This window comes from Bidens hawaiensis, unplaced genomic scaffold (genome assembly GCF_021521415.1).
Source record: "Bidens hawaiensis isolate Kalapana, Puna unplaced genomic scaffold, B.hawaiensis_p1.1 tig00022487_1, whole genome shotgun sequence".
NCBI lineage: Eukaryota > Viridiplantae > Streptophyta > Magnoliopsida > Asterales > Asteraceae > Bidens > Bidens hawaiensis.
The window spans coordinates 157574-229662 of record NW_027493497.1 but is presented as its reverse complement, the minus strand read 5'-3'; the positions used below and the strand labels follow the sequence as shown (position 1 = coordinate 229662).

The 72089-nt window shown below is 36.0% G+C and overlaps 2 protein-coding genes, 1 non-coding gene and 1 pseudogene across 3 annotated transcripts; 2 read left to right on the top strand and 2 right to left on the bottom strand.

Annotated features, from left to right (window-relative positions):
* Positions 1 to 28568: 28568 nt before the first annotated feature.
* On the bottom strand, positions 28569 to 28640 carry TRNAE-UUC (transfer RNA glutamic acid (anticodon UUC)). Its single transcript has one exon. It is a non-coding gene; the product is annotated as a tRNA-Glu (tRNA).
* Positions 28641 to 44223: 15583 nt separating this feature from the next.
* On the top strand, positions 44224 to 45710 carry LOC143565600 (RING-H2 finger protein ATL46 pseudogene; annotated as a pseudogene).
* A 1149-nt stretch (positions 45711 to 46859) lies between these two features.
* LOC143565608 (uncharacterized) lies at positions 46860 to 47237 on the bottom strand. Its single transcript, XM_077052535.1, has one exon. It carries the CDS (start codon positions 47235 to 47237, stop codon positions 46860 to 46862), a length of 378 nt encoding a protein of 125 aa, XP_076908650.1.
* Positions 47238 to 50819: 3582 nt separating this feature from the next.
* LOC143565601 (DNA repair protein UVH3-like) lies at positions 50820 to 56354 on the top strand. The gene is made up of 16 exons (XM_077052530.1): positions 50820 to 50907; positions 51018 to 51268; positions 51354 to 51523; positions 51605 to 51728; positions 52139 to 52216; positions 52307 to 52360; positions 52439 to 52623; positions 52692 to 53067; positions 53155 to 54210; positions 54295 to 54489; positions 54604 to 54689; positions 54765 to 54954; positions 55043 to 55179; positions 55263 to 55347; positions 55432 to 55812; positions 55899 to 56354. Exons 1-16 carry the CDS (start codon positions 50820 to 50822, stop codon positions 56352 to 56354), a joined length of 3912 nt encoding a protein of 1303 aa, XP_076908645.1.
* Positions 56355 to 72089: the final 15735 nt, after the last annotated feature.

The following is a 72089-nucleotide window of genomic DNA, read 5'->3' as shown; positions in this document are numbered from 1 at the left end:
AAACACTACTAGTAGAAGCTTTCTAATATAAAGTTTTTTTTAACCTAAAAGTTTCAAGTTTCTTCAACCAAATAATACTTTTTATTGAGTATGAGTTTTTTTTTTCTTAAAAGTTTGAACCTCCCTACCAAACATACCTTGCATGTTTAGATTTGTTTTTTTAAACGGATTTTACTCTTTTCCAACTTAAATTTACATCACGTCTCAAGCGAGCTTCTGAACCCAGTGCCTTTTGAGTGAGGGTGTTAACAGGGGCGGGCATAGTTATTCGAAGGAGGTCTATGGAAACCTCTAAATTTTGAAATTATAGTGTAATATCATAGGAAAATGGAGTGGACTCTTTTATAAAAATAATAAAATAGGGTGAACCCTTATTGAAATTGAAGTGGTGTAATGGTGTAACAAGTCACAAGGAGGTAATCCATACACCCTTAAGGGGGTGTTTGGTATAGAGAATGGAAATGGAGAGAAAATAGAAATGGAAATGGAATTGTAGAGAAAGAGAATTGGTATGGAGTAGGAGAATCATTTCTCTTGTTTGGTACACGAGAAAATAAACAGAGAACTCTACCATACCCAACCCCACCTCCACCCAACCTGACACCACTCACCACCGCAGCCCCACCACCACCAGCACCACCACCACAGCACCACCACCAGCCCCACCACCACAGCCCCACACCACCAGCACCACCACCACAGCCCTTTCTTCAACCACAGCCCACCACCACCAGCTGCCGCCACCAAACCCCCTTCTTCAACCACAGTACACAAGAAATTAAAAAGATTCAAATTTTTGGAACATAAGATATAGAAAAAGGAGGCTCAGATATGTCATCACTGCCTCTTTGGAGATTTTGTGGTGGTGGTTGTGGTGGCGATGATGATGATGATAATCAGAAGCCACCTGCAACCACCGCCGATTTCCACCACCACTGTCACCCACCTGCGACCACAATCACCCGACCATCTGAAAACCCTAACCTACCACGAACCACCACTTGAAACCCTAATCTCCGTTCACCCGTACCACCTGCAACCTACAACCGGTTACCATCTCTGTGTTCACCACTGCGAACGGCGGAGACGGGGTGGTGGTTGCAGACTTGGAGACGAGGTGGCGGTTGCAGACTTGGAGACGAGGTGGCGGCCGGAGACGGGGTGGTGGCCGGAGACGGGGTGGTGGCCGGAGACGAGGTGGTGGTCGGAGACGAGGTGGTGACATGCTATGAGGAGGCTGCTGAGAAATGGATTTCTCTTTGTTTTAAAGAGAAATGGAATTCTCTAGTTTTAGAGAAATAGAAAGAGAAATAGAAATGAAAAGTGGAAAACAAACAAAAGAAATATTTCTAATTCCATTTCTCCCCAATCAATTCTCTGTACCAAACACCCCCTAAATGTTTTAGTTTCCAAGAAATTTCCTTCGCTTTCCTTTTTTGTTTCCATCGTACATTTTTTATATTAAATTAAATGTTTCTTTCCAAGAAATTTCATTCACTCCTACTACAGTAGAAACTCGATAAATTAATATTCGATTATTTAATAAACTCTCTAAGATAATATTTTTTGCCGGTCCCGACTCAGGGATAGGGTGCTAAATTAATAATTCACTAAAATTATAAGATAATACATTTTTGATAATTTCTTTAGACCCCATATAAAATATAAATTAATAATTCCTTATATATAGTATATTACATGAATGATTTATGAAGGTTTCTTGAAAAATGACTCAATTGTCTTTTGTTTTTTGTTGAAATCAATTTCCCCTTGAATCTCGTCTCTAATTTTCCTTAGCATGGTAAGAACTTCTGGTGTTGTTTTCTCATAGCTCAACAAGAAATTGTTCAATTGTATTCGATATTGTCGCTTGACTCACCTGCAAACCATAGTTACTATGAACCCATTCTTGCAATTGTTTTTGAGTGAGACTTGGATTATCCTTGTTATGCTTGCATAATGCTCATCGAATCTCGTCTGTCATTGTTGTTTTTTTCACACCTTTAAGATGGGAAGCCATGTTGTGTGTATGATTTGTTTGTGTTAACCTATTTTGATCTTGTATTTATATAGAAAATATTTTTAATGTCCATAAAATGATACATTGAACACAAGAAGCATAATAAGGTGGAAGATTGAAGGTTTCTTTCAAATTGGGCCGTTCATTTGATATACATGCATTGTATACAATAATTAAGTGGAAGCTTGAAAAGTGTTTGTAAACTAAGTATTATACTATAAATTAATAAAATATTAATTAATATATAAATTAATAATTATTAATTTATCGATTAATTAATAACTCTTTTAATTAATAAATTTTGGTGGTTCCAAGTGTATTTTTTTATAGAGTTTCTACTGTAGAATGTTTAAATCTTTTTATATATTTACTTGATGGTGACATAATGAGGTTTTTTTAATCTAAAATGTAAATGAAATGGTCAATCAACGTTATTTCTGCATCATGTTACGTTATTATTTATTATTTGATTTTGCTTATTTAAAAAAAATGTGAACACCCTCATTTTGCTCGACCCGAACGACTGAATTGAACCAACACAAACCTTTAAACCAACCCGAATCATTGAACAGACTAGAAATTTTTTATGTCTGGCCTTATATAAATGAAGCATCTAAAAATAGTAAACCCCATGAAAAAAATCATGGATCAACCACAGAGGGTATACCTTTGTGACTAGTAACTAAACCACTGCATATGGTTGTAGTAGATGTTTAGATTAAACCCATCAACTAATGCATGATGCTGAATCCCTATCATAATTGAATTAACCTATATAATTGGAAAACAATTTCCTGATTGTTATTGGTGTTTTCCTTACATTGATCATGCTTTCAATTTGGTTTATCTATTTGATCTCTTTCGTGGCTTAATATCGACTGCTTGTGGCATATATAGGCTTTAGAAATAAGTTGACAAAGAGGGCGAGGAATTTTAGACCTAGGATAAGTTAGGGAACTCTGAAGGACGACAACCTTTCACTTTTCAAAGATAATCTCGTATCATCGACTCTGGTTCAACTAGACGGAGACTCAAATCAGATATGGGAAACTTTGGCGACAAAGATTACTCAAGTGGCAAAAGAGACTCTTGGGGCCACAACAAGAAAGGCAGGTGATCATAAGGAGTCTTGGTGGTGGAATAAGATAGTGCAAGACAAGATTAGGGATAAACAAGGAAGTTTTAGGGAGCTTATGAGGTGCACAGACGAGAAGGAGTGAGTCGGATTGAGGGAGATGTACAAAAGGGCCAAAAAAGAAGCGAAAAAGGCAGTGTCAGAAGCAAAGAACACGGCCTATAAACGGATGCATGAACCTTTGGAAACAAAGGAAGGGGAACACGATATGTTTAAGATTGCAAAAGCTAGGGAGCATAGAAGGCAGGATCTAGGCGGCGTGAAGTTTATAAAGGGCGAGGATGGGCGTGTATTAGTCAAGGAATAGGACATCAGGTTGAGATGACAAACCTACTTCCACAACCCTTTCAACAGTGGGAGCGCTCACCAACAACAAAATGACGACACAATTGTACATATTCGGAATAATTGCTAATGTCGACGTATCACTCAAGAAGAGGTGAGGAATGCACTTAGGAAGATGGGAAGGGCTAAGGCAGTTGGCCCAGACAACATACCAATCGAGGTGTGGAAGTGTTTGAGAGAGGAAGGAGTTATATGGTTAACTACTTTGTTTAACACTATTTTAAAAACCGATAGAATGCCGAAGCAATGGAGAGGTAGTGTCGTAGTCCCTATTTATAAGAAGAAAGGAGACGCACTTCTTAATAGTTCTTTTGAAAAATTGCATATGCAGGTGCAAGAATAAAAGAACTACCTATATGAGCATAAAGTTTAGCTGCTTCAAGAAGCTGGGATTTGGCTTTGATATGCTTATGAAGGACTATGACACTAGGCTAGTGTCACACCCCCGACTTAGGGCCTAGGTGTGACACCCGTAGTTGGTACCTGTTTTGAAAATATATCAGAGTTGCAGGTTATTAGCGGAAGTCTTTGATTATAAAATAATAATTTTATTCTGAAAATCTCTTGGATGATAGATATCCAAGTATTTGGTTTACAAACCTTGTTTATTCTTGTTTATAATATTTTATTTATTTAAAACTAAGCCATCTCTATCTGCGAGCATCTAACTCCATGAATGATTATAATTCCTTGCTATCTGTGTTATACTTGTTTTCCTATAATGTGGGGAAAAATACGTTAGCGGTATGCTCGTGAATCGTTGACTCGATAAAACATTTATAAATATTTGACTGACAAGATAGTTTTGGAACAAACTGAGCAAAAACGTCTCTTATTTCTGGGAACTTGTTCCACTACCATACACACACAATTATGGTTCTTCAAGAACTAATGCCCATTGGAGAACTTTCGTTATGACTGTTTAGCCTGCGACCACGTAGCCTTGATTGTAAGACTAGACAGTTATATTTGGATCCAGACACATGTGTACTCGGTCTGAGTTGCTTTTATTATCTACCTTGTGACTTAGGGATCACGTAATCCCTTAAAAATTAGAGATCACGTAATCTCATATTTGACAGACTGTTTAAGATAAACAACCCGTTTATCTTAATGACTGACTGAAAAAGGTTCAACGTATTCACCTGTGATTGTGATTGTGATTGTCTTTTCTGAATGATGTGGTGATCTCGTTTGAAAACCCTTGTGAATGAATGATGATTCATATATAATAAAATAGGTTTGTATAAATACCCGGATCGTCTCTTGATCCAGCTACAGACCTTTAGTCTGGTTTGATAGCTTTAAATCTTGACTGATCATTTGTTTGAATAAAATATTTAGACTCGTAGTCTTTTCATTTGTTTACAAATTATGTGTAACATTTCGGATTTTCCAAACCCGTATTCGTTTACGAACGGAACATTTTTAGACCTTTATTATTATTGAAAATCAAGTTTTATAAATAATTAAGTTTATAATGTTCACTTTAGGCCCCTTATACTTTATATGTTGTTCAAATCTTAAACTATGCATAAAAAGTTCGTTAAATGACCTAAATCCAAACTATAGGGACTAAAGTTGACAAATGATGATATTTTCCTCCTTTTGGCCGTAACACCACGTGGTGGGGTGGCCTAGGCCCACCACACGGCGCTATGGGCTACCTGCACAGCTCGTTTCGTTTATTATTGTTTCTTAGTTCGTTTTTGGCCCAAAATCGCTTATTTTTAGACATAATCGAGTGTTTTAAGACCCAAGAAGACTAATATAGCTTAGATACATGTCCATACTCATTAACCCTTGAGCAAGAACGAAATTTACTGGTTATAATGTTGATTTGATCATTAAAGGCCCATCTAGTTCTAAAACTAGTAAGTTACCATATTTAGTTTGATTTATTGTATCATATATAAACATATCATTATTTCTCTACCACAAATCATCCCTAAACCCTAATTCAAAATTCCTAGCCGTCACCTACCTCCAACCTTCATCATCTTCTTCGGTTTTTGCATTATTGTTGAAGATACACTCATAAACGGTTGACTTTGCTTATGCACCGACCTTTGACCTTTGACTCAGAAAAAGATTGAAGACATTCCGGTTGTTCGCGAGTATCCTGAAGTGTTTCCCGATGACGTTTCTGGTCTTTCTCCCGTTCGAGAAGTTTAGTTCCGCATCGATATTGTGCCTGGTGCAACTCCGATTGCGAAGGCTCCTTACCGTCTTGCACCCTCCGAGATGCAAGAATTTTCTACCCAACTCCAAGAACTTTCGGAAAAAGGGTTCATTCACCCTAGTTCGTCTCCATGGGGCGCACCCGTTTTGTCGTCAAGAAGAAAGATGGTTCCTTCCGTATGTGTATCGACTACCGCGAGCTCAACAAGCTTATGGTCAAGAATCGTTACCCCTTTCCTCGCATCGACGATCTCTTTGATCAACTTCAAGGAGCTTCTTGCTTCTCCAAGATTGATCTTCGTTCGGGTTATCATCAACTACGCGTGCATGAAGATGATGTACCCAAGACCGCTTTTCGGACTCGATACGGACATTACGAGTTTAGGGTTATGCCCTTTGGGTTAACCAATGCACCCGCGGTATTCATGGACCTCATGAACCGTGTGTGCAAGCCATACTTAGACAAATTCGTGATTGTCTTTATTGATGATATCCTCATATACTCTAAGTCCAAAACCGAGCATACAAAGCACCTTCATTCCATCCTTGATCTCTTGAGGAAGGAATAGCTTTACGCGAAGTTCTCGAAGTGTGAATTTTGGTTGAGCGAAATTCCGTTCTTGGGGCACATAGTAAACGAAAAGGGTATTCACGTTGACCCCGCCAAGGTCGAAGCCATCAAGAATTGGAAGACTCCAACCTCTCCTATCGAAGTTCGTTCATTTCTTGGTCTCGCGGGTTATTATCGTCGCTTCATCCTCAATTTTTCCAAGATCGCTTTGCCCCTAACCGCTTTGACTCACAAAGATAAGCCTTTCGTGTGGGGCCAAAGCAAGATGAAGCATTCCAAACTCTCAAACGTATGATTTGCGATGCGCCGATCCTTGCTCTCCCTGAGGGCAACGAGGACTTTGTTGTCTATTGCGATGCTTCTAATCAAGGCCTCGGTTGTGTCCTTATGCAACGAGGTAAAGTCATCGCCTACGCTTCACGGCAACTCAAAGTTCTTGAAAGGAATTACACGACGCATGATCTAGAGCTCGGTGCTGTGGTTTTTGCATTAAAAATTTGGAGACATTACCTCTATGGCACAAAATGTGTGGTATTCACCGACCACAAGAGTCTTCAACACATCTTTAACCAAAAAGATTTAAACATGCGGCAACGACGATGGGCCGAATTACTTAGTGATTACGACTGCGAAATTCGCTACCACCCCGGTAAAGCGAATGTTGTAGCCGATGCCCTTAGCCGAAAAACCCATGTGAAATCTATCTTGCTTCATAGTGTGACCGTCCAAACCGATCTCCAACTCCGAATCTTTGAAGCTCAACATGTCTCGGTCACCGGGGGTAATATGCACGACGAAATGTCTTGTGGCGCTGAGCTTCAACTCGAAACTAAGCGCAATGGTTTGTTGTATTACCTTAATCATTTGTGGGTTCCCAATCGTGACGATCTTCGTACTTTCATCATGGACGAAGCTCATAAGTCGCGATATTCTATTCATCCCGGTGCGGATAAGATGTATTTCGACTTACGGTCCACATTTTGGTGGCCCGGTATGAAGAAAGACATTGCATTGTACGTCGCAAAGTGCCTTACTTGCGCTAAAGTTAAGGCCGAGCATCAGCGACCATCTGGTTTACTCGTGCAACCGCACATCCCGATTTGGAAATTGGAAGATGTGACCATGGATTTCGTGTTTAAACTTCCAACCACTCGAAACCGCCACGATGGAATTTGGGTTATTGTTGACCGTTTGACTAAGTCCGTGCACTTCATTCCGATCAATGAAAAATTCTCGGTTGATCAACTCGCTCAAATCTATGTTCAACGTATCGTGTGTCGTCATGGTGTACCCTTGCGTATTATTTCTGATCGTGATAGTCGTTTTACTTCTCACTTTTGGTCATCTTTGCAAACCGCGTTGGGAACTCGTTTGAACCTTAGTACTGCCTATCACCCTCAAACCGATGGGCAATCCGAGCGGACGATTCAAACGCTTGAGGATATGCTCAGGTCTTGTGTTTTGGATTTTGGTGGAAACTGGGATTCTCATCTTCATTTGGTTGAGTTCTCCTACAATAACAGTTTTCATACGAGCATCGGTATGGCTCCATTCGAAGCACTCTATGGTCGTAAGTGTCGTTCTCCGATTTATTGGAACGAGATTGGTGAAACCCAAATCACCAGTCCCGAACTTGTCCAAGAGACCACTGATCGAATCGCACAAATTCGACAAAATCTCTTAGCCGCTCGTAGTCGCCAAAAGAGCTACGCGGATAATCGTCGACGACCTCTCGAGTTTAATGTTGGTGATCGTGTTCTTCTCAAGGTATCTCCTTGGAAGGGTGTTGTTCGTTTTGGTAAGAAGGGAAAACTGTCTCCTCGATATGTTGGACCTTTCAAAATTCTCAATCGTGTTGGTAGCGTGGCCTATACTCTTGAACTTTCACAAGAACTCGCGAATATTCATCCGACGTTCCATGTGTCGAACCTTAAGAAATGCTTAGCCGAGGAAAATCTCCACATACCACTTGACGAAGTGCGCATCGATGAATCTATGCACTTTGTTGAGAAGCAGGTGGAAATCATGGACCGCATGGACAAAGAGACCAAACGTAGCCGTATACCTTTGGTAAAGGTTCGTTGGGAATCTAAACGAGGCGCTGAATTTACTTGGGAGCGGGAATACCAAACGCGAACTAAGTATCCCCATTTGTTTGATATGGATTCTTTAACCTAATTTCGGGACGAAATTTTCAAAAGTAGGAAATGCTGTGACATTCGTCAGTTTTTCGATTCGTTTTCGTATTTGTAAACCCGACCCGTTGGGTCGTTTCGATGTACTAAATATTTTAATAAAGTGATTCGCGACATTTAATATTCATTATTCGATGTTCGTTGTCATTCAAGTATTTATAAATTCAAGAGCCTTAAAATAATCAAGCCGTACGGGATAAACACGTAAAACCGAAAACTATTTAATTTAATTATAAAGTTTAGGGTTAAAAAATGTAAACTTGAAAACTTTATTTAACTTAAAAGATATTTATATTATCATTTAAAGGTTCTTTAAACTTCAGGAGCTAATAGTGTAACATTTTTAATTCAATTTATATTAAAATAAAACCCTACCCGCCTCCCCCCCCCCACCCCCGTTTTTCCGGCCACCCTCCGGCCGCCGGAAGCGGCGCCGGAGGTGACCACCCAAACACCACCAAACTTCGTCGTTTTAACCAAATAAATATGTAAACGCGTTTCTCCGTCAATATAAAACATTAACCAACTATTTAATTGCGTTTAACATCCGTAAATCACCCCGTAATCGTCGCCGGAAAATCCGGGTAAATCACATTAATGCATTGACGCGTATACGCTGCGATTAGTTATATAAATAGGGACCTAAGCCTTGTTACAACTCGCTCATAACCTTCTTTCCCTCTAATTCTCTCTACAATAGTCGTAATAATCCGGCAAAGCTTCGGCTCCGGCGAGTTCTTGTTCTTCACAAAATCAACACCTTTTGAGGTAATTGTAACATGTTTTTGATTAGTTTTGATCCAATAAACAAAAACCCTATACTAATTTAAACACACATGAAACATAAACTAAGATTGAATTATTATGGTTTATGTTCTTCATGTGAAGAAGATGAACCTGAAGTATTATATATATATAATGATTCTTAACTCTTAAACGAATATCCTTCTAGTTCAACTGGTTAAACTCAATTCCTCGCAACCATGAGACCCGGGTTCGAAACCCGGGTCACGCTCATTTTTTTTGGTTTAATAAACTGGCCCTGTTAATATTATTATTAATAAAATTCCTTTCAAACAGTCATTATATTTATATATTAAAAACTAAACCATAAACGAATATGCAGTCTAGAGCATCTGGTTGAAAACAAAGATTATAACTCCAAGACCCGGGTTTGAAACCCGGGTCAGTCATTTTTTTTTGTATTAATTAAATTCAGTTTATTAATATTAATTAATTCTTAATCAATTAAAAATCATAAATAAATCATAAAAGTCTTTTTAAATTAAATACAAATTACGTAAATTAACTATAAAATATAACTCACCATCTCACCCTTAAAAACCAAGTTTCTCGTTTTCACAAGCCGCTATTAAAAATCATTTAATAATCGCAAAGTAAACTTTAATTCTCTAAAAATCGTTTTGTTAAAGCAACAATTATATTTTCGACTTGTAAACAATAGTTCAAGCTTTTCGAACATATAAACTTTGTTTTCTCGCCATTAAAGTGCTTAAATTGTATTAATAACCAAGTCGTCGTTAAAACATAAATAATAATATAATAATCTAAGAGCCATAAGATTCGTAATAAAATTATAAAATAATAACTAAATTCTAAAAATTATTCGTGCAAATAATCAACTTTAGAATCCCGTTAGAATAGCCATTAAAAGTCGTGTTTATTCTTATTTATAGTTCGTACGGATTGACCGCTTCGGTTTCCTTTGACGCCTTCAAGTTATTCTTATTCCTTTTTCACTACAACTACCAAGGTGAGTTTTTCACCACCCCTTTTTAATGTTTTAATGTTTTGGGGTAGCATATGTATCCTTATAAAGATTCAAGTATTATTTCTTCTATTACAAAACTACAATTCGTACATGGACTTGTGTGTTACTTGTATTACTTGCACGATTGGGAAGCCTCATTAAGTATGATCATACGCCCCCTTTGCACTCTGGTCCATTTGTATCGAGTGGAAAAGGGCCTCATTATCCAAGTACGTTGGTTGTTACCAATTGGAAAGGACCTTACTTGCGCGATTATCCAAGTACGTTGGTTGTACCAACTGGAAAGGACTTACTTGCTCGTTTATCACATGTCTATGAATTGTATGGTTTTTATGTACGTATTTAAACTGTGGAAACTCACCAGCTATATTTATAGCTGACCATATTTTATACATATGTTACAGGTACCGTGATTAGAGGTTGAAGTATTGAAGACACTTAGATTACTTAGGGTATTTCAATAAAAGAACTATTGTTATGGTTATGTTTTGGTTTGAACTTGTATTGTTACTTTCGAACTTGTGTTACTTGGCTTATTAAATGAATTAATGTTATTATGGTCACTTAATAGTGCCACGTGTGTTTGAGCAATCTATACGTCACACTCGGGCGTTTCCGCTTAAGCCGGGGTGTTACATTATGTGTTGAGTTTCTTCTTCATTGAGAAACATCTATTGATAGGTTTCTTCTTCAAGAAGAAACATTGAATTGACTATAACCCTGGTATGTAAAATCTTACGTTTATTAATTGTAAAGAAAACTATATCTCTTGCATATAATGTTTCTTAATTGTGAAGAAGCTATTTCCGAGCATATCTTCTTGTATGTAAACGCTTATATTTCTTAATCATGAAGAAACATTATTTTATCTATAACCCTTGCATATATATAAAGCTTTTGTAAACATAATTATGATCAAGGTTTTGGGCTATACCCCTGACTATGGTCTAAGCCATATAATATAATAATAAAATAATATTTAGGCAGAACCCCTACCTTATGCGGGTATTTGGAGTTTATATGCCTAAGCTTGTACAGGCATCACTTCTACTTCTATTGCGTATCGAGGCTCAAACCGTTGGAACTTCGGGGCTTGGAACGCACTATGAGGTCGGCACGCTTCTCGAGGCTAAGTGTGTGTAAAATTGTGTGAGTTTGGTGTGAGTTGGGAAGTACCGATCACCCCCTATTTATAGCTGAAATCGGGATCCATCGCGTAGCGCGATGGTCCCTTTACTTAGGGCATCACGTAGCGCGATGTCAGAGAAAGACACGTGTTATGCTGACTCGGCCCTAGCGTCTGCCACTTGTCCCCCTGTTGCGACACGTACGTGTCTGTTGTGTCATCCAACTCCATTGTGTAGCGCGATGGTCTTTTCTATCTGCCCATCGCGTAGCGCGATGGTTCTGGAAAACCAAAGTTTTCATTTTACACCCCTTAAGTTTCAGAAATGTCATTTTTAGCCCAAACTTGAATAGGGTATTCTCGAGATGTTACAGCTAGTAAAATAAAGTGTCATGTAAGAATATGCTAGTATTTAAACTTATGTGTATATTATCATCGAGTATTCACTATGAATACCAATGGTTCAATCCATAGCGACACCCCGATATTCGGATATTTGGAATGTGTAATATACTAAGATGAAATTCAATCATCATGACATTTCATTTATGCATAAGTTTGTTTGTTTGTGAGAAGTTTTAGTTAATCAAAGATTTCACTAAATTGGGGGAGGATGGTTAGTATTTTAGTGTAATTAGATTAACTGGTCGATCAATTTAATCATAATAAACATTAAGCAAGTTCGGGATGGGCGGAGTGCACGCTTGCTCTAGTTTACTATGATGTTAGGAGCGAAGCCCCTAACAAAACGAGGTCCAGGGGCAGCGCCCCCGGTTGTGAGGTCCCAGAGGCGGCAGCCCGTAGAAGGGTCCAAGGGGCAGAGCCCTAGCTGGGGTTAAGCTGCCAGGTCAACTTGGAAAAAATTTATTTTCATTAATATTGCTTCATTAAATTTCATTAGAAAAAATAATTTATGATTATGTGTGACATAATTATAAGATTATTTTGAGGCATATTAATATAATTTAAAATTTGAATCATAACTGCTTAAGGCAGCTATCCCAACCCAACTGCTCCTTCGGAGATATACGACGCTCCTTCCAATTGATCAAGATACCGGTTCATCTTCTCCACATATTCCATACTAAATTGTTGTCTGATTTCAAAGTTTTATCCGATTAAAGTGTTTTGAAGAGCCACTAAAATAACTTTTAATCTGAAGGTTATACACGACTCTCTGAATTATCCAGGTTGCTATTTCAAAATCCCCAACAATTTTCTTTAAACAACTCCCCCATCCCAGCTTTTGAAATGTACTTGTATTCATATTAGAGCATGTTTGGGATGGAGTTTGAAAAATGCTTCTTGGTGTTTTAAAAAACCAATAAATTAAAATGTGTTTTACAATCACAAAAAACTTTCTTATTTTATATTTTTGAAAGGGTTGAAAAACATTTTTTCAAAAGCCTCAGATCCTGGCTTTTCAAAATAGCTTTTTAAAAAAGCCAATAAGGCAATAAGCATTTTTCAAACTCAATCCCAAACATGCTCTTAGATAACGGGGAACCAAATGATGTGTACTTATATATTACAACACAAATCTGTACTAAATAAATTTAAAATTGTGGCATTGAGCCGCCCTGCAAAGAAGCAGTGGCGGAAGCTGGCTAACTTGATGGACGGACACTTAATAAACTCATAAACGAGTTACATAGTTAAAATCTCTCGCAAGAGTAAACAGAGAACCATAGAAAGTTAACTACTTTGATGCATACATCTCTTAGTCCCCATTATGTCATTTAACAATGATAAACTAATAATTAGTCAAGGTGATAGCTAAAATGGATTCATTATTTCATTGTCTTGCACATAGGATAACATAATTATTAAGATCTCCACAATATCTATAAAGACAGATCAATACATGATAAGGAGATACAAACTTAAGAGAACTAAAGCCATGCTGGATTCTTGAGTTTAGTAACAACAGCTTTAACTTGCAGGTAGTTATTAAGGCTGTAAATTCCCTTCTCTCTACCATGCCCGCTCATCTTGTAACCACCAAACGGAATTGCAGCATCAAATATATCAAAACAGTTGATCCACACGGTTCCTGCTTTCAATGCTCTGGTTAATCTATTAGCATTATCAAGATTTTGTGTAAAAACACCAGCAGCTAGCCCAAAGTCGGTTGCATTTGCCCTCCGAATCACCTCGTTGATATCTCTTTATTGTTAAAAAAGAAAAATTAATAAATGTGAACGAAAAAATTAAAATAATATCATCAGAGATGCTTCAAAGCTCACTTGAATTTCAGAATTGACTGCACCGGCCCAAAGATTTCATCTTTGGCTATTAACATGTCATCCTGTATGAAATAAGGTGGAAAAAATCAGCTAAATTTGATTAAAAAGAAATAAAAATGTCACCTTTTTGTTTGAGCGGTGGTTGAACATGTTACCAGCACATTTGAGAAAACAGTTGGTTGGATATAATATCCATTTGGGCCAAATCTTTGGCCTCCAGTTTCAAGGGTAGCACCACTGTCAACCCCGGATCTAATATACTTCAAGATCTTATCAAATTGTTCAGAATCAACCTGTAGTTTGGACAATAATCACAAAAGCAAATTAAATTTGTAACTTTTTTTTCGTTTTGTTTTTGAGTAATTATTAACATGTAATACCTGAGGGCCTTGTTCAACACCCTTTTTGAAGGGATCACCAACCACACGTTTCAATGCACGGGCCTTTGCTTTCTCTACAAACTCATCATAAACACGTTCATGTACAAACGTACGCGATCCAGCACAACAACATTGGCCCTGCAAATAAAACCAAATCATTAAGTTTTTTTCTATGATATTACACATAATTAAGACGCCGATAAGCAAACCTGATTGAAGAATAGAGCATTATGTGCCAGATCAACAGCTTCATCAACATTAGCATCTTCACACACAATGAAAGGTGATTTCCCACCGAGTTCTAAAGTCACTGGCTTCAAATTGCTTTTTGCAGCCAATCCAAGAACGATCTTACCCGTCTCGGTGGATCCAGTGAAAGCAAGCTAAACAAAGTTCATTAAAAAAGTAAGCCATAAATATGATTCAATGATTACAAGATTCAATCTTTAAACCAACCTTATCGACATCCATATGGCTAGCAAGAGCAGCACCAGCAGTTGGGCCATAACCAGACACAATATTCAACACACCAGGAGGAAGTCCTGCCTGTTAACACGATACAAGATGATGCTAACTATTAAAACTAGAAAATTTTTTATGATAACAAATAAAATTATATTAATATTACCTCATGGAAAAGCTTCGAAACAAAGAGGGCAGACAATGGAGTCTGTTCAGCAGTTTTAAGTACAACAGTATTACCACATGCTAATGCAGGCCCAACTTTCCAAGAATACATTAAAAGAGGGAAATTCCATGGAATGATTTGACCTGCAACACCAATCGGTTCATGCAGGGTCTCAACATGATGAGGCCCGTCGGCCTGAATCGTCATCCCGTGGATCTTATCAGCCCAACCTATGAAGCAAACAGAACCAAGATGGTTGGCTTTCAAGACAAAAAAAGTTTATACAGTACTGATATTTCTACATCCTATGCTGCTTACCGGCATAATAACGAAACAAACGAATGAACAGTGGTATCTCATCTAATGCTGTCTGTTCATACGTCTTCCCATTGTCCCAAACTTCAAGAGCTGTTATTTCATCAGCATGCTTCTCAACCAAATCAGCAAATCTCAACAGTACTTTAGATCTTTCCTGTTAATATAAAATAAAATAAAATGAAGCAGCAAGAAAATGTTTAATGGAAAGAAGAGCTAAAGAATAAAGCTTACATAGGCAGTCATTCTAGGCCACGGGCCCTCATCGAATGCTTTGCGTGCTGCAGACACTGCACGGTTAATATCTTCTGCATCCCCTTCAGCAACATTGGCTATCACTTGCCCTGTTCTTGGATCCAAGGTTTCAAAAGTCTTCCCTGTATCAAAGATGGCCAATTTAAGTAATTAACAACACCTTTTTATTATTATTATTATTATTATTATTATTATTATTATTATTCACATGAGTTTTAGTTACCTGATGCAGCATCCACAAATTGTCCATTGATGAGGAGCTTGGTGAGTTCAACCTTGACAGGTGGAGTTATCGGTTCCTCTAAAGCAGCAGCAGCTGTACTAAACCTACTGATTGCGGTCCCTCTGCCTGAATTATGCAGTTGATGGCCAAAGTCAATAACAGTATGCTAAAGATAAGGATTAATCAACACAACACAAGTTCATAAAAAAGACAAAAATTGCATTCATTACACCTATTATTAGAAACATATAATTATGAATTAATATACACACTGAAACACATATATCAAAAATCGGCACCACAAACCGCTGCCTCCTCCATATCCAGCTTTCAAATTACTTGATATATCAGATCGAGACGTGAGTTAGGTGACACTTTTGATCGTCCTATAATTAGTAAGTATTCCTGGTACCGGATTACTCAATAACGAACTGATCATATAACTCACCAAAACGTAAAACACACACTATGAATTCAGATCGAAAAACTCTCACTCTGTCTAAAACTTATTACAAACTCAACTAACCATAATCACAAGTTTGATTAGGTTGCATGAGTCGGTACAATTAGAGATGAAGTCGAACTCGTGATTAAATAAATCATACTGAGACACGTATATCAAATAGATCGAGACAAGAATTAGGTGAGATTTTAGATGATACTATAATTAGGCGTATTTGAATTGACTTAAAATGATGATCTATCAACCTCATCAAATTACTCAAAATAGGCCGGCATAAGAGAAAATAAAAACAAATCAATAATCGTACGATCTAAATTAAAAGAGTGAATAAAATCTATAACGTCCGGGTTATACCGATGGATCGGAAGTAAGAAGAAGAAAGCAGCGATGACATTCTCCGAGCAGCAGCCATGTTTTTGTTTTCTGCACAGATCAAAGGGTGGCTGGCTACTGTGGAATGGATTTATAGTGTTTGAGGATTCCAAGATGTGATTGTCAAAGGTGCTGAGTCAGCAACTGCATCAGGTCAGTCAGGATAATCACGGAGTGGGTTGTTTTTATTTTTTGTTTCTAATATTTATATATGTATTTTTTATTTTTATTTATTATAGGGTTTGATGATGAAATGGTTTCACAAATAAATGAGATGTTATAACCTGTTTAAAAGCTATCTGGGTTTCGTGAGACACGTGACTCGCTTATTTTTTTTACTATAAAATTGTTTCTTAATTATAAATAACATTTTTTAAAAAAAATTGATATTATTTTTTAGTATATCCTTATGATACGATTTTCACATCAAATATTTGGTGAGATTAATTCTTAATATAATGATATGTTATAGCCTATTTAAGGGTTTTATGAGTTTAATGAGACATGTACCCATGAATTCGGATCAAATGCATGAGAAGCTTTCATTTACAAATAAAATAATCTGATGACTTGAGATGATATAAGAAGTAACAAAAGAGCTTTTTAAATGTTTCGTTTATAAATATTTGAGATTCTTAAAGTCATATTATCTAATATTAATAAATATAATAACAATAACAGTAATATTGTTTATATTTCATGGAAGGTATTTAATTCACTTGGATTTTTGTAATTCTTGTACGCCTTGAAGTTTTGATACTTAGCATTGTAATTATTATTGATATTTTTTTTAGACAGCCAACAAAATTTTTAAATGGGCTATTAAATTCATCACGTCGGATATACTTGCTTTTTGATATGGAAAAAACCCTTATTTAAAACCAATGTTAGTGAGCATTCGGCTTAAGGCACAACAATTTGATGAGATAAAATACGTCCAATTCAATAATTCAACTAGTGAAAGTCATCTACTTGCCTAGTCTCATATCATCACCTGGTGTTGTCAAAACTAAATGATTGGGCCAAGAATCGAGCATGAGTCACATGAAATACCAAAATCTCTTTCTTATCACTTCACCACAAGCTTATTAGCGATTAAAAATAGTTATATTATTTAAATTCTTAAAGTCAATTTATTAGTATTAATAAATATATAATAATAATGAAAATGAATTAATGATATTGCTTGCATTCATGAAAGGTATTTAATTCACTTGGATTTTAGTAGTTATTGTACGAATTAAAGTTTTCATTTAAGGTTGTAATTATTGATATTAAATGAATATAATGTATAACACATAAACAAATAACGTTAGTTAAACAAAAAATTTAAACAACTAGGAGAAATGTATAATGTTTGTATTATTATTATTATTATTATTAATATCTTTTTTAACTTATAAGTCGGTTTTGTGATTATTTACTGCAGCCTTCATTTTTTACTCCCACTCTCTTTCTACAAAAGATACATATATAGACCACTTCTAATTTTTTCAATATTTAAAAAACCGTATTAATTAATGAATTGGCTTTGCGTTAATTAGATCGGTCAAACTAGTTAAATTATACTAAAACCAGATGACGTCATAATTGGCTTTAAAAATAGTTATATATTTTTTTTTTTTTTTTGAAAATTGACTTTCATTAAAAACAAACACAACCAACGACTATCACCAAGACGGAGAAAGACGCTGAAATCCAAAAACCAAAACCAACAATCACGTTACATCAAATAAACACCAACTTTTCCAATCCACTACCCCTATCTTAGATCTATTTTTGTACCAAAGAAAACCCAAAGATTTTATATCCGCAACCATTTCTGCCACCTTAGTGTTCTTGCCCGAAAAAATCTTTTCATTCCTAGCCCGCCAAATCCTCCAACAAGTAATGATGACAATTCCATGAATAATCAATCTCTTATTCCCCGTCGCACCACAAACCTTATGCACTTCCACCAAATCATTGACATGAAAAACAAAAGATCTAGGGATGTTGCACCATGAACCAATCGCATTCCAAACGGCCATAGAAATGAAACACCCGGTTAACAAGTGCTCGAGCGATTCCTCATTACTCTCACATAAAGCGCAAATATGATCATCACAATGCAAATGACGTCTAGCTAAAGCCTGCTTGGTTGGAAGACTATCCAGAACGGCCCTCCACATAAAAATATTACATTTTTTCGGGACCCAATCGCTCCATTGGAAACTGGAACTCCCAGCATCCACAACGGACCGCACCATCCATCTTTTAATCGCCGAAACCTCGAACTCTTTGCAGCTACCAACCGCCCAAGACCATGAATCTTCACGGTCAACCATCACCACCCCTTGAAGGAGATCTTCCAACTCCTGCTTCTCGATCACCTCCTGTTGGGAGCAAGGAGCTCTAAGCCAATCCCACACAATGCGACGAGAAGATCCAGTGACCACCAACCGATCTGCTAACAAGACATTTTTATGTTTTTCTACCGCATATAAGGACGGATACTTGTCCATAATCGGCGCCGAACCCAACCACAAATCCGTCCAAAACCGAACTTGGCGACCATTCCCAACTGTGGCCCGGATCACTCTATTAAAACCCACACCATCAACCTTAAATTTGTTCCAAAACATAACACAATTCTTCCAAACCCCGGGAACTCCATTATTAACCGGAGCAAACCCCCAACAGCGCGAGGACCCGTGAATAGACAACACTACTCTTCTCCACATCGCGTGATGATCATTTAGAAATCTCCCAAGCCATTTAGTAATCAGCGCTTGATTATTAACCTCTAAACGAGCGATACCTAAACCCCCTTCTTTTATAGGTTTGGTGACTACCTCCCAAGCCACCCATGACATCTTCCTCACTTCATCCGAACCACCCCATAAGAACCTTCTCATCAAAGCTTCTAAATCATTGGTAACCTTCTTGGGTGCCTTAAAAAGCGAAAAATAATAAGTGGGAAGACTATCCAGCACCGATTTAATAAGGGTTAACCGACCGGCAATAGATAACGAATTAACTTTCCATTTAGATAGCCTCTTCTTGAACTTGGACACAACCGGTTCCCAATTAACCACCCTATTCATGTTAGCGCCAACCATAATCCCTAGATAAGAAAACGGGATTCTACCCGGCTTACAACCCATGAAACCAGCTTGGATATCGATCTCACCATCTTCTACACCTACTCCAAATAACACTGATTTATGGAGATTAATCTTTAGCCCCGAACACAAGTAAAATATGCGAAGAATACGTTTCAAGTTATCAAAATTAAAAGAAGACCACTCTCCCATAATCATAGCATCATCCGCATAAAAAAGATGGGATAAAGTAGGACCTTCATTAGGAAGAGTAATACCATGAAACGCACCTATATCACAGGCTTGTTTCAACATACCTGAAAAAGCCTCCATCAGAATAATAAAAAGAAAAGGCGATAGCGGGTCACCTTGACGAATGCCTTTATGACATCCAAATTCGAATGTAGGAGATCCATTAACAAGAACAGACGATCTGCTCGCCAACAAGATACCACTAATCCAATCGCACCAGACCGAAGGAAAACCCATCTGAGAAAGAACCGACAACAAGAACTCCCAATTCACATTATCAAAGGCTTTATCGAAGTCAATCTTGAACATAAAAATTCTTCTCTCCCTCTTCTTAGCCCAAGCAATAACCTCATTAGCCACCAAAGGGCCATCAAGAATATATCTCCCGGATAAGAAAGCCGACTGATGCTCTGAGACAATCTTATTCATAACCGTTTTGAGTCGATTCACTAACACCTTCGACACAGTCTTTAAAATACAACCAATGAGACTTATCGATCTAAAATCCCCCAAAGAAGACGGATTGTTTACCTTAGGAATTAAGGTGATAAAAGACGAACCAACCCCCGAGCAAAAACTTTTAACCTTATGAAAATGATCAAGAATATCCACAAAATCCTTCTCGAACAAATCCCAATAAAACCGAATGAACCTAAAATTAAAACCATCCGGCCCAGGAGCTTTGTCACCACCGCAATCAAAAACCGCCTTCTTGATCTCATGCACGGAAAAATCACTGATCAAAAAATCCGCCTCCACCGAAGACAAGACCGAAAACCCATATCCAATCAACCGAGGCCGATGTGTAATAGATTCTTTAAACTTACCAGCAAAGAATCGCAAAACTTCCTTTTTAATGAGAACCGGGTTTGTTTCCCACGCCCCATTCACTTCCAAACCCGGAAAATAATTTGTAGCTTTACGTTTATTAATAAAACCGTGAAAAAATCGAGAATTTTCGTCTCCATGAATCGCCCAATTACACCGAGCCTTTTGCTTCAAATCCCGGTAATAATGATTATCCAACTCGCCTAGCCGTCTTTTAATTTCGCTTAAAGACCATGTCTCTTCTTCCAACAAATCCCGGACCTCCAAGGTTTGGTCCAAGTCACGCAACTCTTGCTCCAATAAAACCCTTTCCTCCTTTTCTTTGGCTTTACAATCGATCGCCCATCTAGTGATAGCAACACGCAAAGCTTTAAATTTATACAACAATCTCGCGTCCGGAGAACCATGAAACGAGCCATCAACAAGCGTCTTCTTAATCAACGTCCCAAAATCCTCTCTACCAAGCCATGAATTGAAAAACCTAAACGGTTTGGGACCATAGTTCTTGGAAGAACCAATTTTCAAAACCAACGGACTATGATCCGGCTTATTCCTTTCGAGAGCAATATACTCCGCACACGGCCATTCCATAAAGAAATCCCAATTAACGAAGATTCTGTCAATACGGCTTAATTTATTTCCTGCGACAAAAGTAAAACGCCTCCCTTTCAAGGAGTACTCGTGAAGATTCGAATCATCAATGAAATCGTTAAACTCATTGGCCTCACCCACATTAAACAAAGAATTCCGCCTATCCTCAGCACACCGAACCGAGTTAAAATCTCCTGCCACAATCCACCTCCCATTACCCTCCTCGATCAAATCACGAATTTCCCCCCAAAGAGCTCGTTTAGTAACTAGATTTTGAGGAGAATAAACATTGAGAATATGATACGAGCTACTCTTTCCTTTCACAGTGCCCGAAACTAGAAGCCAATTATTATTCTTGACCACCCTTTCCATACGAAAGACTTGAGAATCCCAGATCGATAATAACCCACCCGACCTTCCAGACGAAGGAACCCAATCAAAGGAATACTCACCATAACCCCAAAACCGTCCCACATCCACAGAATCCAAGGAAACAAATTGCGACTCTTGTAAAACAATAAAACTAACCTCATGATGGACTCGAAGACCTCGAATCCAATCGGCTTTGCTAGAACTCCCTAACCCACGAATGTTCAGAGAAAAAACATTCATTGAACACCTTCTTGATAGCCTTCGGAAACAAGAACCTCTTTGACATTAGCAACAAAATCTTGCAAATTCTCAACACCTAACGCCTTACTCAACTCAATGGTCTTCTCCAACTCCACCTCAATCGGACCTTGGTGTTGCACCGGATCTATACCTCTACCAATCATCGAGGGCTCCGCAGTCTCTCCCTCGATGTCTCGAACCACCTCCGTATTAGTAGACATCCCTTTGTTAAGATCCGGTGTTAAGAACACTCCTTCAACACCTGTCTCGATACCCCTAGTAACATCCGAAGGCACGTGCATAATACCGATAAACCTATCAAGATCAAACATATCTTTATCCTCCATTGGTCTCTTCTTAGGACGCTCCCTAGAACCACTACCCCCACTCCGATTAGAAAATAAAGACTTCCGTCTGAACTTCTTATGTCCCTTGCCTTTCAACAGAGAAACATTAGTACTATCAACGTTACCATTCTCGACCGCCTCCTCATTAGAATGTTCATAAGAGTTCGAAAATTCACCGACCATCACGTTAGAATTATCGTTCACACAACCATCCAACCCATTAACAGCATATTCCCTGACAGAAAACTCATTAGCTTGAGAACATTCGCCCTCTTCACGATGCACATTATGGAACTCATCCTGCACGATATTATCATCACACTTATCCTCCTCCGGTAAAACGGAACCATCATCCTCTTCATACTCTACTACACATTCCGGTATCCATTCCCCAACATCTTCATCCACCCACACTTTAAATATTTTTCCCCTCCAATTAATGTCCACCCGATCCACAATCCGTTTGCACTCTTTACTCAACACACCGATGAGAGTATACGATAAGTTGTTCTCTTCACCTGATAAGAAAGCCGATTGAACCACCTTGCCAAATCTGCTTCCAATCAAATCGAATACCTCGTCTAACACCAACTGAGCCGGAACCCCATGAACTTGGAGCCAGGCGATCCGACCCTCCTCCACTCTAGTTCTATCGGACCAAGGTTCTAAAAACTCAAACCAGTCTGACCATTTGTCTTTGTCATTCAGGAAGGCATCCCTATCCCCACTAACGTAGAATACCAACACCACTGAAAGCCCTCCCAGATACTTAATCTCTAATGATCTCCAACCATGCTTCCGAACCAACTTTTTCAGAGAAGTTAACGTGTGAAGATTCACCACCCTCCCCGTAAGAGCACATCCCTTCCAATGAGAAAACCGTTCCACCGAATCATCCACCTTAATCTCATCTACTTTGTTCCGATTTAACAAAGAATCAACAAAGGAACGCCCATTACCAACTGATGCATATGGAACCCCATTCCTATCGGATCCTTCGGAACTAGGGTTTGAATGACCACTAGGTTTTGCATGACTATAAACAGGAACCGAAGCCGTCTTCCTCCTATTACCAGAATCGGGTCTATGTAGATTCTCACCATCCACAAACCGAGCAATCGCAATAAACAACTTATACGAACCGATCCATACGTCTGATAACTCATCTCCCAACCGTTTGACATCTTTCACCTCGGAAAACGATACGAAAGCAAACCTCTTGCCCCATTTATCCAGCTTCCTAGCTATATAGGAACCTTCGTAACGACCAAAGCTACCCATAACATCTTTTAAGTCTTGCGAAGAACACTTTGGGGGAAGATTTGAGACAAAAAACTTCGATAAAACCTTGTTATTACCTTGAGTCTGATGACCATTCCGTTTCCCTTTCCGATTACGTGGATGTTCCCATTCTTCAGAATCCATGCCGCCGTGGATCGTGGTCAAAGCAGCGGGGTGGGAGGCTGGGCGGCTGGGTCGGTTGGCCGCGACTGTGGAGAGGGAAGAGTGGAGGTGGAGGAGAGGGTTTTCCGGCGACTGTGGAGTGGTGGCGGCTGTGGAGAGGGGTTTCCGGCGGCTGTGGATGGTTTTCCGGTTTTCCGGCTGGGTCGGTTGGCGGCGACTGTGAAGGTGTGGAGGCTGAGGTGTGGTGGAGGAGAGGGAAGAGTGAAGGTGGGAGATTAGGGTTTCCCGGTGAGATGTGGTGGTGGCTGAGGTGAGGTGGCGGAGAGCCGGTTTTCCGGCTGGGTCGGTGGCGGCGACTGTGGAGGGTGGTGACTGTGTAGGGTTTTCCGGTGAGGCGGCGGTGAGAGGAGAGGGTTTTCCGGTGAGGTGTGGTGGCTGAGGGAAGAGTGGCGGCGGTGTGGTGGAAGAGAGGGTTTTCCGGTGTGGTGGAAGAGAGGTGTGGTGGCTGAGGTGAGGTGGCTGAGGTGAGGTGGAAGGGAGGATTTTCCGGTGAGAGGGAAGAGTGGCGGCGGCCGGGAGGTAGGGTTCCGGTGGGTGGGTGCTTTAAAAATAGTTATATATTACATAAAAGTTAAAATTGTGTTGCATGCTTTAAAAGATTGAAAAAGTATAACTTAGAAAAATTGGTGTCATTTAACATTTAAGAGTATTATAATTTGTCGATAAATAAAATTACACGAATGATCTGTGGTAGGTTCACCTTGCAAGTTTGGTCGCTAACTTACAAAATTCAAAATTTTCTACTCTACAAAAGCCTGAAACGTAACATATACGGTCGTAAAATGGACTGGCGTTGGTTTTTTATTTAAACAAGTATGAAATTACTAAAATACCATTACCGCTAAAAGACTAAATAAATTTAAAAAGTAAAATAAAATGTGGGACCCACCTTGCATGAATTATTAAAAGTGGGGCCACCCCTGTCCTTTACCAACCGCCCATTATTTATTTTATTATATAACATTTAGAAATGTGATTGGGATTTTTCAAAAATTTTGGGCTAAATATGGATTCTTTCTCTTATAATGGACTATTTTAAGAATTATCTTTTTTTAATATTTGTTGAAAGCGGTTACGAGTGAATTAGATAAAATGTAATAATAAATGCATAAATTATATACTACTTAATTGAAAATGATAGAGAAAATGTAATAATTTTTAATAAAATTATAGAAATTAAAATATAAAAAATATTATTTAATTAAACAGAAAAGATAATTGCAATATTTTTTAGTGTAATTATAAAGATAAGGATGAAGAACGAACTAGAAACGCTCTAATAACAAAACATTAAACTCTTAAGTATACGTGACTAGTAGCTTAAAACCTTCATGTTGTGCCACATGGCAATTTGTTATTGGATAGGGTTTTTAATCAATTTACGTTCCTTTGAATTTTAATAGAGTTATTACACGACTCATAAAGTTTAATATTTTTTTCTTTAAAGAATTTATGTTTTTTACTCCTGAACTTTAATAGCGTTATCATACGGCACTTCGACTTTAATAATTCTTTCTCTTTAAATAATTTACATTTGTAACCCTCCACATGTCTACACACTAGCTTGAGTCGAGTTTAGACTTGTTTAAGATTTTCCTTAAAATATAAAAATAATTAAAAATGAACATAAATTAATTAATAAATAATAAACATGCCGTTTTTTAATTTGAAAAATAACTCACGAGTCGAGCTCAAGCTTAATCAAAGTCGGGCTCGGCCTTTTTACAACCCCACTTTCACATCGTTCTTAACTTCTTATATAATTTGGTGACGTGCACATTAGAACGAATAGGAGTTGAGCCGCAAAAGTTTGACTACCGTTTTTTCAGAAATATATAATATCCAAAGAATATCGGTCCATTTTGAATCAATTGTTTATTCACGTATCATACCATGTTCTTTCAAAATGCCAATATGAACACTCAAATAAAATCCACACCTATTACTCGTCACTTGGCTCCCTTTTTTCCACACCTATTTTAATATTAAAAACAAAAGGTTGTTATTACTATGCAGCTCTCTTTCTCGCCAACAGGATGGCGTCCCTATCTCAACTAACGCTATTGGGTATGGGCGTATGACTTGTTTGACTTGTTATTTCTCATTTCCGCATCACGTTAGCTTTTTCTTCACTATTCAATTTCCTTTCAGTTTTTGATACAGGGTATTTTTCTTATTCTCCATTTTTTATCTTCAAATTTTTATTTAATACAATCTATAATATTTAAAATATGTATTTAAAATTATAAAATAAATTAAAAAGTTATAACATTTATAAAAATAAATTAAAAGTGATACACCCACCGTCCGTCCATCCCAGTCTCCATTTAACGCTAAAAATCTAAAACCTCCTTCTCCGTAGGGATGGCAATGGGTCGGGTTTAGCCATTCCCAAACCCATACCCGATTATGAAAGCTTGTCCCAAACTCGTCGGGTTTTAATCGGGTAATTACCCATCAGGTTTCGGGTTTTCCCATCGGGTTTCGGGTTTCCAATCGGGTTTTGTCAAAATACCCATTGGTAGGCCTGTAAACGAATCGAACGTTCGGGAACTATTCATGAACCGTTCGGCAGGAAGTTCGTTTTTGTTCGTTTATTTAATAAACGAACGAACATGAACAAAAAATTTGTGTTCGTTTAATTAAACGAACGAACATGAACACATGTTCCGTTCGTCATTTATGTTCATGAAAGTTCGTTTATGTTTGTTTGTTTATTTATGTTTGTTTATGTATTAATAGAACATAATTAAATATTATCTAGATAGGTAATCTGATTAAAGGTTTTTATATTTGTTAATTTGCGTTCATTTAAATGTTTTCATTTAAGTTCATTTATGTTTTTGTGTTCATTTATACTTGTTCATTTATGTTCGTTTATCTTTGTTCAGTTATGTTCGTTTAGATTTTAAACAAATGAACACAAATGCCCCTTTTTATATAAACGAACATGAACATAAATATTTGTTCGATTAAGTGTTCGTGTTCTTTTAAAGTTAAATGAACGAACACGAGCATGCCTTTATTCATGTTCATTCGATTCGTTTACAGTCTTTCACTATTCACATTGATGAATACATTGGTCTCAATCTATAGGCTATGTCGATTTTATTTGTGTTCGTTTGTGTTCGTGAACCGTTCGTGAACACATCAATTTCGTTAATGAACGAACACGAACATAATCTCGTTCGGTAAGTGTTCGTAAACCGTTCGTGAACACATTATTTTCTTAACGAACGAACATGAACAAGGCCTTGTTCGTGTTCGTTCGGTTCGTTTACAGCCCTACCCATTGGGTATACCTAGCCCAAAATCTATTACAAATAATGATTACTATAAAATAAAATGTCTCAAATGATTGCTATAACAAGTTTCAACAAATAATATATTTAAAATATTTAAAGTATACTATCTAACCTCTATAATTGTAACACCCCGGCTTAAGCGGAAACGCCCGAGTGTGACGTACAGATTGCCCAAACACACGTGGCACTATTAAGTGACCATAATAACATTAATGTATTAAATTGCCAAGTACACAAGTTCAAATAAGAATACAAATTGAAATCAAATCACAATAAAAAACCAATGTCTCGTTTATTAAATAACCTAGTTATTCTAAGTGTCTTCTAGTCCTTCATTCTCTAATCACGGTACGAAATGATCGAATCAGAAAAAGTACCTAGACCTGGATCCAAGATCACAATATCCGGAATAAGTGTTGGAGGTCGATTCGGATACCCCACCCTTATTATAGAGGAGAGTTTGGCACTTAGTAGCCTGGTTAGGAGGTTTACCCTCATAACATAAGGCCTTTCACTCGAAAAAGAGGTTTTACCTATCCGACTATGTCCTTTGTTTAATACCCATTTCCAGGAAGCTCAGAGCAGGTCAGGACAGAAGAAGTCTACAAAAAGGCAGTCCAATTTGGCACTTTCCTTGCCTTAAGTAATACCTTTTTTTAAGTGCCTTGCGGAACTTCGTTTCACTTCGTTCGTTCCATTAGAGACGCGAAGTTCGTACCTTCTCCCCTGGCAAGGGTTAAAAGGCGGAGAACCATTAGGAATTTCATTCCCCTCCGATGCCTAGAAGACAAAGAACGGGGAAAGTCAAGGCTTACTTTCGATTCCTTACATCAATTCCTTCCCAGAAGAGGACGCTGTGAACAAAATGGGATTGATAGCATAGAAGGAGCTGCAATTGAATCAAATAGGTTATTTGCAAGTGAAGAAGAAAAAATAAGTTGTGATAGAATCGTTACTGAATATGCAGCTATAGAATCAACTCGGTCCTTTCTTCCTAGATGCTTTTAAGGGGTCGTTGAATAAGCAAAACAACCAATTGATGCCGTTATAGAAGAATTTCCACCTATGGATGAGAATTCGGAATTAGAAATGGATAATGTTGTTTGGACTCCTACCGAAGATGGGACACAAGCCCAAGGCATGGATCTGGTTCGAGAAAGGGTGGACGAAGACTTGGTTGAGCCTGAACCCGGTCCTTTGAGGGATCCCTAAATCCTTAAGTTAAGTCCCAGGATAAGGGCCCCTCTCCCCTTGAGGATTGGATTGACTTGGTTATTGCGGAACCATCGTTCTCACTTTGCCAACTTTGAAAAGAGAGATCTATGATCCCCATAAAGGAAATATAATAAATAGATAATGTCTATGAGCCCTATGACCTCTAAGGTGCCAAAGAGTCCACTCTTAATAAGTAGGGCTTTGCTGGTCTTGCAAGCATTCGTCTACATTTGCTCGCAAAACTGCTAAGGTTAAGATAGCCAATCCCGTTTTGTTTCGGCAGAAACGAATCAATTTCGAACAGTGTATTATAGTCGACGGGCCTCTAGCGATGATCGGAGCCAGATAATCAATGTATTCATCGTGCCCCTTTGGTTCGGTGAAAGAATTGAATTTCCCGATGAGGTAGCCTGATGGGACTTTGCTAGAAAAGGGATTAGCGGCTTAATGCATGGATTTGAGCTGCGAAAGGCCTTTGTAAGTGCCTTGCTCATGACTTCCCGCCTTACAATGTCAAAGAGCCAAAAATGCACTCAATGAAGCTTCCGGACCACCTTTTCTAGCCAGATAGCGAGCGATCACTCAGCAATGAACACTAACTGAAAGCGGCCGGGAATGAGTACCTATCCCTTACGGGAATCGAACCCGTGTCTTCGACATGAAAAGACGATGTCCTAACCACTGGACGAAAGGGACCAAAAAGCCATTCTTCATATACCGCTCTGTGGGCTCCAAGAATAGAAGTGGTTCGTTTTCTTTCTATACGAAATTAAAGATTTCGTTTGTGTTCATGTTGGCGATTTCAGATGTCAATTCGGTGGTTCGTCCCCCCTTCCTACGGGTTCCCCCACCCTCTGAATAAGTAAGGCCCTGCTCTTTCTAAGAAAAAAAAGAGGGGTGAAGGGGCCGTTTGAAGTGGCGAAGGCCTACGCTACAGTAAGAAAAAAAGTAGGTTTCAGTTACGAAGTCACCTAGTCGAACTATAAAGAAAGAGAGGCCAAGGTTACGAAGTAAGGTCAACTGTTTAAGGAAAGCCCTTGCTTGGTGAAGGTGGCTTGCTTCTCTGTTCACTGGGAATGAATGTAAACCAATTGTTGACAGAGATGATTAGCTTGGGAAGCTAGACTTTCTTCTCTACTCATTTTGGAGAGCTAATCTGACTTCTATCTCTTCTCATTTCTCTAGGGAAGGTAGGAATTACTTGAGCTTACCCATCACTTCATCATTAGATTTCCAGGGGATTCCTAAAGAGTAGAAGGAGTGCTTACTGCTAGGCTAACATCACTCCTTTCACATTTTAAGTAGCTGCGGGCACCCGACTTTCTGCTTTCTCACAAGATCTAAGTCGCTAGTAGTATAGTCGGTCCTCTAAGGAAAGGTTACCTAAATAATTTCTTCTAACCACTCCCTGGTTCTCTTTCATCGATTGATATGGGAATAACCTCACACCCCCTCCCCTCGATCTATTTACCGATTGAAGGCAATGACTCTTACCCTTATGATAGGTGAATGGTTCTAAAAATCAATAGATTGAATAACTTCTCTAAAAGGAGTATTAAGATCCACATTCTGCATAGAAAAAGCACCAGCACCCCGGTTAGCCATGTTCGGGTCCATAAGCAGTGACAATTGCCCTATGAAGACTCGCTTTCGCTACGGCTCCGGTGCATTAGTAAAGGAAAGCACCTTTTTTAGTTATTAGTAAGGTTGTCGACTTCTTGTAGTTCTCTTTCGCCTATGTCGATTCTCTATAAGAGATAGAAGCTTTCCCGCTTGCAAGGTTTCGAGCTGTATCCTGATTGATAACCTAGTTGGGATGGATTGGTGTGGACCCAGGAAGGAGAACAGAATGCAACCTATCACACCCAGCTTCTCGCATGGAAGGGTCCGGTCCGGAAGAAGAGGAAAAGGAGTTCACCTCAAATCAAGGCAACGCGCGCTTAATCCGGTAGAAAAATCAGCAGATTGAATAACTTCTCTAAAAGGAGTATTAAGATCCACATTCTGCACAGAAAAAGTACCAGCACCCCGGTTAGCCATGCTCAAGCTGATGTCACCAGCACCTACCTGTAACACCCCGACCAAAGGCGGATTATACATCGGGGCGCCACATATTGTTTCATTACTCGTGACACTATTGGGTGTCAATATTTAATAAATACATTTATTCGCGCACGCGCAAGGTAAACACAAGATAACATAAATCATCATAAATCAATATATTATAAATCATAATATTCGAACAGCAAAACTTGTCTTGATACATTTTAATCTAGGTCCAAAATAAAGAAAACTCCCTATGTGTCCACAAGCTCCAGAACAGCTACTGCAAACCTGAACATGTGTTAAAATAAACGTCAAACACTTGCGTGTTGGTGAGAAATCAAGTTTAATAGATAATAATAGATAACAATAAATCTGCGCGCAACACGTGTATGTCTGGTGTTTAACAAGGGTGCAATCAGATTGTGATCAAGCCTAGATAGATCATAGCTCATAGTTCATAGTTCAATCCGTGCTCCCAATTGAGCACAAAAACGAGAAAACATCTGTGCAAGTGTAAACAAAGAAAACCGTAAACGATAGGTCTCCCGTGTTCATCTAATGGATCCATGAAAACTGCGGAATAGGCCGAACAAAGCGGTTAATGATACACACATACAAATAAACAGCCAAGTAAACGTCCTCAACACATGGGATACTGCGCGACTAAAGTTCATAAACAAGTTTAAGACTCTAAGTTTGTATGAACACATGAACATCCCAAAACATTAAAAGCAAAAAGGGATTAGGTACGAGATTACTCACTTGATAAACGATGCGGTGTAAGATAAAGCAAGAACCAACTTTAAACAAGCACAAGTTAACCTATAAATAAGATTATTGTTTTAATGATTTGTTTTAAGTCTTGATTATAAGTTTGCTTAAGTAAATTATTATATATAATATATATATTACCGGAAAAGCAGGACCGAACAGGGAGGAAGACGGAGGCAGAGAGGAGGACGGCAGAGAGAGCAAGGAGCAAGAGAGAATAGGAGAGATTAAGTGTTTTGTGTGTGTAGTGTTAGGAAAAATAATACTATTATTTATAGAGAAACCCTAGGGAACACAATCCCTAGAAAAAGGGGAAAAGATCTCAAAAAGCAAAAGATTCCAAAAGCAAAAGATATCAAAAGATATGGCAGCAGGGAAAAAGAGAAAAAGCTGACAGGGAACAGTAAAAAGGCATGGGCAGTTCAGATAAAGGTACTGGTCAGGCATGGAAAAAGCAGATCTCAAAAGATAATGTCAGTCACTTTTTCTGCCAACCAATGGGGTTGGTGCGCATGCTGCGCTGAAAGTAACTTTTCAGACATAAAGCAGATTAGGTCAACAACACAAAAGATAAGACAACACAAAAGCAAATGGCTAGATTAAACAGAAGAAAACTCAAAGGGTTCAGCGCGAGAACACTCGAGCGCACGCGCGAGAGCGAAGGCAGACACAGAAGGTCAAGAGAGCGCGAGCGCGAAGGCAGACAGAACCAACCTTAACGCGTCGCGGAAAGAACTACATTTCTAAGCGCGCCGCGGGAAGAATCACATTTCTTAGCGCGCCGCGGGAAGAACTATAATTCTTCGCGCGTCGAGGGATGAACTACGATTCTTAGCGCGCTGCGAGAAGAACTACAAATCCTTAGCGCGTCGCGGGAAGAACTACCGTTCTTAGCGCGCTGCGAGAAGAATTACAATTCTTAGCGCGCTGCGAGAAGAGTTCGTCTCGCGTATCGCTGAAACAGGTGGTCTTCACGCAGGATTCCTTGTAAGGGGTCTGGCGCGTGGAGCTGCGCAGACAACCTTAGGCGGGAAGGAACAAAGGACAAGCAAAGAGTTAGAAGAAAAAGAGGGAAACAAGGCGTAAGGGCGGGACGGCGACAAGAGGGAAAAGAAGGCGGAAAGAGAGAAGGAGAGGGACGGGACGGCGGAAAGAAAGAGAGAGAAAGAGGCGGGAAGGAAAATATATATTATTATTAAAAGTAAAATATAAGTATAAATATTAAATCATAAAAGAAAGAGATCGGATCGGAGAAACGGGTACCTGGGTCGGGTCGGATCGGGTCAGATGTCACACTACCACCCAATGAGAGTTGCCCATAATGGTACTAACATGAGGGAAAACATTCCTCCAAACATGAGAGCTTAAATCAGAAAGAAATAGGCTTAGACACCACATCCAATGGATGACCCTATTTAGATCTCATAAACTTGCCCCAGACAAACTGACCAACAACATAAGCCCCCGCAAGTTTGGCATGCAAATTTCCTGTCTAATTACCAACCCAATTCCTTCATGGATTGACAAATGTTGTCCCAAGCAATCCAGTGGTGCCTGTGCTCACTATTGGAATCCCATAAAATCCCGGTTTTAGGGGGAGACCACACTGCCAAGGTATGTATAAGAATAGGGGAAAGGACTGATTTTAAGAGAGTGAGCTTACCACCAAAAGAGAGAAACCTGGCCTTCCATCCGTCATTTTTCAGATATTCATTTCTAAATTATTCAAATATGATGTTTTTCTTCTGCCTTTGAAGATAGGGGCATCAACACAATAGGGGACTCTTGAACTGAAAACCAGTCCAATGATGAATTAAAGGCGATATTTGTGTTTTTTGAAGAGCAGAGAAAGCGAACTTCTTTTGAATCAAATCAAAGCATATAAGAACTTGGAGGGCACCTTTTGGATTTTTTAGAATTTCAAAGGCAACTAGTGCTATTTGAGGAGAAGGGCTTGGGCTTGATGTCGGGGTTTTCCTTCTTAGTAACGGTCTTACTCTATAAAACTTTTTGAATAAGCTATTAAGGTTAGGAATCGGCGAAGAGGTTCTGAAAGTGAATCAGATTTGGGCTGTTCGGGAGAGTTGTGCAAGAGGGAGCCGCTGCCCTAAATTGAATATACAGGGATAACCCATTCGCGAGGATGATTTGAATCGATGACTTAAGCCCTTGCGCTATTCCTTCCTGATCGCATCATAGATAGCAGTCAGAGCCAGTACGCATTCCATTTAGAAAATGCGTTCTCTGATATAGGTGGGGCCATCCCTTTTGAGCCCTTGCCTCACCAGAGCAAAAAACTGTAGTTCCAACTGGTCTCGCTGGTATACGTCCAAATGGAGCCGGTCCAGTTGGTCGCCATGCTCGTCCAAGAAGTCTTGAAAAACTTCTTGCGGCTGTACGGGGCCTGTTCGGCCAAGGGAGGATTATACTCCAAGACTCTTTGAAAAAGGCATAAATCCTCATGCTTGAGTTCTCGGAGTAGGAGGTCCCTGTTTTCAAAAGAGACTGTCTTTGGCCGGAAGGGTTTATTGCGCAAAAACGCCGGGCCGCTGGCTCCCGAAGAGGGAAGCCCAATGAATGTCAGATGCAAAGCCCTTGTTGAGTAAGATATTCTTCTTGCCTCTCTAGCCTTTAGCACAGCAGTAGGAATTGTCTAATCTACTAATCTAAAGCCGCTTTGAATCTCTTGGAGTAATAAGGGCAATAGGTCTATCTTGGAAAAGATCCTTCTCTCCAGAGCGTAAGCAAGGATTTCTGATGCGCGGAGGGGCCCTTAGGTTTTCGGAGCATTGGATTCTCACCAATGTTTGCGTTACTCAAGCCGACATTCTCGCTTCCGCTTCGTCCACTACCGCTCGCGCGGGTGCTTTACTCTAAGGTGGAACGCTCCCCTACCCCTATAACATATGTATAAAATACGGTCAGCTATAAATATAGCTGGTGAGATTTCCACAGTTTAAATACTACGAAAAATCCATACAATTCCGTGAAAACTTGTGAAAAGCACATAAGGGTTCTTTACACTCGATGTAATGGACCTAAGTGTAAAGAACAAACAAAGGTCCTTTCCAGTTGGGCTACCAACGTACTTGGATAATGAGGTCCCTTTTCCACTCGATACAATTGGACCTGAGTGTAAAGGGGCGCGTATGATCATACTTAATGAGGCAACCACTTGAATTCCACGTATATAACAATTAAACAAATAAGCACACGAGTCCATGATTGAATTGTAGTTTGTAAGTAATCGAAGTAATAATACTTGAATTTTATAATGAATACATATGCCACCCCAAAACATTAAAACATTTAAAAAGGGGTTGTGAAAACTCACCTTAGTAATTGAAGTAAAAAGGAATAAGAATAACTCGGAGGCGTCAAAGGAACCGAAGCGATCAATCCGTACGAACTATAAATAAGAATAAACGCAACATTTAACGACTACTCTATCGGGATTTTAAGGTTGATTAGTTGTATGAATATTAATTTATTACAAATTCTACGGCCCTTTGATTATTATATCATTATTTATGCTTTAACGAAAGGTTGGTTGTTGACATTAATTAAGCACTTTAATGGCTAGGAAACGAAGTTTATATGCTCGAAACGTTTGAACTATTGTTTATAAGTTATGTTTATATTTATTACGTTGACAAAACAATTTTTAGGAATTTTAAAGCTTACCTTACGTTTATTAAACGATTTTTAGATCCGGTTTACGAAAGCGAGAAACTTGGTTTATAAATGTGAAAAGGTGAGATATATTTTATAGTTAATTTATATAATTTTTATTTAACTTAAAAAGGTTTTTTTTATAATTTTATTTTGAATTTTAATTGATTAAAATGATTTATTAGTTATTAATAAATAAACTGTAAGGTATTAAAAATATATGTGATGTTCGTGCCTTACCAGTTGCTTTAGGATTCATATTCGTGAGCAGTTTATAAAAAAGAAGGTGCGTGAACAGGGTTTCGAACCCGGGTCTGTCTTGTGTAAACCAAGCGTTCTAACCAGTGGGCTATGTGGTCTATTCAGGGTAATCATAAGGAATTATATATATATATAAACACCAGTGTCATCATCTTCTTCATCATATAAACATAAACCCTAGTTTTATCAATTGGGGTTTCTGTTCTATGTTTGTTCAAATAGGTTTAGGAGTTTTGTTAATTGATTCAACGACGTTAATATGCATATAAAAATTACCTTAAAACGTGTTGTTTTGGCCGGAACCCGGTTGCCGGAAAAATAAAATAAAGAAGCTCCAATTACAGAAAATCCGTGTATTAGAGGGGGATTAAGAGGAGTGAGCGAGTTGTGGAGGAGCTTAGGCATCTATTTATACAACGGGGTGGAGCGTCTATGCATTAATTCGTTTGATTTGATTCTCCGAAATTTCCGGCGAGTATCACGGGTATTAATCGCGGCTATGGGTTGTTATAATGTAATTAATATGTTAGATAACGATGCTAATTGAAGACAAAATGCGTTAAACTAAAAGTTCGGTTCAAAGATCAAGGTTTAGAGGCTGTTTGGATTTGCCGGCGCCGCCACTGGCGATGGCGGCCGGAAAAACGGGGACCGGAGGGGGAGGGCGGGTAGGGTTTTGGGTTTTATATTTAATTAATATAATTTAATTTAAAAGTTACATTTTGCACCCTGAAGTTAAATAAACCTTTTAAATGGAATTTAATCTCTTTTAAGTTAATATAAGTTTTCGATGTTTACACTTTTGGCTTTAAACTTTATAACCGAATTATTTAACATTTGGTTTTGGATTGTTTACGCGTCTAACTAGGTTATCGATAGGACTCGGGATTTCACAAATGATTGAATAACAACGAACAGGGAATAATGAACATTAAATGTCGGGAATCACATTTATTAATGATAAATAATACAACGAAACGACCCAACGGGTCGGATTAACAAATACAAATACGAATCGAAAATTGATGAATATCACAACAATAAAGGAAACCTCAATGGACAGCCGTCCCCTTCACAATCAACCAGATATTTTCCCGCCTACTACTTTTTCCTTAGGTTTCCATTTCTTTAATTTCTTTTTTTTTTTCTATTTCTTTATTTTCTATCTCCTTCCACGGGCTATCATATCAAGATTCAATATTCACAATTTCTCCATCTCCATCTAAACCTTAATACTAACATATTTCATCGGCTATTTTGATGGGTGTTAATCGAGAACAATAGGGCAGCCCGGTGTTAATTGGATGGGTGTTCATCGGCTATGTGAAGAATCGTTGCATCAAAAATCATACATAATGGATTGTTTTCAATAAATCGATTGTAGCCTGGTGTTTATTGAATCAAAATGCATGTACAACAGGTGATTTAACCTTCAATTTTGTGCCTCTTCTCTAACTCATGATTTAGAGTTTTTTTATGCAAGTATGTTATTGTGGTTATTTATCTTTTCTAATACAAATTTTATATAGATGAAAATCCTCAAATCATAGTATTGGTGATTGTGAACGATTATCTCTAACATTACCAATACAAATACAAATGTGGTATACAAGGAGGTATTTAGGGAGTTGTGAAATCTATTTACCTTTCTATATATACGATTGTTTATTGGATTACATCGAAACAGAAGGCAAGCGGGCAACAAGTTGCGCCACTACTCCTTTTGAATCGCAAAACCCAATCTTTTAAAAACTATATTTGCTGATCTTGGAGTCATAACATTACTATGCATGACCCGCTAAACACGGGTAAGTAGCTCCACAGCTTCAGGCGCGAGGAAACCAAAAGTGTCAAAAGCAAAAGGAATAAATACATGTTGGTTGTCAAGACACGCCTTTTCATGTTTTGCCACCTTACCTGAAGCAGCTTTTAATGCGGCTTGACCGACCGCGAAACCACTACTCCCTAATCCCACCAAATGAGAAACCCCTGTTAAATCCACACACACGTGTTTCCCTCCTATCCATCCAAACACCAAAATGTCAGCCGGTCGAAGAGATGATCTTACCTTTTTTTAATGTAATTTGATATATGTATTGACTTTTGTTTGCATTTTATTTTATGGAACATTACAGTAGATATTTTGGTATCATATTTAAATCCCCTTAGTTACGTATTGTGTTTATATTTGTATTCATTATTATGTCAATGTACGATTCTCTGGATCATATACAAAAGGATAAACCAATGTCCACCACAATTCAGTTCCGAATTTTAGGTATCATTAGTGATGGAGTTCCATTTAATGGCTTTGTTTGTCTCTGGTATGGGATAGGCCTAATCATGATTTTTTTAATAATCTTGAAATGTAATGATAAGCAGGTTGTGGGTTTATTCTTTTATGTGGTTATTATGGGAAAGGCTCTTTTGGGATAACATCCTTTGATATGCAGTTTGTGTTTACTTTTTTTGGAGCTATGGGGATGATTATGAGATTTTCAGGTTTATAGAGTGGGCTGGCAAAAACTCTGATTATGGTCATATAATTGGCTTGTCTCCAGCAATTATTTTTTGCATAGGACTTGTTTGCTGGTTAGTTGATGTGTATCCTGGATTCTGGTTTGTTTGTGGGCTTTTGACTATTGATAGAATGGTTTATGTGCACTGGTATGATCTTAGAATTGGTTATAAGTTGTTTATTGGAGGACTTGGGAAGTGCCTTGGGTATTGCTTGTCAGTCTATCGGCTCTACTGAAGAATATTAAGAAATTGAAGTTTGTGTTAGAAACTAATTATTGTTATGTTTTGATTGTCAAACATCTTGTCTTTTATATGTTTTGTCTTGTTAGGTTTGGTTGCTTGAGTGTATTTCTTTGCTTTAAGCATGTTTGCTTAAAGTAGTAGTCGGTTAGGAGGTGGTTTATTAGGTTGTTCGGTTTGTTGGTTAGGTTGTTTTGATAGTTGTTAGTTTTGGTGAAATATCTTGACTAACTTCTAGCCTTAAGTTGTACCTGATTTTTGTAATTGGTAACTTTTTGTCACGGATCGCCCCTTTAATAAAAATAAAAAACTAATGGGTCGGCACGTATTCATAAAACAATCAAAGTAAAAAACCAAAGAAGGTTGTCAATAAATTAATAGTTCAAATTATAAACTAAAGTCAATAAATTAATAATTCAAATTATAAACTAAACTATCTAAAATTTTTGTAACTATTATTCAAATTTAATTTCTCATACCCGTGTATCACACGGGTCACTAACCTAGTATATAAATATAGAAAAAGTTATGTCGGGTACATCGGGTATATAATCGGGTAAATGGGTTAATGTTATCGGGTAATCGGGTATATTACAAATCCCAAACCCACGAAAAATTTCAAAACTAATCCCAAACCCTAATGGGTCGGGTATTACTCGTCCCATTTATGTCAGGTTTCGGGTTTTCCCATTGGGTTCGGGTTTCATTGCCATCCCTACTTCTCCGCCTCCGCCGCTACCGCTAGCCACGTATGCATGCTCCATGAGTCGTGATCACCACTAAACCACACCGAACGATATAATCAACATTTTTTTAATACCTTGGTTAATTAAACCCACTCCATAATATTTGTTTTTTAAGATGGTTAGTTAAAACCCCTTCGCATCTATGGCTTGGTATTTACTTTTTGTTAACCAACATCCATCCACAACACATGATCTTTTGCAATAGAATCAATTTCGGTATCTTTTTCATAAAATTATGATATATGGGCAAAGCGGAAAGTTTAAAATTTTATACATTGGCCAAAAAGTTTAAAAGCCAAGTTAAAAAGTGTTAAACTTCCAACTTTGACCATATAAGCAATTCGTTTTCTAAATTTTAGTCATTGAAGTTTAACGCTTTTAAACTTTTGGTACGAGACTTTTAGCTTTTTAACTTTGGTCACAAAATATTTATATTTTTTTACAAATAGCACAAAATTCGAAAATATTTTTGTACAGTAGCATAACGAACTGGGTCGTTACTAACTGCGCTACCGTTGTGTCCCCGTCGCGATGTGCCGACTTGGGAATTTTTCAGGTTTTACAGTGAAGTAACCGTCAAAGACGTATAGTTCAATTACGAATCAAGGTTGAGCTGTCGCAACGTACAGATTCTTTAACTTACAAATATTTAAAATGCATACCTAGCCATTATTTCATAGGATTTTTAGTGATCAATTAGTCAATACAATATTATTAAAAAAGCTTAGCTATATAAAATTAAAATATAAATTTTGATCAAGAATAATATAGTTATCATAGTCATAAACTTACACCAACATTATATTATCAAAATGAGAGCATGCATGTAAAAAAAATATTTTTCAATCACATCGGTATCAACACGTCATGACATCACCGTTAAAATCGCATTCACGAGTGTTTTTTTTATCTTACTGCCAAGTATAAATCCCTGATACATCATAATGTCTCTAACTGAGAAAATCATAAAACAATAGCCAATTAAAAATCTTAATTTAAATTCATGATAAGTTCCAATTAAGGTTTCATGTACGGAAAAAACAAATATCATGTTGCAACGTCACATATCATCTAGATTGAAATTTCGTTAAAGATATGAAACATTAAATGAATATTATATTCGAATATCATGTGTATGAGTATATCAATTAAAAAATAATTGGCAGTTTGTAACTTGTTATCTAGGGAGATGTAGGTCTATACTTAATTTCTCTCCGGATAAGAGTGGTGCGTTGAAACGCATTTGTATTTAATTAAATTTCTTAAGAGTACCATTATACCAATTTAATAAGACTTTTACACAAAGTCACAATCCTTTTTAATCATAGTTAATAGGCACTTTACTGGTCATATTATCATGCCTTTTTTTAAACAATCTAACTCTACACCTACTCTTGTAAATCATGGTACTATATGGAGACCCCGTCCTCATGCTTATACCCAAAGTTATATAAATAACTTAAGTGAACTCCTATATTTTGGAGGTTCGCTATTTATATCATATATTATAACGTGGTTAAAATTATTGTCTAATTAGATTATGAATATATGTAAGAAATCCAATGTGAACGATTTTTAAAAATGAACAAATTTTATTTAATTGCATTATACGAAGAGAATGACGATTTGATTATGAATACTCGTAGATTTACAAATACCATATTCGAATCTCACATGTAAGACAATTTATTAAAATAATAATTGACAATTTGACTTATCATCATTTATCTAGGTTGGTTTAGACTTTAGACTTTAGACTTTATACTTGTTTTCTTTACGGCGTAAGTGTGAATGTGTGTGAAAAATGCACAATAAAATATTTTTAATTTATATTTTAAATATCTTATTAGAAATATAGAAGATCAAATGCACGCGATATAATGTGAAAATATACTATGGAAGTGTGTAAGATAATATTTTATTAATACTGAATAATGAAATCTTCATAAAATTTTAAACGCATGGAATGTTTTATAAGCTTACAATATTTGTAAGATAGCAAAGCTTTATATTTATAAGCATACAATAAACAGAATTATGAACTAACATGAATAAGTCTTAATTTTTTTAATAGTGTGAGATAATAATAAACCCTAATTTCCTAACTAATATATTATGCGGTGGGAAATGAATATGAACACTCAGATTGAGCGAAAAAAAAAACAATGAATATGTAAGTTAAGTACATACAAACATCTTCACTAGCCTAAATGAAAGGTTTTAAGTTCAAATTTGTATCATAAGAGAAAAAAGCAGGTCCAAATGTCCAACCATTGAATTGGATCATTAGTCTTACTGATTAGTTCGGTTTTAATGACATTGCTCCAAATTGTATTGATGAAGCTTTTTGTTGAGAAATGCATCTGCTTCTCTTGAATCTCTGAATGAACTGATTCTTCTTACGCAATCTCAACATTTTTTAATTCCGTTATGCTATCCATCCCTCTTATAATAGGATGACGAAATATATCATCCAAAATTTTTGTATAAATTGTTCGTCCTTTTACTATTCATTTGTTAATGGATAACGGATAACTATTTAATTTACCAACTTAAATAAAAAAAATCAAACATTTCGTATTGTTTTACATATGCTCCTAATTTCTGAATAATTCATGTTATGATTAATACAATTGATTATTACACAGTCAATCGTAAATTATAAATGATAAGTGTGGATAAAACACAAACATCTTTGAGTCTTGGGCCTTTACACTAAACGGGCTTAATATTGACCCGGCTTTGGGTATGTGCAACAGGCCCGTTTTTGGAATTTCAAGACCCAATAAGCAATGATAATTGATAGATTAGTTGACTGTTAATCATTCATATTTAAGGATCAATTGTGACAGGCAAGGCGAATGGAAGGATTAAAATACCACTTATTAACTAGAGTGTTGTGAGTTAACAAACTAGTTATAGATGGCTGAGATAATAAAACAAACAAATAAAAGCAAAAGACTGATTGGTTGTTAGTGGGTGACGCCACCTTTTTTACCATAACACTAGTTATTGTGTTAACTAAAACCCGTAACGTCAGCCCCATAACGTCGTGGCTCGGTGTAGCCAGCATCATGGGCGCGCCACCTCATCTCTAAGGCCCCTTTAATTAACGTGTGCGCGCGCACACAACCAGCCTATGTAGCATTCGTTTATGCCATACAGTTCAAGATACAAAGCTTTAGAAATCACTATTAATGTTATAAAAAACTGACTTTAATTGCAAGACATGTCTAAATAACTAAAACGGTATGCCTATATGCTACATGCTTTTTGCTGGTTTGATAAGTTTATCTTAAAATGCCATCAAAGTTTCTACCTAATATTAAATGGGTATCTAATGATGCTTGTCGATCTTAACTCAAAAAGCAATCGTTCACATGATTCATCCTTCTAATAAATACACGTCCACTAGTTGCAAGTTACAACTACAAGTTACTACACACATCATTATCTTCTTTTAATTTTAAGATTGAAACAAATCTTAAAATTTTCATAACTAATCGATTTTGGTTATAACAATTAATTCGGTTATTGTACCACATGACTATGAAATTAGGTGTGGACTTAGACTAACTTGAACCTAAAATATTTAATAACATGGTTGACACAATTATAAAAATCAATCGGGTGAACCCATACAATCCTACACCTCTTAATTTATTAGGGTCGTTATTTTCATATGATATAATAATAACAATAATAATATAAATAACATTAGATATAAATAATTGATTATCTCGTTATTTTATATTTGTCTATACTTAAGCCGTGCCCTGCTTGCGGTGCGCGCATATAATGTATATATGTGTGAACCCTCGGGTGGGCAAAAGTAAAATTGCACTAATTTTGACGTTATTTTATTAATTTTGTGAAAATAACGTTAAAAGTGATGGAAGGTTAATCAGGCATCATGTGGTGGCGTTGATAGCCGAAAGACAAGGGTACATGCACCAATCAGCCGGCGTCCCGATGATTGAGTGCTATGTGCCTTATGTAATATGTCCAAGGCTTGATGCAAAACTACTATCGAGCCGGGGGTCTCACCGGAAGCAGCCTCTCTATCCCCATGGGGTAGAGGTAAGGCTGTCTACATCTTACCCTCCTCAGACCCTACCATAGCTTTGCTATTGGTGGGATATACTGAGTACGATGATGATGATGATGATGATGATGTCTATACTTAAGCCTGAGATATTCTCTTTAAAAGACAAGTATCTCCATTAATTGGGCTAGCTCCACACTCGTATGCTTATTTATTAATAAAAATAGCAAGTAAAACTCATCTACAAAAACCGAGCTAATTTTTTTTCTTCTGAACAACGTTTGTTTCTTAAAACATGATGTCAACCGTCACCTACCACCGTGGGAAAATCTCATTGAGCCTAATTTCGATCCTTAGACCATAATGATCCTAAGCCTCAACCATCATCCTTATGCATTGGACCAAGAGATCAATTGCAAAAAAATATAAATAAATAAATAACAAACACAAAAATTGAAATTAACTAAATTACTAGAGAACAATTGTGTTTAACGTAGCAAAATTCAATATTTGGTGTAAATTGCAGAATCTTGTTAACTATCGAGTTTGTGTTTGGTGTAAATTGCAGAATCTTGTTAACTATCGAGTTTTTAAACACAAGTTACGTTCAAAACCTTTCGGCTGACGACACATCTGCCCGAGCGTCACGCATTACGGAAAAAAAAAAACCTAAGGGGCTATTTGGTTCACAGAATGTTTTGCAAAGAATTGGAAATGGAATTTGAATTGGAATCTGAAATGATTTTCTTAGAAATCCTTCATGTGTTTGGTTGGTACATTTGTTAATGGAATTGGAATTTAAAAACATGTGAAAAGACATAATTACCCTAAACTAGTAAATACATAACACTAGCCTACACCATATCAAAACCCCAAACTCTTCCAAATCAATGTCCTTCTCCTTCGCATACGTTTCCGAGTTGTTAAACTAAGTCGGGCCATTCCTACTTACACATTACAAACACAAAATGAGTTAACATACATCAACATAAATAGCATAAAATAAATCAAGTTAAAATAGATGCAAACCCACGTAGACTCCAAAAAGCACATCAATATTCAACTAAAAAAAATACCAATTTCATGAGCAAAACACACACTCTGTCTATAGAATAAAAAAATACTTTTTTTTCAGTTTATAATAAAAAAATACGAACCAATATTCTTTGAGGCAACATGTCGAACACATGGTGTGCAATTGAAAAAACAATAAAAACTCATATTAAATACTACAGAAAGTATACTTGGTAGTCTCAAATCATCAAATAACCAACACTAATTCAAAGAAATTACCAAGAATCGATGATTTAATAAGCAAGAAAAAGGGGAAATACTGACCAAACAAAAGGAGAACGATGATGGAGATCCGCCGGTGCTGCTAACGAGAACGATGGAGGAGATTTCTAACAGAGAAGGAGATGGAACATGACATGTTGGGTTCTTGCAAGATTGAACAGAGCGTACATGGCAGCTAGGGTTCGTGAGGTTGAACAGAGAGAATATATGGCAGTGAGATGAGGGTTATTTATGTAAAGTTGTGAGATTCCTGAGGTATTTTAACTTTGAATTCCTTTAAATGAAAGTAATTTTTTGGAAAGTAAATCCAATTCATTCTAATTCCAAATCCCATGAAATCCTTCGAAACCAAATAGCCCATAAGTCACAACTCACACGTATCACATGATTCTCGTCACTCTCCCATCATTCACGTGGCATCATTTCTCACTCAAAACCTCACTCATCGATTGAAATTTGGAGTCATGTTTTAATAGTGTCACTCACTGCCACCTTTGGATCCTCCTTTGCTTTGCTTTGCTTTGCTTTGCTTTGCTTTACTTCTTCAATATATAAATAATAAACCTTTCTTTCTTTCTTTCTTTACCTACAAATCAACATCTTGTAGATTTCTTAATCACTCGTCTTTAACTTTACCCTCTTCAAATGATTCTCTCCATTCTTTATCCCAAATTCTAGGGTTTCAGCCATTAAACCAGAAGCCCAACATCTTCAAGATTTTAAGATGTGTCCCAAATTTCATTTCTTTATATCATACATTGTGTTCTTGGGATATTACCAGGCAAAGGATACAACTTTCTTGGATTTTAGATTAAGGGTTTATCAGTAATGAGTTGGGTTCTTGTTCTTGGGATAAAAAGACATGATTTTTTAGTGTAATTAACATATTATATGTTAAAAAGATGGTTTTTAGAGAAGAAAGATTGGTTTCTAGCCATACCCATATAAAAATGTCTTGGTTGAAACATGGTGGTTTAAAATTCCAACAATACCCTGTTTCTGGCTCACCATTTTCACCTCCATTTAGTGTTAAAGTTCATAATACAGCAAGCCCTTCATCATCTTCAGGTATTAAGATCAGTCCTGCAGTTCTTTTCATTATCATAATCTTGGCTGTCTTGTTTTTCATATCTGCTTTGCTCCATTTGCTTGTGAGAGTGTTGAATAAGTACCACTCATTGTCGAATTTCACCCGATCTAGTCGGTACCCGACCGGTCCCGCTTCCGATACGCTTCAAAGACAGCTCCAACAGCTGTTTCATTTACATGATTCCGGTTTAGATCAAGCGTTTATCGACTCGTTGCCGATTTTTATGTACAAGGAGATTGTGGGGGCAAAAGAGTCATTTGATTGTGCGGTTTGTTTATCTGAGTTTGTTGAGTCGGATGAGTTAAGATTGCTCCCCACTTGCAGCCATGCTTTTCATATAAGCTGTATAGATACATGGCTTCAGTCAAATTCGACGTGTCCCCTTTGTAGAAATACCCTTTTTAACCCTGGGATTTCGTTAGATAATCCGATTTTTGAGTTTGATGATATGAGGGAAGAACATGAGGATGATGGGCAAAAGATTGTTGAACATGAACAAATGATTGCTGAAAAAGGTGTTTATTTGGTTAGACTTGGTAAATTTAGAAGATTAACCGAAGGTGAAAAGGAAACAGGGGAGACTAGTAGTAGAAAGTTGGATGCAAGAAGGTGTTATTCAATGGGGTCATACGAGTATGTGGTTGGCAATACGCGCCTCAAGCTGGCGTTAAACAGTAAAAGAAACCGTTTGGAAGGAAAGATTGAAGAAGGTGTAGAAGGGGATGAAAGTTTAAAAGTCAGTGATGATATGGAGGGAAAGAAGATCAGTATTAGTGCGAAAACTGATAGTTACTCGGTTTCTAAGATATGGTTATGGTCTAAAAAGGGGAAATTTACAAGTTCTGATGAGAATCAAATGCATAATCCATCTTCGGTTGACATGAAATTACCTTGGATGAGCAGAAGGCAAGGTACATGAAAGAGTTTGATTCTTTTTAATGTTATTTATTATAATTTTAATAATCCTATCTCGTCGTTTTGGCATGAAATGGTGTTTCTAATCGTTCAAGAATTCGTTACAAAAGAGAGTTTTATGGGCCTAGAGCAATAATATGTGATTTCCTGCTGTCAAAATGATAACTTTGTAGTTGAGTGGTTTATATGTGCAAACCCTGATCAATACTTTAAATGCAATAACACATGATTTTAAAGATTCAAACTTTGTGTGTTTCTTGTATAGTCTTGTGGGCTTAAATTATTCAAAACTTGTGACAAACTGTGATTATTAATGGGTTCTGAAGCAAGAACTTCAGAGAAGCTTATTACTGCTAAAAATTGAAACTTTATAGTCTTATGGCTTACATATTGAAACCATGATCAAGACTGGAGTGATGATAAAAAACCAAACTTTTTTTTTGTAAAGAGTTCAAGAAGAAACATATGTAAAACTATTGTGTCTTTATGATTAAGATTATGACTATTTAAGAGAATAATTTAAGGGTAATGGAGGGGCAAACCTTGCTTTATCTTTTGCTTTTGCTTTTGCAATTGCAAATTCTCTTTTACTTTTTATCATGTCTTTGGTAGTTTGGTTGTTTCTACTGCCTCTTTTTAAACAATCTTTTTGTATAGAATTGTGTGTAATACATGGAGGCAAGCCTGAGCATCATGAAGAATCTTTTTTTCTTTCATATGAAGGAAAGGATGATTTATTGCTTTTTTCATGATTCTAAAATTGGCCATGGTGGGGATGGTATGGGTCATGTAAACTGTTCTTTCTGTCAATGTGGCCTTGTTTTGGACTTTTGGGTATGAACTGTATTCTACTTTAAAAGTCATGCCTTGGAAGAAAGATATATATGCTTTATTGCCATTTAACTTCGAGTTGTTTCTACTCGTCTTATAACCTTTCATTCGTAGAAACTCGTCTTAAGTGAAACTGTAGAACCAACAACAAAGTCTAAGAATATCGCATACAAACAATAACGGAAAGAGAGAATTTTACATATATATTGGCTTCAGCTACTCTAGAACGACACATTCAATGGTCAATGAATGAAATTGATAACGTTGGATGCCTCTGTTGATAGAAAAAAAGTCAAAAACTGTCGGTTAAAGACCAAAAAAAGTCAAAAACTGTCGGTTGCGGGTCTTTAACGGGCCCTGGACATGCTGTAGTTCTGGCTTGTAAAACATTTTGTATCAACAATATAGGATTTATACATAATGTACAAAATTCATATCTAATAAAGAGCTTAAATTTATCCTTTTGTTGCCTACAAATGCCATCAATTCTCGCCTAGTTGGCAGGTGAACACATGCCGAATATCCTCCTTTGAATCCATTGACGGTTTCTGGGGGACCAGAATCAACGAGTACCTCATGGAGAAATTTGGAATGTCTTGATCATCATCTTCCAAATACCCTAGACCATCGTCAAAATTTAGCATATAACTCGTTGGATCATATTGGAATTTACCGTGCCTAAAACGTTGTGTGCTAAACTGACGGATAAACGCTTTCAATTTGGGGACGACAACAAGCTGCGACCACTCCTTGAACGGTGATAATCCCTTAGAGCCGCACCGGCACGGCATCCGGAAACAACACCCTCTCTGGGAGGGTAATTCTTCATTGACGCTGGAATAGATTGTTATTGATGCCATTAATGCAGAAATGATGGCTGGGATAATTTGAAAGGAAAAATGGCTTGAATTTGGAACAGAGAATGCATAATTGTGTGGTTAATAAAATATAATCAGATTTATAAGTTTATAACTAATTTCTGATATTAATTTTGACAAATTTAAGCTTGATTAAAAGTTTAATCCTAGGTAATTCCTTAAAAAGTAAATTTAGAAAGATATGATATAGTCATCTTAATAATGTTATATCCTGTATTCCTGTTAACCTTTAAATGTTGACCCACACTATTTATGTATATTTGGATTTTGGGCGGTCCTTGCATAAGATCATCTATAATAAGTCGTTTTTAGCATTTTCGAGGAGAGAGAAGGTGATATGAGATTATGAGGAGAGAGGGGGATGCACGTTGTGTTATAATATATTTATAATGAGTTATACCGGCTGTATTGGCTCTAGAGGTCCTACCAGCCATATGGCTCTAGAGGTCCTACCGGACGTATTGACTTCGAAGGTCTTACTAGCCCGTATTGGTTATGCGAAATAGGAGAGGAGGCAGGTCATAAATTCGTAAGCTTGCAATGCATGCATAAATACCACATAGATAACTTTCATTTTATTCAAACCAAACCATTAAATAGTAATCCACATTTGTGGACACACAATTGGTAATTTGGTATGGTGGAATTGAATAAGTAGCCCAGCCCACTATCATAAAAATCCTCTCACAAACAAACGAATTGGGCTCATAGCAATAATGAATGGTGGGACATCTACAATATAAGTTTAGACCAAGGGGTTGTTTGGCAGCCTCTTAACAGTCAATAAGATGCTATCCTTTAATGGTTTATAGCTTCTTAATGGTTAAAAATAACTTTAAGTCTAAATGGTTAAGGGACTATCTTTTAATGATTACCTCTTAACTATTTATACTTAAGGCTACGTTTTAATTATTAAGAGGTTATGACCGTTAAAAGATAGCCTCTTAATGACTTTTAAGAGTCTACCAAACAGCTTCCAAGTGTAGTAGGCGCCACCTATTGTCAACATGGAGGCGCCACACACCATTACAAGTGGACTATAAGGGATCTCAGCAAAGTGGCGAGTGCCAAAAAGGGAGAGAGCCTTTCGGGGGTTGAGGTTTCTAAGATGATGGGGATGGCTAGCTAAAGCGCATTCAGTACACATGATTTATGGATTAGTTAATTAATGTCCCATTGTCTACGTGACAATGACAAAACATGATGGTATTTTTGGTTAACTAACCATATTCCATCACACTTGGTCTAAAGGCCCAAACTTAAAGGAGCTAAACAGGAATCATTTGTTCATAATTTACCAATAAGCTAAAAATACCCATATGCTAACACCAAGTTTTAGTCGTAAACCTCTTCCATAGATTATTGACGTCACAAATATCAGAGAGGAATCAATAGAGGTGAAAATCTTATTGAAGTGGTGTGTTGAAATTAGTGAGCCCAAAATACGACCCATATATTTAATTATGTCAAAGATATTAACGATAGCCCAAACTCAATTAGTTATTATATATTCTTGTAAATAAAAGTGGTTTATTGGATTTTAATAATCCCAGGTAAATGCTATTGGTATATAATAATCCCATATGAGTTTATCCTCACTGGTGACCCCAGATTTTTAAAAGAATATACTCTCACCTGTCTTCCATTAAAAAAAACTTAACGGCGTTAAGTTTATCTTTTTGAATTTCAAATTGATTTTTGAGGCTTTTGATTGTAAGGAGGATACGGGTCGAATGATATAAAACCTAGCTCGAAATGATACTTCAAACGACTTGATTTTTGTTAGTTTGAAATTTGAAAAAAAAAACTTAACGCCAATAAGTTTTTATAAGAAAAGACATATGAAAGTAGATTCTTTTGAATTTGAAAACACAAGTGAAAATAAGCCTAGTCATAATTATTATTGACCAGTAACATATACTCTGTACTATTATAATCAAATAAGCCAATAAAAATCTTTAAATCATTTCAAAGGGGTGAAGGAAGTTGGAATTTTTTACCAAACTAGTGTTGGTGGAAAAAGTAGTTACTATTTTGGTGTTTCATGAAAACTATTTACCAAACTAGTGTTTTTCTTTGTTTTCTATCCACATTTTATTATTAAATCATCATATTAGAGTTTCTTTTTTATTATTTTTATATTAGTTAATCTTTTTTTATATTTTGTCAACAAAACTTTTCTTATCTTTTTTTTATCTTGTTGCTGTTCTTTTTATTTCTTTTTTTTTCCACCAACACTAGTTAATCAACTCGTCTTTGATAACTATAAGAACTAGTTAATCAAGTCGTCTTTGATAACTGTTAAAAAAATTTAGGCCAAAGGTGAAAATAAATTTTCGGCCTAAAAAATTTTGGCCTTAAGAAAAAGGATTTTCATGGAACACTAAAATGGTAAATATTTTTTCCACCAACACTAGTTTGGGAAAAAAAACTCCATAAAAGAAAAGGAATTTTTTACCAAACTAGTGTTTTTCATTTATTTTATATTCATATTTATTTTTAAATTCTTTTATTGGAGTCTTTTATTTTTTTTTATTTAGTTAATCAATTATTTATTTTTTATAGCACGATGCTTATGTATATTTTTATCCATCAATCCAGTATCTTCTTTTTTTATATTTTCTTATCAGTCAGCTTTTTGTTTTCTTCTGTATTTTCACTAATTGTTATAATTCTTTTCTTCTTATTTTATTTTTTATCTACTATTGTCAAATATAAAAACAAATAAATCATCTAAATAAATTCAAAATGAAATAAAAACATAAAAAGATAATCAAATATTAAAACTTAACCTGATACGAGCCACGAGTCTCAATATTAAACATAAACGAAAATATGAAATTCAAAGAACACAAACAAAAAGGCAAAAATGCCAAATGAAGTTGAGTCACTACTGATCTCCACAACTATAAACAAATTTTAAAAAAATGTGTGAAATAAACTGAATATGCTACACTGAACATATTTAAAACGAAAAGAATCCAAAACATCAGTACCAGTTAGGTTCGTTACCCTACCGGAACTTAACCCAAAAATAAATTTGTAAATAAACATATTTAAAACAAAAGAATAACATAATTTAGTAAAACCCAGGCGTTGCGGTGATTATTCGACGTGGATTTGATCGGTATCGGTTAGGTTCGTCAAAGTCTCGAAACTAAACCTAAAAAATAAAATTTGTAAAATAATGAATATATTTAAATAAAAACAAAAAATAAATACATTTGAAAACAATTAAAAAAAATAAAAAGAAAAAAAGATAAGAAAAATTTTGTTGATAAAATATAAAAAAAGATTAACTAATATAAAAATAATAAGAAAAACTCTAATATGATGATTTAATAATAAAAGGTGAATAAAAAATAAAAGAAAATACTAGTTTGGTAAATAGTTTTTTATGGAACACCAAAATGTTAAACGCTTTTTCCACCCATACAAAATTCAATGAAGTCGTATGACGGTGTCGTTTCAGCTTTCGATAGTCCTCCTCTTTTACCACCAAATTCACAAAACTGGCGGCAACAATTAGCAGAACTGCTAACCTAAATCAGACAACAACACAACATGGGTGTCCACGGTCTGTGGGACCTGCTATCCCCTGTCGGCCGTCGTGTCTCAGTCGAAACCCTCGCCGGCAAACGACTCGCAATCGGTACAATTTATAAAAACACGTCAACCGTCATTAATTTAATAATTCGCCACTACCAGTTTCCAGCTCAATTAGTGTATATATGTTGAATTGGTAGTGAATTTGTTTTACAGATGCCAGCATATGGATGGTACAGTTTATGAAGGCGATGCGTGACGAACAAGGAGAAATGGTGAGAAACGCTCATATTTTAGGGTTCTTTCGTCGAATTTGCAAGCTGTTGTTTTTACGGACAAAACCCGTGTTTGTTTTCGATGGCGCCACGCCTGCGCTGAAGCGGAGGACGGTGATTGCGCGTAGGCGGCAGCGCGAGAATGCGCAAGCGAAGATTCGGAAAACCGCTGAAAAACTGCTGCTTAATCATGTTAGTAGTTCATAATAGTATCAGTGATGTTAAATTAGGGATTTTTAAGAGCTTAATATTATGGTGTTGATAATTGGTTGTATAGCTTAAGGCGATGAGGTTGAAAGAGCTGGCGAATGATTTGGAGAATCAGCGGAAGAGTAATCGGGATAAGGGTAAAACGGTGGTTACGGATAATGTTGATTGTTCTGGGACTAGTGCGAAAGCGAATCCACCCGATGGTAAAGTTTTGGATCAAGAAGCTTTAGATGCGATGTAAGAGCTAAGAGGATTTATCTTTTTTGTATTGATATTTGTTATGGAATGGATTCGGATGATGCGAGTTTTGTTTTGAAGGTTGGCGGCATCGATTGCGGCGGAGGAAGGTGAAGGTTTTATAGGTGAGGCGTCTACATCTGGTGCTGGAGTTCTTGCGGAAGATGAAGATGAAGAAGCAGAAGATGACGAGGAGATGCTGCTTGTAAGTTATCCTAGTTAAATAAGGATATGAGATATGTAGGTCTCTGATGAGTGAAATTATATGAAGTCTGAAAAACTGTATAGCAGTTTTACAGCTTACTACTTGTGTGAATTTGTAAGTAAATGTGTATTTTTTTTTCTAACTCAAGTAAAGGCAAAAGTTAGAATATGAGTTAGGCGAACACGTGAAAATGTTAGGTGCTATTAATAATTTTTTTCGAGTATTTTAATTATAGGATAGAGCGGTATCTAGATGGACAAAGCTTGGCATGCCCTTCATATTGAAGTACAGTTGATATGTTACTCTTGTGATGGATACTTAGCTCATAAAAGCTACATAAGAATGCACTTACTATGTTTTTGTTAGTTCATTTTTTTAGTAACATAGCTCCTATTTAATCAATTGTTCAGCCAACACTGGAAGGAAAGATTGATCCTGCTGTTTTAGCTTCTTTACCACCCTCCATGCAACTTGATCTTCTAGTGCAAGTAAGTACAAATATTATCATCAATCACGTCTTCTGTTAGTTTCAACAACTTTCTTTGATTAATGTATGTCTAATATACCCTTTTTAACAGATGAGAGAACAGTTAATGGCAGAGAACCGGCAAAAGTATCAAAAAGTCAAGAAGGTATTTGATTTTCAACCTGGTGACTAAATGTTTATTGCCCTTCAAGATTTTCTGAGTTACATGTTTTTGTGTTTGCAGGCCCCTGCAAAATTTTCTGAACTGCAAATAGAGGCTTATCTAAAAACAGTTGCCTTTCGTAGGGAGATTAATGAAGTGCAGAAAGTAGCTGGTGGAAGGGGAGTTGGTGGTGTTCAGACTTCACGAATAGCATCTGAAGCTAACAGAGAGTTTATATTTTCAACTTCTTTTACCGGAGACAGACAGTAAGTATGCAGTTAATAATTACAGTGCTTCTGGTTTTCACTGTTTAGTAACAAACTTCACTGTGTAGATCCCTTGCATCTGCTGGAGTTGAGACAACTAGCAACATGCAAAGCCAGATAACAACAAGGCAATCATCTATTGATTCTATTAGTGTCGGGTCAACCATTAAGTCAAACGGGGCAGCTGAGTCTATCATAAATGGACCAAAAAAGGCATTTACTGAAGATGTTGAGACATACAGAGATGAAAGGGGACGGGTACGAGTTAGCAAGGTGAGAGCCATGGGGATTCGTATGACTCGTGACCTACAAAGGAACCTGGATCTAATGAAAGAGATTGAAAAGAATAAGATTGATTCGAATAAACTTCCTGAAAATTCCAATTCCAAGCTTTTTGAGACTTCATATCAGGATCAATTCGGTTTCTCCACCAAAACAAATCAGGTATCTACCTCGGTTGACGGAACATCGATAAGGGTGTCCTTTGATGATATTGAGAAGCAATTTGCAGACGGTACCAAAACAAATCAGGAATCTACTCCGGTTAATGGAACATCGATAGAGGTTTCATTTGATGATGATAATGAGAAGCAATTTGCAGACAGTGATGATGATATATTTATTCAGTTAGTGACTCCTCATGGTACATTATCTGAGAAGCAACCCGTTATTAACCTTAAAGATTGTGAATGGGAAGAGAGAATGCCTGGAGAAACTAAAGATGATGAAAGTGAAATGGAATGGGAGGAAGGACCTTCTGATAATAATCTTGATTTAGGCTCTGCACGTGAGTTAGAGCAAAAGGAGTCTGCTTCGAAAGGTGATTTGCTGGAAGAAATGGATTTTCAGGAAGCAATTAGACGAAGTATGGCTGATGTGAGGTCCCAGATAGATATCGATGCATCATCTGCACCTGAAGCGTGTAAAGGTATTGATACTCCAAGATTATCCTCAGATATTGTTCTACCAAGCAAATTATCTGTTGATGTGGATGCAACTACTTTAGATGATTCAGATTTAATGGAAGTACAGATGGAAACCTTGTATCAAAATGATCAGGTACACCACCATGATTTAGTTAAAGCTGCAAATGATCGTAATTCTCAAGGAGAGAGACATGTGGAAACAACTGAAGAAGAAAGAGTTAGTGAAGATAACTGTGGAGAGAAGGCTGAGATTGTCACAAGTTCTGATAATATATTTAGTACTCGAACTCATATTTCTAATTCACCTAATGTTAATCACACTGAGCCTAAACAAAGTGAGGTCAAAGATCAGATGGTTGACCCTGTTTCAGAGCCACTGGAACCTAAAGGAACTTCTTCTAGCAAATCAGAATCCAAATTTGATATTGTGCAGAAGGTTGCAGAGGAACGCGACAGTAATGCAGCTCATGTGCAAAGACAAGACGATGCCAACAGATTTGTTATCAATGATCTGAGCGATGAACAGGTTGAAATCGCTAAGGCTAATTTAGAGGAAGAAATGGCAAATTTAAACAAGGAAAGCACCGATCTCGGTGATGAACAAAGAAGGCTTGAACGGAATGCAGAGTCTGTAAGTGGTGAGATGTTTACCGAATGCCAGGTAAGTACAAGCAATCTTTTAGCATCTTTAGAGGATACAAATGCTAATAGAAAAGAAGTTAATTCTGTTTTATATATGTTTTAGGAGCTTCTTCAAATGTTTGGATTGCCATATATCATTGCTCCAATGGAAGCGGAAGCTCAATGTGCATACATGGAACTTGAAAAGCTTGTTGATGGAGTTGTCACTGATGACTCTGATGTGTTGTTGTTTGGGGCACGAAGTGTTTACAAAAACATATTTGACGATAGAAAATATGTGGAGACATACTTTATGAAGGTATGTATCAAATATATCAGCCTCATTGCTAAAATGCAACATTCATAGAGCTTTTGCAGAATTTAAAAATAGTTGAATCTTATCTTATCTGATGGGTATTAATATGGTTTTTAGGACATTGAAACGGAGCTTGGCTTAACAAGAGAAAAGTTAATCCGTATGGCAATGCTTTTGGGGAGTGATTACACTGAAGGTATCAGGTAAGATGATCTTTGCTATCAGTTTGAAACAAAATATTTTTTTGGGTTATCTGATTGGTATGCAATATCGTGTAGTGGAATTGGCATAGTGAATGCGGTGGAAGTAATAAATGCTTTTCCCGAGGAAGATGGGCTTCATAAATTTCGTGAGTGGATAGAATCTCCCGATCCAAGTATCCTTGGTAAAGTTGACTTGTCAAATACAAGGAAAAGAGGGTCAAATGCCAATGTTGATGACCTGAAGCAGACTTTCATGGATACGCATGTAAAATAAACTTGTTTCTCGTTCTTACTATTATTTTCATGATGATCTCTTCATATTTGATCTCAGTTTGAATATGTTTACTTTTCAGAGAAATGTTAGCAAAAACTGGCATATTCCTTCTACTTTTCCAAGTGATGCAGTGGTTTCTGCATACGCTTCTCCACAAGTAGACAAGTCAACAGAGCCCTTTTCATGGGGAAAGCCAGATCTATTTGTTCTTCGCAAGTGAGCTTTTTTTGAAATAATTTCATAATAATGTAACTTAGTTGCTCGGTTTCTAATGCTTGTTGATCTTTGTTTTTGTGAAGATTGTGTTTTGAGAAGTTTGGTTGGGGTGCACAGAAGGCGGATGAGTTACTTCAACCTGTTCTAAAGGAGTACAACAAACATGAGGTGCTCCATCTTCACCATCCCATTTTTTTTATTAATTTAATAAGTTCAGGAAAAATGCTGATTTTGACAATTTGATTTGTGCAGACTCAATTGCGGCTGGAAGCGTTTTACACTTTTAACGAGAGGTTTGCTAAAATTCGTAGCAAGAGGATAAGCAAAGCCGTGAAAGGAATGGCAGGGAGTAAAAGCTCAGAGTTAATGGATTACAACGAGCAGCCAAATTCATCCAATGCGAACAAGAGAAAGAAAGTTAAGCATGTTGAAGATAATAATGATGTAGAAAAGTCAGAATTGCCAGTTCAAGGACACAGTAAAAAGACTAAAAGAGGTTCAAGTGTTAAAGGAGGACGAGGAAGAAGGAAAAAGAAGAATAATCTCAAACTTTCTGGAACAAGTTCTGATGATGAAAATCACAGTGACCATGTGCAACAAGTGCATGATGAACCTACACTCGGACCACGAAAGGTAAACACACAAATTAGATTTAGAAAACAGTTGTGTCTTATTGTCTTATCACTTTCTGATCAACTTACTATTGTTATTATTATCAGTCAAAACGTGTTAAAAAGTCGGTGATATCTTCATACAACGAAGACTCCGAAACCGATGAACCTACAACACAAGATCATGAGGTGACGCTTGGCACTAGTATGGAGACTGGTGTCAGTGGGGATCATGGAAGCAGAGTCGACGCTGATGTGGCGGATATGGGTAAAGATTGGTGTCAAAATGATGATGACCCGGAGGCGGAATTATCAAAAGAATACCTTCAAATGGGGGGTGGGTTTTGCTTGGAAGAAGATGAGGAAAACAAGGAGGCAGGAGCATTTGGTTGCAGCCCTTCAACCGAACCGTTGAATGAACCTGGGGATGCAGAAGCATCAACTAGCCAAGATGATGCAACCGGGTTACCGGTGGGTCAAAGTCAAAACAATGTAGAGGATGATGTTGGGATTAGTTACTTTTCTGCTATGCCTAACTTGAGGAGAAAGCGAAAGAAGGTATGACATACCAGGGTTCAAGGGCTTTTTGAGTGACATGTTTCTTCAAAGCCAAGGGTTTAAACTCTAGAATGGAATAGTAACTTGTATTTTTAACTAGTTTAGTTTGTGTATCTGATAGGTTTGTTTAAACGAATGTAGTATATTTGTTCTATATTATTAATATACTCGGCAATTTTGAACAAGAGCAAATACCATAAAAGATAAACACACTTTCTATTTTTTCTCGTTAAAGTCACTCAACTATTTTTTTCATGTTAAAGTTCTTTCACATGCTAAATTTAGACAAAAATATGATGCAACTTATAAAAACCACAGTTGAATATTCTTTTCTCCACTAATCTCAAGTTCTCCAATAATCTCAAATTCTCAATTTTTTGCTTTATGGTTTGAATTTCATACTAGGATTTCAATTTCAATATATTATATGGTAGTCATAATAATGTTAGTTTTGTCACACATGTTATCTATTTGTTACCTTCATACTACTAACCTATTAAACACATTATAAACTTAAAACTCGTTGAATACTTTTTTTTTATCGACTAAAATATTTGTCCATTGGGGCCTTGTGGGGTTTGAACCTCTAACCTCCCATTCAACACCCTACTTTTATATAATATTTTTTATTTTTTTTATTAATCTTTTCCAAAATAAAAAAGAAATAAAAAACAAATATGTAACTTACGAATTATATATATATATGTAGTTTCCGAAGGTAATGTACATATATGCACAAACTAAATACATGTATCTTATACGAGATATATGTGGGTAGATTACAAGATGTATATATGTACTTTCGAAAACTACACACATATTTTTTGTTTTTAACAATAATTAATAACATATGAAAAGAATGAAAAAAAAAATGAAAATTTATTGTTTAAAAGTGGTTTTCAAAAATACATACATTAGGTCTTTATTAACTTTTCTCATGTCCCTGTTGTGCCGCCATAGTCGTAGCTCCTGTCATCGTAGTTGTAACTCAAGTTGTCGTGTCTCTTGCTGTTGCCGCTTCATCAGGGCCCCGCACATTTGGAGGGCGGAACATGGGGTCGAGATTTTTAGTTACATATGTATATTTTTTATTTTTGTATACGTACACTTCAAGAACCAATTTATTAGACTATTTGAAGAATTAAATCCACTTTGAGTCTTAAAAATTAAGCCCACTGAATAATTAAGATACAAAATTAACATTTGACAAAATAAAAAAGAAAAAAAAGGGTCCTTTACCACTAGATCAAAGACGCTCGCAGAAGCCAAAAGGTCATTGGTTAATTATCCGACTCCGACGCTCCGAGTGACCGACTCTGATAAACCTGAGCTTCACGTTTTGTTTAAGCATCTTAGTTAGATCATTGTGCTAAAATACTTTCGTTTGGTTTATTGTTATCACAACTATCTAAATTACATATGACTTATTAAGTTTCTATTTTCAGGCGTGTTATTTTTTACATGTCCAGGCATTGGATTTTTTATTTTATTTTATTTTATTTTTGTAGTATCAACGACGGCCCCAACGCTTCATCTTAGATCCATCACCACCTTATGTTGTCACAAAGCTATTTACTTTTTACGTTTGCCGCCGTTGCCGCTACAACTTTAGAAGTTTAGATCCACCGTCACCGTTTGTTGCCATAAAGTTTTCTTAATAGTTAAGTTTTTTATATTGTTTTTAGCTCCATTATAAGTACCGTCATGTTTTCTTCCGCTCTAACTTGTATTCGTTAGGGTTAAATGAGATTATCTCTATACTAGATTTCCTTTGTAATAATCTGGATTTTAATTAGTCAACAACCAGCTAACTTATTTATAATTTATCATTATAATAGTTTGGATGATCGGTTAAGAAGCTAAAGCCTAAATGACTTTTTCTTTCATTTTTTTTAATATGATGTCTAACATTAAAGTCTTTGTGTGCATCAAATTCAGTCGTTGCCGTATTTATTTGTTCTACTTTTTAGAGTTCATTGCAATCACACAATTAACAAATCTCATGGCCCATCTTGTTTCATGTTCCACCAAAGATGCGTGTAACTTGTGTTCTGATACTGGTTTCGTTTCATGGCTCGACCTTGACCTTGTTATCGACCCGTAACACAACCATAACCCTTTATTTTGGTATGGTCCCCTTGACCTCGTTTTGGTTTACTTCTCATGTAACTTAATTATACACTACTAGTTTTTATCCTCATATTACAGGAATTGCGTTACATTTTTCGTTTCTAATACCGTGAATGTATGTTTTTGGATTTTTGTTTATTTATTGTAGGAAGTTAATAATATACTTGAACATATTTTGATTCATTTATATTGGGTTATGTTTATTTTTTAATGAAACATTAAATGAATTATCTACTTAATTTTTATATTCGTTTGTTTATGTTCATTTGTTATAATTTGGATATTATTTTGTGAAGCTTTTCATTTAACTTAAACTTATAAGAAAAAAGAATTGCTAATGTAATTAAATCTACAATGAGAAATTACGGTTTGATAATGAAAGAGTTTTTACAAATAAATGAGATGTTATAATTCGTTTAAAAGTTATCCGAGTTTGGTGAGACTTGAGAGCCATAACCCGCTTATTTTTTTACTAGAAAATTGTTTCTTAGTTATAAATATATTTTTTTTTAAAAACCTGATATTAACTTTTAGTATATCCAAACTCTATTTTATAAGATTTGCATATTAAATATTTGATAAGATTAATTTTTAATTTAATAAAATATTATAATAAATTAGACACCGACTGGTTTCTAACATTTTACTCATGTTATTGTAGCAAGACTCAATGAAGTAACTAATAATAAAGCTAAGAAACTCATTGAAAGTTATTTATCACGGTCAGAATTAGCCAAAAAAATAAACATGGGCCACATAAGATTAGATCTAGCACGTGCCATTTTATAATTCTTCGTCATGCCCCAACAATTTCTCTCGTCTACGCTTACATCAAATTTATTGGCCTAGTTTTAGATAGCAACATTAATATATCTTTAAAAATCAATAGAACTAGCAGGTTCACACACGCTGTCTACTTGTTTGTTATTATGTTTAGCAAAACATTCAACACATGTCTAAAACATCTCATTTAAAAGGTTTTTCGATAAAAAAACACATTTAAATTAATTATAAATTTGATGATGAATTTAATTAGTTGCTTTACAGAAAAAAAAGAAAAGAGTAATCATAATAATACACTTCAACTTATTATTATAACAATTTTACTCGTCACACTCAGTGGCGGATCTAGAAAATTTTCTTGCAGGGGTTGGAAAATTTTTGGGTTAGTACTCAGTTGCTTATCGATATATAAAATTTTCTTCGGTCCGGTTCGGTTGTACGGGTCGGGTCAAATCGGTATATAATTTCTTTTTCGATCCGCTTTAGTCGTTTAAGTCGGGTTAAGTCAGGTCGGGTCATATAAAAAAAAGAGAATCACACAACATATCATATTACCATATAACCAAAAAAAAATACATGATACGTCATTAGTTATGTATAATTAAAATACAATATATTTATAGTTGTTTTCTACGAGTTTTTATTTTTTGGTATCTAATCATAACATCATTCTCTAGATATTCATATATTAAAAAAATATAAAAGCAAAGCAAATGCTTATTAAAAGTTAAAAAGAATTAATCATAAATAAATAGGCAAGTAATTTTAGGAAAAAAAACATACTTTTATTATATATTAGGTTATATAACTAAACTAACTTAGAAATAAATAAATGTTTTGTTGACATTATCTTTATTTTCACATGTTCTATTAATTTTCAGTAAAATAATAGGCTGTGAAAGAAAATTAATAAAGACCAATTACACCCTTAAAATGCTAAATTGGGTCATCTTCTTTCTTTTCTTCTTTAACTACAACATGAGAATACTCTTTTGCGTCGGTTGCCGGAAAATATGGTTGGTTTACTCTTTTCTTTTCATCTCAAGTTCTCTCTGTTGGTGGTCGTTCTCAAATCCATAGGGGTCGGTGTCAAAATTTCATAGGGGTCGACCGGAATGTTAACATATATATACCACTAAATTTTTTTTTCTCACAGGTGTCGGCCGACCCCCTTAGCACTAAGGTGCCTTCGCCACTGGTCACACCCGTAATAATTCTAATTTGATCATTTGCATTTTTGTGTAACTTTCTGGATAATAGCCATAAATGTTTAACGGAACCGTTTTCACGGGTTTTATTGTAGTCCGTGGGGTCATAGTTGCTCCAGCGTCAAACGAACCATTAATTTGAGAAACAAGCTCCGTGTTGCACGCAGTTTTTTGACCCAACAAATGTACCATCGCACACTCTTCCACGCAATTTTCTTGAACCGACCTCTGAACCATTGGGCGCACACAATGGTAATGCCCGACATGAGACTCTGTTAAGTTGAAAAAATATTTGAGAAAAGATTTGTGTGTAAACAAATCAATTATTTGAGTGACAAACCGGAGGACAAAATCTAAAATGATGTAAGCCTTTTATATATAGTGTTTCCTTCGACAGATCACGATGCCCCGGTGATGGTCATTAAAATTAAGTAAATTAGTATAAAACAACTTAATCGAATGTCAAAACAAATTTTTTTTAAGTCACCCATTACAAAAGTTTATACACAAAACGAAATTATATTTAAGATCATCAAACAGATGCATGCCAAATGGTGTTTTTAAATAATTTTCAGAAATGTTAATTTTGTTAGCCATTGTCACCATGATAATTAACGTACACAATGGTAATGATTGATAGAATGTATATAAGCATACATCATATAGCCATATATGTGTAGGCTAACTTGGGTTGTGGAGAATAGATAAATATGGGATGCATTTATAGGTCTGGGAGGGATGGCGGTTATGATTTTATAGTTAGAAAAAGGTAGTTATTGGAAAAAAGTGAAATAACACAACGGTTGATAATAGTGTCTTGAAAAGCCGCCAAATTCATTGTTGTTTTGTTGCATTTTTGTGATTAGGTTTCTCTTTATTGTTATTTAATTAACATAATTACCTATTTACTGTATGTAATAATATATTTATAGAATTGGAATAATGAAAGGATGGCATCATCATCATCATCATCATCATCGTACTCAGTATATCCCACTAATAGCAAAGCTATGGTAGGGTCTGAGGAGGGTAAGATGTAGGCAGCCTTACCTCTACCCCATAGGGATAGAGAGGCTGCTTCCGGTGAGACCCCCGGCTCGATAGTAGTTTTGCATCAAGCCTTGGACATAAGGCACATAGCACTCAATCATCGGGACACCGGCTGATCGGTGCATGTACCCTTATCTTTCAGCTATCAACGCCACTACATGATGCCTGATTAACCGTCCGTCACTTTTAACGTTATTTTCATAAGATTAGTAAAATAACGTCAAAATTAGTGCAATTTCACTTTTGCCCACCCGAGGGTTCACACATATATACATCATATGTGCGCACCGCAAGCAGGGCTAAATGAAAGGATGGCAATGTGACCAAATAAAATAACGAAACGATTGCAACATGTCTAGATAAATAAATTGAAATGTAGGCTAAAAAAGATGGTGGTATTGTAGATATTAATACAGAGATGGGAAACAAATTAAAATTCGCGTATGTAGCATGTGAATTAATTTAAAGTAACATTTTGCATATGTTTAGAAAAAGGTTGGAAAATAGGTGTGCACTGAATTCTAAATATAGTTGATAGAATTTAATTGGACACAAAATGTAAGTTTGGTTCGTTGAGCCGTCATGTGGTATTACATGGATTTTGAAGGCAGTACAAATGGCTGAATGCAAATACATTTCTTGAAAATTTTTCTTTGGAAGACCAACAAAATTTATTAACTTTCACGAACTGAAGCTAGCAACATCAAAAAAACAACCACCAGACAGAAAAAACTAAACTTTTCAACACCCAAACCACCCATTACACCCTAGCCATTACACCCTTAACTCCAATCAAAATCAAAATAACGCCATCTTTCCTATATAAGGTTTGTATTCCTTGGTCTATTCCTCATCCACAAAAAGCTTAAGGCTTTAATCTTGCCAATCACTCCATTCAATAAAACCGTTTTCCTTTCATAGACCACCGAGTTTCTCGACCTCCAAATACACCATATCGTTGTAAGGCAACTGACATGAAACGCCTTAACTTTCCATTTTGACAATCGAGAAAACTTATACAATTCCAAAAGATCACGGATTGAGAACGCAAAGAAAGTCGGTATTTGTGACAACACTCCACACCGATTATGTAAAAATATTACAAATTCTACTATCTTGTTTTATCTTACTTTTCTAACAAAGTAAAACAATTAAATTTAGGTATCAACCCCACATTAACTTATAGCATAAATTTTCTTTGTAATATTTTAATCTCTCATCTCATTCTGTCATTCATCCTAATTATCAATGCATTATGAGTCAAAACCATTTTGACAATTGAGTTATAAAATAGTCAATTTTTCTTTCTAATATTCTAATATTTCATCTCATTCATCCTAGTTGTCCATCGTTCATGGGTCAAAATCATTTTAGCAATTGGTGTAACACCCCACCGACGATGGAATATGTCGGGGCAATATGATTGCTCGATGTAACATCTCAAGAAATACCCTATTCAAGTTTGCACTAAAAATAACATTTCTAGAACTTAAGGGGGTATAAAATGAAAATTTTGGTTTTCCAGACCCATCGTGCTACACGATGAGCAGATATAGAAAATCATCGCGCTACGCGATGCAGTTCCCCCGAAGTTATGAAAAAGGGGGCGTCGCGCTACGCGATGGTCCAATATCAGGTGGGCATCGCGCTATGCGACGACAATGTTAAGTAATCGGTGCCACGTGCACAGCCACGTTTCAATACGTGGCAGCATCTCAGCAATTGCGACGTCGCGCTACGCGATGGCCGAAGAAAAGAGACCATCGCGCTACGCGATGGTTCCCAAAATTAGCTATAAAAGGGGAGGGATACGGTATTCTATTCTCACGCCAAACTCACACAATTTTACACACACTTAGCCTCGAGAAGCGTGCCGACCTCGTAGTGCGTTCCAAGCCCCGAAGTTCCGATGGTTTAAGCCTCGATACACGATAGAAAGTAGAAGTGCTGCCCATACAAGCTTAGGCATATAAACACTAAATACCCACGTAAGGTAGGGGTTTTGCCTAAATACTATTTTATTACTATATTATTATGTGGCTTAGACCATAGTCAGGGTTATAGCCCAAAACCTTGACCATAATTATGTTTACAATATCTTTATACATGCAAAGGTTACAGTTAAAATAATTTTTCTACACGATTAAGAAACATAAGCTTTTATATACAAGAGATATAGCTTTCTTCACGACTAAGAAACATAAGATTTTACATATCAGGGTTATAGTTATTCAATGTTTCTTCTTGAAGAAGAAACCTATCAACAGATGTTTCTTCGTGAAGAAAAAAAAACTCAACACATGATTTGTAAACAAATGAAAAGATTATGGGTCTAAATATTTTATTCAAACAAATGATCAGTCAAGGTTAAAGCTATCAAAACTAGACTAAAGGTCTGTATCCGGATCAAAAGACGATCCGGGTATTTATATAAAATTATTCTCTTATATAGATCAATCATCATTCACAAAGGTTTTCAAACGAGATCACCACATCATTCAGAAAAGACAATCACAATCATAGGTGAATACGTTAAACCTTTTTCAGTCAGTCATTAAGATAGATAGGTTGTTTATCGTAAACAGTCAGTCATATATGAGATTACGTGACTCTAAATTTTAAGAGATTACGTGATCCCTAAGTCATAAGGTAGATAATAAATGCAACTCAGACCGAATACACATGTGTCTGGATCCAAACATAACTGTCTAGTCTTTCAATCAAGGCTACGTGGCCGCGGGCTAAACAGTCATAACGAAAGTTCTCCAATGGGCATTAGTTCTTGGAGAACCATAATTGTGTGTGTATGGCAGTGGCACAAGTTCCCAGAAATAAGAGACATTTCTGCTTAGTTTGTTCAAAAACTATCTTGTCAGTTAAATATTTTCAGAGTCAACGATTCACCAACATATTTCTGACGTATTTTTCCCCCTCATAACAGGAAAGCAAGCATAGTACAGATAGCAAGGCATAATAGTCACTCGAGGAGTTAGATGCTCGCAGACGGAGATGGCTCAGTTTTTAAATAAATAAAATATTGTAAACAACAATAAATAAAGGTTTGTAAACCAAAAAAATACTTGGATATTTATTATCCAATAGATTTTCAAAATAAATTACTATTTTATTATAATCAAAGACTTCCGCTAATAACCCGCAACTCTATATATTTTCAAAACATATACCAACTATGGGTATCACACCTAGGCCCTAAATCAGGGTGTGACACTTGGAGCTCATGACACTATATTAAGTGAGAATATTATCTATTCAAATTAAAAGTAACATCCATCACATGACATCAAATAAAACAAATCATTCAAAATAATAATTCGAAGAAAAACCAACAATATTCATGTCTAAAGTTTTATTATGTAATTCCTAAGGTCTATCTAGGTAATCTTCTTGTCTTGAGCAATCATAATTTGCAGCATGCAGAAAATACTGTCAATGCAATGTTGGTGAGCAATCATAGGTTTTTGTTACAATATAATAATGAAAAAAAACTCATACAAATCAATAAAATATGGCTAAAAATCCAACATTGTGTAAAGCAATAAATCATATGAAAACTCCAATTCAACTCGGAATATAACCGAATGACTGGGAGCGTAGGTACGTCTCAAGGACCAGGCCACTATAACATTTGTGTTACATTTGTGTACCATCTCCAACAACCAAAACATGAACACGTAGTCAAATAGCACATAAAGCAGATACAATATGATTAAAATCTAACACATGATGTTATTAAATGAATCGTATATATTTGCTTGAGATGAAATAATGAAGTTGCATTAATAGGTTGCATGCTACACCTCAAAAGTTATAAAACGAAAACGGGGCTATGAATACCCACCTCTTAAACGGGCGAGATAAATAAAGACAAGAAAATGACTTAATCGGAAGGACCAGCTTGACTAGACACAACAATAAATCCTAATAAAATAAATCTAAGTTACGATTCGAGGATAAAATAAAGAATATGAAAGGCTAGGAGTTCGGTTCTTAAATCGAGTTTTAAAGAATTTAATTAAATGAGAAATTTAAGTTTTAACGAGTTGAGTTCAGTTTAATATATAAAGTTTGGTCAAAATATTTATTAGACGTGCTTTAAATATTTTATTTAAATTTATTTTACAAAACATGTATTTCATATAATTAATGTTAGTTAACCGAGTGGTTTGGTTTTATCAGACTCGAACATGAAACTATGACTATTTTTACCGGGTACAATATAAAGATATAACGAGAGGATTATCTCTTAGTAGAAATCATACAAATATAATTACAATCGCAATTACAATAGATGAATAAAAAGATAGAAATAATTAACATAAACTAAGATTTACATGTAATCAATCAAATGCAAATGGTATTAAACATGCAAACTGTACAAAGCGAAGAGGAGAAATACAAAGTGTTATTTTTATAATTACTTTGAATAGAATAATTACGCTATACCAACTTTTGAACCCTTGTAATAATAGTTACGCTATAGTTTTATAACTATTGCAATAATTATTATGCTATTCAAATGTGTTATGGTGTAATAATTATTATACCACAATAAATGAACTAGTGTAATAATTATTAGGGTAAAGTTAAAATATAAAGAGAGACAAAAATGAGAAGTGCGAGAAGAATTTGTGATCATATTAAAAACCCTTTAAAATTAAATTAAAAAAATAATAAAAAAATCGTAACTCAAAATATAAATAAAAAAAAATTTTAAAAACTAAAATGTTTCCTCCATCATTCCCTTAAAAAAAGTGATGAAAACACACAATACTGATATCAAAGACACAATGACGAAAATGAATATAAGACACAATTATAACTAAAAAAGACACAATAGATCGCAAAATATAACACAATGTTGAGTAATATAACACAATGTCAAGAAAAAACGACACAATGACAAGGAAAAAAGACACAATCAATGACGAAAATAAACAGAAAACACAATGATAAACAAAAAGACATAATGATCTTTTTCATTCAATATTTTTTTTGAGAACGAGAAAGACGGTGGAAACAATTTTGTGTTTTTACTTTTTTTTTATTAAATTTTGAGTTATGATTTTTTATATTTTTTTGAGGTTTTTTTTGTCTGGCTACAAATTCTTCTCATTTTTTTTATTTTTGCCCCCTTTACAGAATAACTTGACCCTAATTATTATATCACTTGTAAAACTGCAGGGCCGGCCCATGGGTGTGGCTGGGTGGTCGACGGCCGCAGGCCTGACACCTCGTAGGCCTGAATTTTTTTATTCATGTATTTTTATTAAAAACAATATGTATATTTAATATTTAAACACAATTACATAGCCACTTGCTTGGTATATTGGCAAATGGGTATTTCTCTTAATCTAAGAGGTTGTGGATTCTACCCTCACTTGAGACATGTTTAATCTTTTTTTATACAAAAGTTTTTTACACAACCCAAATTATAATCAAGTCCATATAAAAATTAGACTGTTTAAACCCAACAAAATAATTATTTTACTTAAGGCCCAAAAATGTTTTCGCATTCGGCCCAAAAGTTTTTTTGCTTTCTCGGAGCCGGCCCTGTAAAACTGTTGAGTAATTACACTACTTACGAAAATGCCCCGTGTTTTTTTATAAAGTCAAATTTGTATCCGATCTGGATCCTATATATATTCTTTTCTTTCTTCTTTTTCTTTTTTTTCTTTTTTTTTCCTTAAAGAAACCTCTTTTAATATATTTCTGTTCTTTGCCAAATAAAGAAGAATTAATATATTTTTGTTTTCGCCAAATAAAAGAAGAAAAAACACGTTTGCCTAGTGTAAAAATGTCTTTTGAATGATTCCAACTTGAAAAGTTTTCAATAGTCAGTCAATCTAGATAAGCTCGTACTATTGATCATCGCAAACATGAAAAATGAAGGGCATATGGATCTTAGTAGTTTTTAAACATTCTCCATTACCCTTGTGATCACAAGTTCGATTCCTATGTTCAACATAAAAATCTTGCTGTCATTAATCGGGATATAATTAGGGTATGTTTGGTTGGAGGTAATAGAATTGAAGGAGGAATGGAATTGGAGAAGGAATGTAATGGACAAGGAAATGAAATGGATCATTACCATTCCTTTGTCTTGTTTGGTTAACCTGTAGTAATGAAATGAATTATTATTTTATGTTGTTTGATATCCAAAAAAATTGTAGAAATGAAATAGAAATAATAAAAACACTCATATCTCAAAATAACTTTTTTTACCAAAATAAAAACAAAACTATATTGGCGAAGGTGGTGATAGCTCCGGTGACGAAAATGGTGATGGCGGTGGCGACGGTGGCGGTGGTAGCATTGGTACCGATGGCGATGGTAGGGTGGCGGCAACGATGGTTGTGGTCAGGCGGCGACAGTGGTGGCGGCGATGATGGCCAAGCGAAGGCGATATCGATGGTTACGGTCGTTACGAAACGATGGTGGCGGCGGCAGTAACGATGATTGTAAGGTGGTGGCAGTGGTGGTGGTGGTAACGTTGGTGGTAAGGGTGGTGGTAGCAGTGGTGGCGGCGACGATGTTGGTGGTGGTGGTTAGTTGGTGATGGTGGTGGTGGTGGTGGTGGTGGTTGTTAAATGGTGGTGGTGTTGTTAAGAAAGTAAGGTGAAGGGGGAATGGAATGAAAAAAAAGAAAGAGGATGAGAAGGAATGGTTTACTTTTGTCATTCCCACGTAATGAATCATTCCATTCCTCCTATCATTGCTGCATACCAAACACTATCTTAGGGATGAGCAAATTCGGTTCCGGTACCTAATCGGTACCAAAGTTTTGAGTTTCGGTATCGGTACGGTACCGGTATTTCCCGAAATTTACCTTAAATATCGGTAATGTCCCAGTACCGGTACCGAAACGATACTGAATCAAAAATTTCGGTGCCGAGTACTGGTACCAAGAATTTGCGATTTCGAAATCGGGATTTTCGGCACCGGTATTATATCGATCTCATCTCTAGATACAATTGAGCTCTCAAGTTTAGACAAGTCAATGGGTTTTAGAAGTTGTTGGTTTCCTCATAGAACGGGTTGGTGCTGTTCTCTATCGTCAAAGCAATGATGGACGATTGAAATCCCGTAAGAGGAATGAACACACATAGACTATACATAGGCATGCTATAAAGCCCGAATTGCCAGTCGCATTCAAATAAAAAATATATAAAAAGAAACCAAAAGACGTAGCAACAAAATTGAATACTTACTTTGAACTTTTGGTCACATTGTGCCACAAATAAGAACCACGATATTGAATGTTTGGATGAAAAAGAAATAATTCACGATTCATGATCATCTTAATTCTAGATTTCTATCCTCATTTTTTTTCTTTTTAATTTCCCTGGTCTTTCCTTGATTTTACCTACTTTCTTCTTAATTCTTTTAAAAGTATAAAAATATGCATGTAGGTATACGTTTTTTTTATTATTTTAAAAAAAATTGAATTGAGACCATAAAATCTCAAATTTTAACAAGGTTAATGATGTTATGAATATCTATTTCAAGATCAAGATTTACCCATCTAGATCTACCAAGCAAGTAGATGAGCTCTTTGTCAAACTTATTGATAATGTACCATACTATATGTCCATTAAATAGTTAATCTTGTCTAGAGAAAAAGTTAATTTTTTGTAGCATAAATACTAGCTCAATGTAAAGGAGAAAATACACCTCATACATACATATTCATAAGTGATACATTTCACTACTTTCTCTCTTTGCCAAATTTTCTAAAGTTCTCAAGTTTTAGCACTAATCTTGTGTTAATTCTTGTTAAATCATAACACGTTATCAGCACGAGTCGCTTATATCCTAATCAAGAAAGGTGTTAGGCACAAAGGCATCCACATAAACATCATAAACTCTTCTTTAATTTTATACATTACACACACACACACACAAAGTTAACATCATGATTTGGCGCCTGCTTCTAGATCGTCTCTCGACTAGATTTAATTTAAGTCGTAAAGGTTTTGATATTCCTTCAATATTATGCCCACTTTGTTTGAATTCGGTGGAAGTTTTGGTTCACATTTTTGGAGGGTGTCACCTTGCTTCAAAGATTTAGAATGCTATCGGTCGTTGGTTGGATGTGTCTCTTCCGGGTGATAAAGGGCCTAACAGTATTTTAGAATGGTTGGATTATTCAGGATGGGTGAAAAATAAAAAAGATGTTATTGAGGTGATCATCTATACGACATGGAGGACTATTTGGAGAGTTCGAAATGAGATTATTTTTGGCCAACCCAATGATAACAAAGACACTCTATTTGATTTGATTGTTTCAGTTTCGTATTTGTGGTTATCATCTCGTAATTGTAAGTTTTATTTGAACTGGGTGGCGTGGCTCAAAAAACCGTTACTTAGCATGTAATTTTTGTTCCCTTAGATTTTTCTTTCCGGGTATAGTTTTTATTTCAAGCTTGCCTTTCAAAAAAAAGTTATACAATGTTTTGAAATGAAATTGTTGCATTTTTGAGATATTATATGAATAGACTGAATACGACTAATGGTTCAAGAGTCTAGTACTGGGTTTGGACTTTGGACCACGCAATTAAAAAAATAATAAAACAAAAAAAAACTTGTGACTGTTATGAATATCTGTTTTAAGATCAAGATTTACCCATCTAGATCTATCAAGCAAATGGATGATTTCTTTATCAAACTTATTGATAATGTAGCATACTACATGCCTATCAAATAGTTACTCTTGTCTAGAGAAAAAGTTAAATCTTTTGTAGTATAAATACTAGCTCGATGTAAAGAAAAAAATGCACCTCATACATACATATTTATAAGTGATACATTTCACAACTTTCTCTTTTTGCCAGATTTTCTAAAGTTCTCAAATTTTAGCACTAATCTTGTATTAATTCTTGTTAAATCATAACAACTGGCTAATATATTATATAGGTATATATACATATGGAGTATGATAATTTTAAAAGTATAAAATATGTCATCATGGCAGCTTTCCCTGAGGTGAACCAGTGTTTTAAATACTGGTTTGTATTGGCCATTTGAACCGGTTATATCGTGTTTTGAATAAGTAGCTAGTATTTAGAGTCTGATATTTTTAGATGGTTTGTTAGGGGATCGAACCACTGGGGTATTTAAAAATACCAGTTTAAACCGGCATACCGGTTTAAGCCCAATAGATTTTTGATATTTTTTGTGGCCTATGCTTTAAAAATTTGGGGTGTTCACGGCTCGGTTTTAAACCGTGAAACCGCCCAAACCGATCATCGGTTTGGTTTCACGGTTGGTTTTTGTTTTTAACTTTTGGTCGGTCGGTTTGAAAATTTTTAAACCGTAATAAACGATTTGGTTTACGATTTATACAAAAAACCGTTCGAATAAAACCGGACCGGACCGTAAGATTGGATAATATATTTTAGTTTTTGTTATATATTTTATAATGCATATGTTTAGTTATCTATATTTATTATTTGATTCGATTAATTAATATGAATATATGCCAAATCTATTTTTAGCTTCTAAGTGTAGGAGCATATCACAATCTGTAGTTATAAACTTAAAACTTGTGCTTTTAATTTATTTCATAAGATAGTTGTTTTTATATTTTATTTCTTTTATTTGAATGATCAGATTCATATAATTATAAACAGGTAGTATGCTCTTATAACAAGATTGTTCTATGCATTTTGGATGATGTTTTATTTTATCTTTTGTGGATTTTTATTATAAAGACATAACAAGTTTAAAACTTTAAACCGTGAAATCGAACCGACCAAACGTTAGTAACGGTTCGGTTTGGTTCGGTTTTGATTGTTGACGGTTCGGTTTCGGTTTTCAATTACCGAAAACCAGTACTAACGGTTTGGTCATGGTTTAATCCAAAAACCGTTCAAATCGGACCATGAACACCCCTATTAAAAATGACTTTTAACCTAACGGATAAAATTAAAATGAGTAAACTGATAAACGATATCATAAACCTATTGTACACTTTTATTTTTAAAAAAGTTTTTTTTGAAAAGCAAGTACTTTTATATTATTTTTTATTATGAATTAGCTTTTATTTTTTTATTGATTAATGTACTTTTGGGTTATTTTTTAAGTTGAAAGTTACGTTTATATAAAATTATAGGGTAAATTATTCAACCCGATTGAACCTTCTGGTACAATCCGGTTCAACCGATTGTACCATTTGTTTTAACTCAATCCGGTATAAGTAAAATACTGGCTTTTAAAACATTGAGGTGAACACCACCCCACCTACTTGGAAACAGAGGAAATGGAGGGGGAAGATGATGTCGTTTAACCCGTGTCTAACTGCTTGTACTTCTCGCGCCAATGCTTGTACATTATTTTTTTATTAATTAAAAAAAAATAGGTTTACAAACTGATGGATTATGATGTGATATTGTTAAAAAAAGATAGAAAGGATGAATTAGAAGTTAGAGCATTCTTAGCCTATTTCTTATCATATATCTATATATATCATATAATTATACTAAAAATCAGTACATTTTCTCTTTCCTATTCAATTAAATAATATTTTTATACATTATCATTATTTTTTCAC

Excerpts from the sequence above, each read along its gene's own strand:
- LOC143565608 (XM_077052535.1), bottom strand. The coding sequence starts at position 47,237 with ATGGCATCAATAACAATCTATTCCAGCGTCAATGAAGAATTACCCTCC.
- LOC143565601 (XM_077052530.1), top strand. The coding sequence starts at position 50,820 with ATGGGTGTCCACGGTCTGTGGGACCTGCTATCCCCTGTCGGCCGTCGT. Across the intron at positions 53,068-53,154 it reads TCTCCACCAAAACAAATCAG|GAATCTACTCCGGTTAATGG; the intron begins GTATCTACCTCG and ends AAAACAAATCAG. Across the intron at positions 54,690-54,764 it reads GATTACACTGAAGGTATCAG|TGGAATTGGCATAGTGAATG; the intron begins GTAAGATGATCT and ends AATATCGTGTAG.